This window comes from Heptranchias perlo, unplaced genomic scaffold, assembly GCF_035084215.1.
Source record: "Heptranchias perlo isolate sHepPer1 unplaced genomic scaffold, sHepPer1.hap1 HAP1_SCAFFOLD_54, whole genome shotgun sequence".
In the NCBI taxonomy this organism is placed as follows: Eukaryota; Metazoa; Chordata; class Chondrichthyes; order Hexanchiformes; family Hexanchidae; genus Heptranchias; species Heptranchias perlo.
This window is the reverse complement of record NW_027139559.1, coordinates 3,440,973-3,513,061: the sequence shown is the minus strand read 5'-3', so window position 1 is coordinate 3,513,061 and position 72,089 is coordinate 3,440,973. Positions and strand designations below refer to the sequence as shown.

Below are 72,089 nucleotides of genomic sequence, written 5' to 3'. Positions count from 1 at the left end.
TATAGAACAAAGAGATCTAGGAGTACAGGTTCATAGCTCCTTGAAAGTGGAGTCACAGGTGGATAGGGTGGTGAATAAGGCATTCAGCATGCTTGGTTTCATTGGTCAGAACATTGAATAAAGGAGTTGGGATGTCTTGTTGAAGTTGTACAAGACATTAGCAAGGCCACACTTGGAATACTGTGTACAGTTCTGGTCACCCTATTATAGAAAGGATATTATTTAACTAGAAAGAGTGCAGAAAAGATTTACCAGGATGCTACCGGGACTTGATGGTTTGACTTATAGGGAGAGGTTGGATAGGCTGAGACTTTTTTCCCTGGAAAGTAGGAGGTTAAGGGGTGATCTTATGGAAGTCTATAAAATAATGAGGGGAATAGATAAGGTCGATCGTCAAAATCTTTTCCCAAAGGTAGGGGAGTCTATAACGAGGGGACATAGATTTAAGGTGAGAGGGGAGAGATACAAAAGGGTCCAGAGGGGCAATTTTTTCACTCAAAGGGTGGTGAGTGTCTGGAACGAGCTGCCAGAGGCAGTAGTAGATGCGGGTACAATTTTGTCTTTTAAAAAGCATTTGGACATTTACATGGGTAAGATGGGTATAGAGGGATATGGGCCAAGTGCAGGCAATTGTGACCAGCTTAGTGGTATAAACTGGGCGACATGGACATGTTGGGCCGAAGAGCCTGTTTCCATGTTGTAAACTTCTATGATTCTATCTATAATGAATTTTATGATTTTTACACCCTCTGTATCTTGTACACTGATTCTATTCCAGTTAAGATTCGGGAAGTTGAAATCCCTGACTATTACTGCCCTATTTCCTTTGTACTTCTCTGAAATTTGTCAACATATTTGCTATTCTAACTCCCTCTGACTGTTTGGAAGTCTATCATACACTCCCAGAAGTGTGACTGCCGCTTTTTTGTTCTTCCGCTCAACCCATATTGCCTCATTTGATGATCCTTTGATCATAACTTCCCTCCTCCCAGCTGTAATTGCTCTTTAACCAATATTGTCACCCACCATCCTTTTTAATCCCCACTCCATCTCGTCTGAATAACCTCTTGCCAGACCTCACTGTCTATCGATGTCAAGTCAGTATTTTTTTCCCATCCCTCAGTGTCTATCGATGTCCATTCAGTATTCTGTTCCCAGCCCTCATTGTCCAAATGTCCGGTCAGTATTCTGTTCCCAGCCCTCATTGTCCAAATGTCCGGTCAGTATTCTGTTCCCAGCCCTCATTGTCCAAATGTCCGGTCAGTATTCTGTTCCCAGCCCTCAATCTCCATCGATGTCCGGTCAGTATTCTGTTCCCAGCCCTCACTCTCTGTTGATGTCAGGTCAGTATTCTGTTCCCAGCCCTCACTCTCTATTCATGTCCGGTCAGTATTCTGTTCCCAGCTCTCACTCTCTATTGATGTCCGGTCAGTATTCTGTTCCCAGCCCTCACTCTCGATTGATGTCCGGTCGGTATTCTGTTCCCAGCCCTCAATCTCTATCGATGTCCGGTCGGTATTCTGTTCCCAGCCCTTGCTGTCCATCGATGACAGCTGAGTATTCTGTTCCCAGCTCTAATTGTCTATCGATGTCCGGTCATCAGCCTGATCCCAGTCCTCACTGTCTATCGTTGTCTTGTCAGTAATCGGTTCCCACCCTCACTGTCAATCGATGTCCGGTCAGTATTCTGTGCCCATTCCTCACTGTCAATCGATGTCCGGTCAGTATTATGTGCCCATTCCTCACTGTCAATCTATGTCCGGTCAGTATTCTGTTCCCAGCCCTCATTCTCTATCGATGTCCGGGCAGTATTCTGTTCCCAGCCCTCACTGTCTATCGATGTCTGGTCGTCAGTGTGTTCCCAGCTCTCACTTTCAATCGATGTCTTTACTGCAGCCTTTTCCCAGCCCTCACTGTCTATCGATGTCCGGTCAGTATCCTGTTCTCAACTCTCACTATCTATTGATGTCCGTTCAGTATTCTGCTCCCAGCTCCCAATGTCTGTTGGTGAACAGTTAGTTTTCTGTTAACTGCCCTCCATGTCGATCGATGCCCGATCATCATCCTGTTCCCTGCCCTCGCTCTCTATCGACGCCTCGTCGTCAGTCAATTCCCTTCCATCACTCCCAATCGATGTTCGGTCATCAGAATCCACCCTGCCCTCACTCTCTATCGATGTCCGGTCATCGGTCAGTTTCCAGCGCTCACTGTCGATCGATGTCCAGTCATCAGTCTGTTCCCAGCTCTCACTATCTATTCATGTCCGGTCAGTATTCTGTTCCCAGCTCTCACTATCTATTCATGTCCGGTCAGTGTTCTGTTCCCAGCTCTCACTCTCTATTCATGTCCGGTCATCAGCCTGTCCCCAGCTCTCACTCTCTATTCATGTCCGGTCAGTATTCTGTTCCCAGCTCTCACTCTCTATTCATGTCCGTTCATCAGCCTGTCCCCAGCTCTCTCTGTCTATCGATATCTGGTCATCGGCCTATCCCCAGCTCTCTCCATCTATCGATATCCGGTCATCAGCCTGTCCGCAGCTTTCTCTGTCAAAAATGTCCGGTCATCAGCCTGTCCCCAGCTCTCCCTGTCTAATGATATCCGGTTATCAGTCTGTTCACAGCCCTCACTGTCTTTCAATGTCCGGTCAGTATTCTATTCCCAACCCTCACTGTCTATCGATGTCCGGCCACCAACCTGTTCCCAGCCCTCATTTTCAATCGCTATCAGGTCAGCAGTCTGTTACCAGCCCTCACTGTCTTTCGATGTCCCGTCTGCAATCTGCTTTTAGCCCTCACTCTCCATCGATGTCCGGTCATCAGCTTGTTCCCTTCCCTCACTGCCCATCGATGTCCTGTCTGCACCCTGTTCCCTGTCCTCGCTGCCTATCGATGTCCGGTCTGTAGCCTGCTCGCAGTCCTCGCGACCCATCGATGTCCGGTCATCAGCCTGTTCCCTTCCCTCACTGCCCATCGATGTCCTGTCTGCACTCCGTTCCCTGTCCTCGCTGCCTATCGATGTCCGGTCTGTAGCCTGTTCGCAGTCCTCGCTGCCCATCGATGTCCGGTCTGTTGCCTGTTTCCTGCCCTCACTGTCTATCGATGTCTGGTCAATAGCTTGTTTCCTGCCCTCAATATCCCACTTTATTCCGGTAACCACAATTAAAGAGGACCCCACATCCCAGAATTGAGCAGAACAGCCCTGAGAAGGACACTCTAACATTTGGAATTTAATTACTGAATGAACACAGCAGAGTGAAGGACCTCACCAGAACAATATGAGATCGAGATGAAGGAACAACACCATTGCTCTCAGAATACAGCTAATAATTTTCATGACTTAATTAATATTATCAAAATTGTGCAGTCTTTGGGTTTTCCAATTCAATCCCAGCACTAAATATATTCTCTCACAATAGGGACTGAGATCGGTTGTAGCAGCCTGTTTGTTCAGATAAGTAAAACTAATTTGAACGATGCTGCAACCTCAAGTCCCCAGTTGATATACCACAGGATATAAATTAAAGGCTCTGGGAAAGTATCGCCTCAGAGTTGAAACCAGAAAGATTGCCTGCAGCACGAAGGGACAGATCACTTCACACTGAAAATGGGTGCAACACTTTACAGCGTCGAGAAAATATACTACATGATCCTTGCCGTCATTGGTGTGCCTGGTAAGCGAATATAACCATTGAAATTGTGTGAATCTCTGAGTGAGCTGTCCTCTGGTTTTACTCTGTGATTGATAAAGTTATATGCTGGTCCAGTGGTGAGCATTACACAGTTAGCGGTACAGTGATATCAATTCAATAAATCAGATGTCATATTTGTTCACGATCCTGACCTTATCTGAATATAAATATTTCAGCCGAAGTGTCATGGTTAAGTTACAGGATCAAATTATTACCTTTAGTGGATGGTTGTGGAAATTTGAAGCTGCATTCAGTACTGTCAAATGTCCGGGGATGTTTATAACTGTGAGCGTCTGTCACTGCAGAATTTTACTGAATGTGGGTCACTAATCGGAGTGCGAAACCTGACCCCAGTGACCATGTATTACTGGGAGTATCTGTCAGTGTAGAATTGTACTGCGTGTGGGTCTTTAATCGGAGTGAGACACCTGACCCCAGTGATCATGTATTACTGGGAATATGTGTCAGTGCAGAATTGTACTGAGTGTGGGCCGCTAACCGGAGTGGGACACCTTACCCCAGTGACCATTTATTACTGGGAGTATGTGTCAGTGTAGAATTGTACTGAGTGTCCGTCACGAATCGGAGTGGGACACCTGACCCCATTTAGCATTTATTACTGGGATTATCTGTCAGTGTAGAATTGTAGTGAGTGTGGGTCATTAACCGGAGTGGGACACCTGAACCCAGTGATCATTTATTAACGTGGATATTTGGCAACTATTTATCAATGTTGGTCGGAAGAAATACTTCCTCGCATCTATACTAAAGTTGCCCAATGATACTCCTGATTCTGATTCCTCCAGTCTTGCAGCATTGATGCATTTGTGAATTTTGTCCCGTCCTCACTTTCCTTATCGCTAGATTTATCTTACCTGGTGCTGCTCGGTCGCATCTGTGATGTCTAATTTTCAGCCTGAAGAGACTGTGCCAAATTCTGTCTGGATTTCACTCAGTGATCTAAGGAGGGCGCAGACTTACATTTGGTCTAACTTCAGGCAGACTCATTTTTCCTCCTTTCTCAGAAATAATTCTCGTGTCATAACTGGACCTCCAATATTCTCTATGGCTCTGATCATTTCGCTTCCTTCATTTAATCTCCTATTGAGCTTCAGTATAAATGATGTTGGTTTATTGCATAGAATTACATCGAATCTACAGCGCAGGGACAGACCATTCGGCCCAACAAGTCCATGCCGGTGTTTATACTCCACACGAGCATCTGTCCTTTCTATTTCATCTCACCCTATCAGCATATCCTTCTATTCATTTCTCCCATACATGTTCATTTAGCTTCCTCTTAAATACATCTAAGCTAGTCGCCTCAACTACTCCAATCTGCCATATTGCGGTCTGAACAAAATCCTTTCAAAATCCTGAAATCAGACAAACCAGAAGCAACCGACCAAGGTAAACCTGTAAAATTTCCGCCTAGTCTCGGGAATGATATAAGCTGTCTGATCACAGGTCCACTTTTACAGCGTATACTTGCACCCTAACCAGTCGCACGCTAACCAGTTACACTTTAACTAGTCACTTTCTAACTAGTCACACCTTGAACAGCCACATCCTAACCAGACTCACCCTTACCAGTCACAGCCTAACCAGATTCACCTTAACCAGTCACACGCCAAACAGTCACAACCTTAGCAGTCACACGTTAACCAGTCACACCCTAACCAGTCACAACCTAACCAGACAAACCTTAACCAGTCACAGGCTAACCAGTCACACCCTAACCAGTCACAAGCTAACCAGTCACATGATTACCAGTCATATTCTAACTAGTGACACCTTATCCAGTCACACCCTAACCGGTCACACCGTAAACGGTCATATTCGAACCAGTCACATTCTAACCAGTAACTTTCACACATCAGTCTTCTCCATCCAGCATCATAGAATCAAAGTGAATACAAACCTGATAAAAGCGCAGAATCCCAAAGACCAATCCCTTCCCATTAACTCATTAACTCACACTGTACACAATCCTAATAATGAAACCCCATCCCTTTCACTCCTACTGTATAGAATCCCACACACCAAACCCCTTCCCATTCACTCCCACTGTGCACAATCCTAATAGTTAAACGCCTTCCCATTCACTCCCGCCATACAGAACCAAAATGGACAAACCCCTTATCATTCGCTCCCACTGTACAGTATCGCAATAATTAAACACCTTCCCATTCATTCCCACTGTACAGAATCATATTGGCCAAACACCTTCCCATTCACTCCAACTGTACAAAATCACAATGGAACACACCCCTTCCCATTCACTCGCACTGTACAGAATCAAAATGACCAAACCCCATCCCATTCACTCCAACTGTACAAAATCACAATGGAACACACCCCTTCCCATTCACTCCCACTGTACAGAATCACAATGACCAAACCCCTTCCCATTCACTCCCACTGTACAGAATCAAAATGAACAAACCCCATCCCATTCACTCCCACTGTACAGAATCACAATGAGCAAACCCCATCCCATTCACTTCCACTGTACAGAATCACAATAACACAACATCTTCCATTTCACTCCCGCTGTAGAGGATTCCAAAGGACCAAACCCCTTCTCATTCACTCCAAATGTACAAAATCCCAATGACGAAACCCCTTCACATTCACTACCACTGTACAAAACCCCAATGACGAAACCCATTCCCATTCACTCCCACAGTACAAAATCCCAATGACCAAACCCCTTCCCATTCACTTGCATTGTACAGAATCACAATGAACAAACCCCTTCCCATTTTGTGAATGGGAAGAGGTTTGGTCATTGGGATTATATACATTGGGAGTGAACATCTTCACATTCACTCCCAATGTATATAATCCCAATGAGCAAACCCCTTTCCATTCACTCCCACTTTACAGAATCCCAATGACCAAACCCCTTCCCATTCACTGAAACTGTACAGAACCCCAATGACCAAACCCCTTCCCATTCACTTGCACTGTACAGAATCCCAATGCCACAACACCTTCCCATTCACACCCACTGTACAGGATTCCAAAGGATCAAACCCCTTCCCATTCACTCCCACTCTATCGAATCCCAATGATCCAACACCTTCCCATTCACTCCCACTGAACAGGATCCCAAATGAACAAACGTCTTCCCATTCACTCCCACTGTGCAAAATCGCAATGACCTAAACATCTTCCCATTTACTCCCACAGTGGAGAATCCAAAAGGGCCAACCCCTTCCCATTCACTCCCAATGTACATAATCCCAATGACTCAACAGCTTCCCATTCACTCCCATTGTACAGAATCCCAATGACCTTACACCTTCCCATTCACTCCCACTGTACAAAATTCCAATGTCCTAACCCTTTCCCATTCCCTCCCACTGATCAAAATCCCAATGACCAAACATCTTCCAATTCACTCCCACTGTGCAGAATCCCAAAGGACCAAATCCCTTCCCATTCGCCTCCCACTCTACAGAATCCCAATGACCCACTGTTCGAAATCCCAATGACCAAACACCTTCCCATTCTCTCCCACTGTACGGAAGCACAATGAAAAAAAACCCTTCTCACTCACTCCCACTGTAACGAATCCCAAGGGACCAAACGCCTTCCCATTCAGTCCCACTGCACAGAATCCAAATGACCAAACATCTTCATATTCACTCCCACTGTACAGAATCCCAAAGGACCAACCCCTTCCCATTCACTCCCAATATACATAGTCCCAATGGCCAAACCCCTTCCCATTCACTCCTTCTGTACAAAATCCCAATGACCAAACACCTTCTCATGTACTTCCACTGCACAGAATCCCAAAGGACCAAACCCATTCCCATTCACTCGCAATGTACAGAATCGCAATGACGCAACACCTTCCCATTCACTCCAACTGAATAGGATCCCAAAGGACCAAACCCCTTCCAATTCACTCCCACTGTAACGAATCTCAATGGACCAAACGCCTTCCCACTCACTCCCACTGCACAGAATCCCAATGACCAAATCGCTTCCCATTCACTCCCACTGTATAAAATCCCAAAGGAACAAACCCCTTCCCATTCGTTCACTCTGTACAGAATCCCAATCGCTAAAACCCCTTGACATTTACTCCCAATATATAGAATCCCAATATGTCAACCCACTTTCCATTCACTCCCACTGTACAGAATCCCAATGTGTCAAACCCCTTCCCAGGCACTCTGTTTGAACCGAATGCCAATGGACCAAAGCGCTTCCCACTCATTCCCATTGTATGGGATACCAATGAGTCAAACTTCTTCCCACTCACTCTCAATGGCCTAAACCCCCTTCCATTCAATCCATTGCACAGATTCCCAATGGAATCAGAATATCAATTGAACTGCACCAGCAGAAACAAATGTTAACTATTTACTAACAGATGAACAGCATGACAGCAGTTTTACAGTATTCAAAGTTTGTTAATAATGACTTATTCTTTCCCTGTGTATAGTTACTGCAAACACTTTAGTTTTGTTGGTGTTGATTAATCCATTTGCCCCGATGCGGTCCTGAGAGTTTCTGGTTCATGAGTGTTGAAATTTATAACCTTGATATTCCACAGACTGAATATTAGGGAGTGGTTATTGATTCGCCCACTTGTGTAACTGATGAAGGTTTATTCAACCTGTTCTTATGCTTGATTCAGAGTCTCTGCACATGCAACCTGAACCGATCCATGCCCTTAGCTCAGTGAGGTGTGTTCCTGTGAGGAGAGACACGTATCACTGAAGAACAAATATATTGGGTTTCCATAATACAGAGATCTGTCGGGGCAGTAAATAATAAATTAGTAAACTCTTAATAATGAAAAAAATAGTGCACTGCTTCAATAAATTAATCACTTGAATATCTGCAACATTATAAAATGACTGGTGACTGTGATCAACTAATACTCGTGTTGTTTAATGACTGATGACTGTGATTAACTAATACTCATGTTGTTTAATGACTGGTGACTGTGATTAACTAATACTCATGCTGTTTAATGACAGATGACTGTGATTAACTAATACTTATGTTAGTTAATCACAGTCACCAGTCATTAAACAATACTCATGATGTTTAATAAATTTGTTCAATTATTATTTGAGATTGCTCAGTTGCTCTCGTCTCGAATCTCTCGCCCTTCTTCTGGATCTGAATCTTCATCCATTGATTCGTTCTGACCCGACTCTCCGAGGACACACGGCATTTCGTTGTCTGAGGAGACTGCTCGGCTCCAGATTTTCATTTTAAAAATTAGAAAAATGGAAAATAGGAGCAGGAGTAGTCCGTTCGACCTTTCGAGCCTGCTCCGCCATTCAATATGATCATGGCTGATCCTCGATCTCATCACGATATTCCTGCTCTTTCCCCGTACACTTTGATGCCTTTTGTATCTAGAAGACTATCTAGCTCCTTCTAAAGATATTCAGTGAGTTGACCTCCACAGCCTTCAGTCGTGGAGAATTCCACAGGTTCACCACCCTCTGAGTGAAGAAATTTCTCCTCATCTCAGTCCAAAATGCCCAACCCCGTATTCTGAGACTGACCCCCTCGTTCTAGACCCCCCAGCCAGGGTAAAAATCCTCTCTGCATCCATTCTGTCCAGCACTGTCAGAATTTTATATGTTTAAGTGAGATTCCCTCTCATTCTTCTAACCTCGAGTGAATACAGGCCGAGTCGACCCAATCTCTCCTCAGACGACAGTCCTGCCACCCCAGCAATCAGTATGGTGAACCTTCGCTGCACTCGCTCTATGCAATATATGCTTTCTTAGGTAAGGAGACCAAAACTCCATACAATACTCCAGTTGTGATCTCACCAAGGCCTTGCAAAACTGCAGTGAAACATCCGTGCTCCTGTACTCAAATCCTCATGCAATGAAGGCCAACGTACCATTTGTCTTCCTAACTGCTCGCTGCACCTGCATGTTTGCGTTCAGTGACTGGTGCACAAGAACTCCCAGGTCTCTTTGGACATCAACATTTCCCAATATATCACCAGTAAAATATTCTCTGCCTTTCTGTTTTTCCTTTCAAAGTGGATAACTTCACATTTATCCACATTATACTTCATCTGTCATGTATTTGCCCACTCACTCAACTTGTCTAAATCGCCTTGAAGTCTCCTTGCATTCTTCCCACAACTCACCATCGCACCTTGTTTTGTGTCCTCACCAAACTTGGAAATATTACACTTGGTTCCCTCATCCAAATCATTGATACACATTGTGAATAGCTGGGGCCCAAGCACTGATCCCACTGCGGTACCCCACTAGGCACAATCTGCCACCCCTTAAAAGACGTGTTTATTTCTACTCTCTGTTTCCTGTTTGTTAACCAATTTTCAATCGATGCCCTGGATTACCCCCAATCGCATGTGCTTTAATTTTGCACACTATCTCTTATGTGGTACTTTATCAAAGGCCTTCTGAAAATCCACTGGTTCTCCCTTATCTATTCTACCAGTTACATCCTCAAAAAACTCCAGTAGGTTTGTCAAACATGATTCCCCTTTCATACATTCATGTTGACTTTGTCTAATCCCGTTGATATTTTCTAAGTACCCTCTTATCACATCCTTTATGTCAGAATCTAGCATTTTCCCTATTACTGATGTTAGGCTAACTGGTCTGTAGTTCCCTGTTTTCTCTCTCCCCCCTTTAAAAAAAATAGTGTGTTTACATTTGCCAATCTGCAGGAATCGTTCCATAACCGATAGAATTTTGGAAGATGACAACTAATTCATCCACTATTTCCATGTTTACTCTTTTAGAGCTCTGGGATGCAGGTTATCAGGCCCATTAATTTCTCCAGCACTATCTTTTTACTAATTCTAATTTCCTTTGTTTCCTCCTTCTCACGAGTCCCTTGGTTCCCTAGCATTTCTGGGAAGTTCATTCTGTCTTCTTCCGTGAAGACAGAACCAAAGTATGTGTTTAAATGCTCTGCAATTTCCATGTTCCCCATTATAAATTCTCCCGTTTCTGACTGTAAGGGACCTAAATTTGTCTTCACTAATCTTCTTCTTTTTATATACTTGTAGAAGCTTTTACAATCCACTTTTATGTTCATTGCAAGTTTACTCTCATACTCTATTTTTCGCCTCTTACTCAATCTCTTGGTCATTTTTTGCTGAATTCTAAACTGCTCCCAATCCTCATCCTTGCTACTTTTTCTGTCAACTTTATATGACTCCTCTTTGAATCTAATACTATTCTTAATCTCGTTTGTTAACACATGTCATCGATGACGACGAACACCTCGCTAAGGCCACCCCCACACCTCCACTACTCGCCTTCAAACAGCCACCCAACCGCAAACAGACCAACGTTCGCAGCAAATTACCCAGCTTTCAGGAGAACAGCGTCCACGACAACACACAACCCTGTCACGGCAAACTCTGCAAGACATGACAGATCATCGACACAGATACCACCATCACACGAGAGGACACCACCCACCAGGTGCACGGTTCATACTCCTGTGACTCGGCCAACGTTGTCTACCTCATACGTTGCAGGAAAAGATGCAACGCTATAAACCAGATACATCGACGACATTTTCTTTCTATGGACCAACGGCGAAGAATCACTGAAGAGACTACACGATTACATCAACAAGTTCAATCCCACCATCAAGCTCGGACATGGTACATTGTCGAGACCATGCAGACGCTGCGACAACGGATGAACGGACATCGCGCAAAAATCGACAGACAGGAGGGTTCCCTCCCAGTCGGGGAATACTTCAGCAGTCAAGGACATTCAGCCACCGATCTTCGGGTAAGCTTTCTCGAAGGCGGCCTTGGAGATACACGACAATGCAAAATCGTCGAGCAGAAATTGATAGCCAATTTCCGCACCAATGAGCACGGCCTCAACAGGGATCTTGGGTTCATGTCACGCCACACGTAACCCCACCAGCGAATAAAAGTTATCTGTTTTTCATACAACTGGTCATCCCCTGTCTTTCTCTTCCTTTCGGATGTTTCTCCCTCTCTCTCTCTCTCTGTCTTGTAAACAATTTTACAACACCAAGTTATAGTCCAGCAATTTTATTTTAAATTCACAAGCTTTCGGAGGCTACCTCCTTCCTCAGGTGAACGATTTCCACATCGTTCACCTGAGGAAGGAGGTAGCCTCCGAAAGCTTGTGAATTTAAAATAAAATTGCTGGACTATAACTTGGTGTTGTAAAATTGTTTACAATTGTCAACCCCAGTCCATCATCGGCATCTCCACATCATCTCTGTCTTGTGTTCTGGCCGGTTGTATATTCGGTGGTCCTGTCGGTAACACCTCTCTGTCTGAACATTTGATTGACTTGACAACGGGCAGTTGGAAAGATTATCTGTAATCACCGGGTATTGTTCTCTGAATATAAATGCGAATCGTTCAAGGATTTCCACATTCACTTGACGAAGGAGAAAGCCTCCGAAAGCTTGTGATTTTCAAATAAAATTGTTGGACTATAACCTGATGTTGTAAGGTTCTTTACATGTGTTAACGTTTACAGATGGTTTCTCTGAGATACTGACATTCGCCCAGTGTCATCATCTAAATAAAGACGCTCACCCAGGAACATGCTGTAAATACAAACATCACGCAGGAAGATCCTGTAAGTATTGGCACTCACACAGGAAGATCCTGCAAATATAGAAACTCATTCAGGAAAAAAAGCAGCAAATACTGACACTGACCAAAGAATAATCTGTAAATACAGACATACACTCTGGAACATCCTGTAAATACTGACACTCGCTCAGGAACATCCTGTCAATACTGATACTCACGCAGAAACAGTCTGTAAATACCGACATTCACCCAGGAACATCCTGTAAATACTGACACTCATACAAGTGCATTCAGTTAATACTGACACTCTCTCGGAAAAAAAAAAACCCTGTAAATTCTGACACTCACCCAGGAACCACCTGTAAATCCTGACACTCACCTACGAACAATCTATAAATACTGACACTCACCGAGTAACATCCTGTAAATACGGACACTCACCCAGAAACATCGTCCAAATACTGACACTCTCGTCGGAACAACCTATAAATACTGACACTCACCTAGGAACAAACTGTAAATACTGACACTCATTCAGGAACATCCTGTAAGTATTGAAACTCACTCAGGAACGGCTTGTTATTACAGACACTCACTTGGGAACATCCGGTAAATAATGACACTCACACAGGATTATCCTGTAAATCCTGAAATTCACTTAAGATCATCCTGTAAATACTGACACTCACTCAGGAGAATCCTGTAAATAACGACACTCACTCAGGATCGTCAATTAAATACTGACACTCAATCAGGAACATAGTGTAAATATCGACATTCACTCCGGATCAACCTGTAAATACTGACACTCACTCTGGAACGCCGTGTAAATATTGAAACTCACTCAGGAACGGCCTGTAAATACTGACAGTCACTCAGGAACTTTCTATAAATACTGACACTCAGGCGCATCCTGTAAATACTTGCACTCACGCACGAACTTCCTGTAAATACAGGACTCACAGAGGAATATTCCGTCAATACTGACATTCACTCAGAAACATCCTGCAAATACCGACATCACTCAGGATCGTCCTGTAAATACTGACACTCATTCAGGAACATACTGTAAATAATGATCCTTGCCCAGGAACATCCGATAAATACTGACACTCACCTGGTACATCCTATAAATACTGACACTCACCTGGTACATCCTGTGAATAAAACATCATGCAGGAAGATCTTGTAAATACTGACACTCACTCATGAACATCCTCTCAATATTGACATTCACCTGGTTCATTCTGTAATCACTGATACTCACCCAGGAAGATCCTGTGAATTCTGACACTCACACAGGAACATCCTGCAACACAGAAATGCACTCATGGACAACCTGCAAATACTGATCCTGACTCAAGGGCTTGTCTGTAAATACTCTCACTCACTCGGGACGTCCGGTTAATACAGACGCTCATCCTGGAACATTGTTAATTACTGACAGTCGTAAGGATCATACAGCAAATTACGACACTGAACCAGGAACATCCTGTAATTACTGAGAATCACCCAGAAACATCCTGTGAATACAGACACTCACTCAGGAATAACCTGTAAATACAGACACTCAATCAGGAACGTCCTGGAAATACTGACATTCGCCCAGTGTCATCATCTAAATTAAGACGCTCAGCCAGGAACATGCTGTAAATACAAACATCACGCAGGAAGGTCCTGTAAGTAATGGCACTCACACAGGAAGATCCTGCAAATATAGAAACTCATTCAGGAAAAAAAGCAGCAAATACTGACACTGACCAAGGAATAATCCGTAAATAATGACACTCACTCAGGAACATCCTGTAAATACTGACACTGAACCAGGAATAATCTGTAAATACTGACATATACTCTGGTACATCCTGTAAATACTGACACTCACTCAGTAACACCTGTAAATACTGACACTCACTCAGTAACACCTGTAAATACTGACACTCACTCAGTAACACCTGTAAATACTGACACTCACTCAGGAACATCCTGTCAATACTGACACTCACTCAGTAACAGCTGTGAATACTGACACACACTCAGGAACAGCTGTAAATACTGACACTTAATCAGTAACACCTTTAAATACTGACAATCACTCAGGAACATCCTGTCAATACTGATACTCACGCAGAAACATTCTGTAAATACCACCATTCACCCAGGAACAACCTGTAAATCCTGACACTCACTCAGGAACATCCTGTCAATACTGATACTCACGCAGAAACAGTCAGTAAATACCGACATTCACCCAGGAACATCCTATAAATACTGACACTCATACAAGTGCATTCAGTGAATACTGACACTCTCTCGGGAAAAAAAAACCTGTAAATTCTGAAACTCACCCAGGAACAACCTATAAATCCTGACACTCACCGACGAACAATCTATAAATACTGACACTCACCGAGTAACATCCTGTAAATACTGACACTCACCGACGAACAATCTATAAATACTGACACTAACCGAGTAACATCCTGTAAATACTGATACTCATTCAGGAACATCCTGTAAATACTGATACTCAAGCAGAAACATTCTATAAATACCGACATTCACCCAGGAACATCCTGTAAATACTGAAACTCCTACAAGTAAATTCAGTTAACACTGACACTCTCTCGGGAAAAAAAAACCTGGAAATTCTGACACTCACCCATGAACATCCTTTAAATACTGACAATGACACAGGAATGATCTGTTAATACGGACACTCACACAGGTACATCCTGTACATACTGACAGTCACCCCGGAACATCGTGTAAATACGGACACTCACTCAGGATCGTCAAGTAAATACTGACACTCACTCAGGATCATCAAGTAAATACTGACACTCACACAGGAACATAGTGTAAATATCGACATTCACTCCGGATCAACCTGTAAATACTGACACTCACTCTGGAACGCCGTGTAAATATTGAAACTCACTCAGGAACGGCCTGTAAATACTGACAGTCACTCAGGAACTTTCTATAAATACTGACACTCAGAAGCATCCTGTAAATACTGGCACTCACGCACGAACTTCCTGTAAATACAGGACTCACAGAGGAATATTCCGTCAATACTGACATTCACTCAGAAACATCGTGCAAATACCGACATCACTCAGGATCGTCCTGTAAATACTGACACTCAATCAGGAACATACTGTAAATAATGATCCTCGCCCAGGAACATCCGATAAATACTGACACTCACCTGGTACATCCTGTGAATAAAACATCATGCAGGAAGATCTTGTAAATACTGACACTCACCCAGGAACATCCTGTAAATACTGACACTCACTCATGAACATCCTGTCAATACTGACATTCACCTGGTTCATTCTGTAATCACTGATACTCACCCAGGAAGATCCTGTGAATTCTGACACTCACACAGGAACATCCTGCAACACAGAAATGCAGTCATGGACAACCTGCAAATACTGATACTGACTCAAGGGCTTGTCTGTAAATACTCTCACTCACTCGGGACGTCCGGTTAATACAGACGCTCATCCTGGAACATTGTTAATTACTGACAGTCGTAAGGATCATACAGCAAATTACGACACTGAACCAGGAACATCCTGTAATTACTGAGAATCGCCCTGGAACATCCTGTGAATACAGACACTCACTCAGGAATATCCTGCAAATACAGACACTCAATCAGGAACGTCCTGTAAATACTGACATTCGCCCAGTGTCATCATCTAAATAAAGACGCTCACCCAGGAACATGCTGTAAATACAAACATCACGCACGAAGATCCTGTAAGTAATGGCACTCACACAGGAAGATCCTGCAAATATAGAAACTCATTCAGGAAAAAAAGCAGCAAATACTGACACTGACCAAGGAATAATCCGTAAATAATGACACTCACTCAAGAACATCCTGTAAATACTGACACTGAACCAGGAATAATCTGTAAATACTGACATATACTCTGGTACATCCTGTAAATACTGACACTCACTCAGTAACACCTGTAAATACTGACACTCACTCAGTAACACCTGTAAATACTGACACTCACTCAGGAACATCCTGTAAATACTGACACTCACTCAGTAACACCTGTAAATACTGACACTCACTCAGTAACAGCTGTAAATACTGACACTCACTCAGGAACATCCTGTAAATACTGACACTCACTCAGGAACATCCTGTAAATACTGACACTCACTCAGTAACACCTTTAAATACTGACACTCAGTCAGTAACACCTGTAAATACTGACACTCACTCAGTAACAGCTGTAAATACTGACACTCAATCAGTAACACCTGTAAATACTGACACTCACTCAGGAACACCTGTAAATACTGACACTCACTCAGGAACACCTGTAATTACTGACACTCACTCAGTTACACCTGTAAATACTGACACTCACTCAGGAACACCTGTAAATACTGACACTCACTCAGTAACAGCTGTAAATACTGACACTCACTCAGGAACACCTGTAAATACTGACACTCACTCAGGAACACCTGTAAATACTGACACTCACTCAGGAACACCTGTAAATACTGACACTCACTCAGTAACAGCTGTAAATACTGACACTCACTCAGGAACACCTGTAAATACTGACACACACTCAGGAACACCTGTAAATACTGACACTCACTCAGTAACACCTGTAAATACTGACACTTAATCAGTAATACCTATAAATACTGACACTCACTCAGGAACACCTGTAAATACTGACACACACTCAGGAACACCTGTAAATACTGACACTCACTCAGGAACACCTGTAAATACTGACACACACTCAGGAACACCTGTAAATACTGACACACACTCAGGAACACCTGTAAATACTGACACTCACTCAGGAACACCTGTAAATACTGACACTCACTCAGGAACATCCTGTCAATACTGATACTCACGCAGAAACAGTCAGTAAATACCAACATTCACCCAGGAACATCCTATAAATACTGACACTCATACAAGTGCATTCAGTTAATACTGACACTCTCTCGGGAAAAAAAAAACCCTGTAAATTCTGACACTCACCCAGGAACATCCTGTAAATACTGACACTCATCCAATAACATCCTGTAAATACTGACACTCACCCAGGAACATCCTGTAAATACTGACACTCATTCAGGAACATCCTGTAAATACTGATACTCAAGCAGAAACATTCTGTAAATACCGACATTCACCCAGGAACATCCTGTAAATGCTGAAACTCCTACAACTAAATTCAGTTAATACTGACACTCTCTCGGGAAAAAAAAACCTGGAAATTCTGACACTCACCCAGGAACAACCTTTTAATACTGACAATGACACAGGAATGATCTATAAATACGGACACTCACACAGGTACATCCTGTACATACTGACAGTCACCCCGGAACATCGTGTAAATACTGACACTCACTCAGGATACTCCTTCAAATACTCACACTCACACAACAACACTTTGTAATATTGGCACTTACCCAGGAACATTCTCTAAATACTGACGCTCACTCAGGAACATGCTGTAAATATTGACACTCACTCAGGAATATCCTCTAAATACGGACACCCTGATAGCTACATCCTGTGAATAGTAATACTCCATACGGTACTTCCTGTAATTACTGAGACTCATGCAGCAAAATCCAATGAATAACATGACTTTCCAAGCGACATGTTTTAATTACTGGCACTCCTGCAGGAACATTCTTTAAATACTGAACTTTACGAAAGAACATCCTGTAAATCCTGATACTCACTGAGAAACATCCTATAAATCCGGGAACTCGCCTGCGAACTTCCAACGAATAATGTGACGCAACTCGCAACATGTTGTATACACTGACATACTCTCATACCCTGTGTAAATACTGACATACTCCCAGACCCGGTGTATACATTGACATACTCCCAGACCCTGTGTAAATACTGACATACTCCCAGACCTGGTCTATATAGTGACATAATCCCAGACCCTGTGTATATAGTGACATACTTCCTGTACTATTTATTAATAATGACATTCTCCGAGGATTCTATGGCATCTCTGAGACACTCCAAGGTTCAGAACTTGATTGTAAAGATTCCCGGAGACTCCCTGAGAATCCTGTCTCACTGTCCGAACCCCGGTAAACGCTCAACCACTCCCAAACATTCTGTAAATACTGACAACTTCAATTACACTTCCTGTGAATATTGACACAATACCAGGGATCATATATCAATATTGACATTCTGTCCGGGACCCATTGTAAATACTAACACACCCCAAGGGCCCGCTTAAAGCAACATCACACTCAGGCTCCCGATCACACAGCTTAACTCCCAGGGGCCCATGTTGCATTAAATCTCACACCCAGAAGACCTGCGTAAACACATCTCCCATCCTCGAAACCCCATATAGTAATAGAGGCTATGCAGGAGACCCTGCAATTGTATCGTCCATCACGGAAAACCCCATTTAGATCTAACGACTTAACAGGAGACTCCGTAATTATATCTTCCATCCCGGAAACACCATATCTCCATCGAGACTTACCAGGAGACCCTCGAATTACAACTTCCATCCCGAAAAACCCCATATAGATAACGAAACATAGGAGGAGAACCTGTAATTACAACTTCCATCCCGGAAACCCCATATCTGTATCGAGTCTTACCAAGAGAACCTCTGATTAAAACTTCCATCCCGAAAAAAAACATATAGATTTAGAGACTTACCAGGAGACCCTGTAATTATATTTTCTATCCCGGAAACCCCATATGGGTATAAAAACTTACCAGGAGACCCCGCAATTCTGTCGCCCTTCCCAGAAACCCCATATCGATATGGAGACTTACCAGGAGACCCAGTAATTTCTCTTCGATCCCAGAAAGCCTATATCGATGTAGAGACTTACCAGGAGACCATGTAATTACATTTACCATCCCGGAAGATCCATATAATTATAGAGAATTAGCAGGAGTTCCCGGAATTACATCTCCCATCCCAGAAAACCCATACAGATAAAGGGACATGCCAGTCGATATCGGAATTACATCTCCCATTCTGGAATCCGACATAGATATAAAGACTTCGCAGGAAACCTCCGCAATTACATCACCCATCCCAGAGACCGCTTCAAGATATAAAGACCTAAGAAGAGTGCCCGAAATTAGATCACCCATCCCGGAAACCCCACATCGATATCAAGACTTATCAGGAGACGCCTGTAATTACATTTAACATCCCAGAAACCCCACATAGATATTCAGAATTAGCAGCAGAACCCCGTCATTTTATCTCCCATTCCAGAAACCCCATATAGGTGCAGAGTCTTATGAGGAGACCCCGAAATTACATCGCCCATCCCGGAAAACCCATATTGACATAGAGACTTACGTGGAGTCCCCGTCATTACATCTCCCATCACGGAAAACCCTTACAGATACAGGGACAGACCAAGAATTCCTGTAATTATAACTCCCATTCCTGATACCCCATACAGATTTAAAGACATCCAAGGAGACCGTGTTTCCATCCTGGAAACCATATACAGATGTAGACTTACCAGGGGATCCCTTAATTGCATTTCCAATACTGGAAACCCCATATAGATATAATTTCTCAGCAGAAGACCTCCGTAATTATATCTCCCATCGGAGAAACCCCAAAAAGATATAGAGACTGAAGAGGACAGCCCAGAATTACATCTCCCATCCCGGATAAATCATGTAGCTATGGAGACTTAGAAGGAAAACCCATAATTACCTTACATCCTGGAAACCGATATAGATATAGAGGTTTACGAGGAGACCCCGTAATTACATCTCCGATCCCGACAACCCCATATGGATATAGAGACTTAACAGGAGACCCCGTAATGACTTCTCGCATCCTGGAAACACATGTAGATATCGAGACTTACCAGGAGACCAAGCAATTTCATCTCGCATCCTGGAAACACATGTAGATATAGAGACTTACCAGGAGACCCCATAATTACATCTCGCATCCTGGAAATACATGTAGATATAGAGACTTAGCAGGAGACCCCGTAATCACATCACGTATCCTGGAAACACATGTCGATATAGAGATTTACCAGGAGAACCCGTAATTACATCTCCTTCCCAGAGATCCCATATAAATATTGAAACCTACCAGCAAACATCGTAGTCACACATTGCGTCCCGAATCCCCCATATACAAATGCACGTTGAGCAGGAGCTCCAAGGAGAAGTGAAGATGCGGCAGTAAATTACGAGAACAGTAATACAGTGAAAGGTAGTTTACAAAACTAACAGATGAGCACAGAGGCTTATCAACGGGGATCGCATCATCAGCGGGGAGTAGACAGTAAACGGGAAGAACAGTATGACAGTGAAATACATGATATAGAATTAAAAGCTGATATAGAAGTTTACAGGAACACCAACGGCAGCGAGGAGGGGATTGTAATTTACAAGAACAGTAATACAGTGAAACATGGCTTGTAGAATTAATAGCTGGATATAGGATATAGAGGATTACCAGGGACACCAACAGAAGCGAGGAGGGAATTGTAAATGACAATAATAATAATAGAGTGAAAGCTGTTTTGTCGAGTTAATGGGTGAATAGAGAGACTAACCAGGAACACTAACTGCAGAAAGGAGGGGATGGTAGCTCACAAGAAATGTTATACTGTGAAACGTGGGACATATGAATAATAGCTCGATATAGAACTCACCAGGAATACCAAAATGAGCGAACTTGAAGAAATAAATGATAGGAACATGCGTACAGTTAATCGTGGATTATAGAATCGATAGTTTGATATAGAGACTTAACAGGCGCAGCAACAAGAGCAAGGAAGGGGAAGAAAATGAGAAGAACAGTAATACAGTTAAACATGGTTTAGGGAATTAATGATATAAAATATTACCAGGGACACCTGAAACAGCGAGGATGGGATAGTAAATCTTTTGAATAATCCGAAGTGCCAAATATATCCGAACAGCTAATCTTAGTCTATCATAATTTGCAGAAAGATAATCAAACTCCCAGGAGAAACTCCTGCCCATTGTTGTAACATTCCAATCTATTGTAACCAGATTATGACCCATTGTTGTAACATTCCAATCGATTGTAACCAGATTGTGACCCATTGTTGTAACATTCCAATCTATTGTCCTTAGATTATGGCCCATTCTTGTCACTTTCCAATTTATTGTTCTCAGATTCAGACGCTTTCTCCCACTCTCTGTCGAGCCGCTGATCCCTGTTAAGGCCGGAGTTGGTACTTCACCTGACAATATGGGATAACACATTGCACGGAGCTCCTTATTTACAGCAAAGGGACACTCTCCAGTGAAATAATTACGGCCCGTGGAGGCTGATTGAAGTACAGTCACTGAATAAACAGGTTCAGTTAACGCCTTTCAACCCAATACATTTTATATCACAACATATATTTATCCAAATATTTCACAGTTGTAAATCTAAAAGCTCAGCACATTATTTAAATTAATATTTGTAAGAACAGAAACTTTGAGACCCGCAATCTGACAGCATCGGTGTGAAGCGAGAGCAGCTTCAATTACAGATTGCAGATTATTTCTGAACGTGATTTATTAATTAATTTCAGTTAGTTTCTACCCATTTCAAAAGGGTTGGGTTTGCACTCAGAGATAGAAACAGAATCATTTTACCAGTCAGCTTGAAGACCACCCTGCCAATATTGGTGTAATCTCTGGATAACCCGTCAATATTGTTAAGTCAATGGATTATCTTGGAAATATTGGTACAGTCTCTGAGTTTACCTTTAAGTAACGGTACAATTTTTGGATTGTACTGTATATATTCGCACAGTCTATGGGTTTCCCTGCAAATATTCCTGCAGGCAACGATAACGGCTCTGGATAATTCTAAAATTATTGGGCCATCTCATGATTTCCCATTATTATTGAAACATCTTTGGATACTCCCCATGAATATTGGCACCAACTCTGCATCATTCTCCAAATACTAACAGTTTCTGGATCCCATGTAAATATTACTCCAGTCTCTTCACGTCCAGTAACGTTTAGTGCAGTCTATGGATCTACTTGTAAATATCGGTATATTGTCTGGATCGCTTTGCAACCGATGTAGAGTGTGTGAATCCCCTTAAATAAGAGTTTTGCCTTACCCTCTCATAAGTTAGTAGCAAGAACACGTAGCCTTTGTAAATATTGGTAGAGTCTCTAAGTTTTCTAGTGTTATATTTAAACACTAACTACACCCGTTCTCAATATTTGTGCGTTCCCTGAGACTGACTATCACATTATAGGGACTGACCGAAAGTGTACTCTCCACGGTACACCTATACATAAGAACATAAGACATAGGAGCACAATGATGTCATACGGCCCCTCGAGCCTGCTCCACCATTCAATCAGATCACGGCGGATCTTCAACTTCAACTCCACTTTCCCGCCCGATCCCCGTATCCCTTGATTCGCTTCGTGTCCAAAAATCTGTCGACCTCAGTTTTAACTGCACTCAGCGACTGAGCTTCCACAGCGCTCTGGGGTAGAGAATTCCAAAAATTCACAATCCTGTGAGTGAAGATTTATTTTTCTCATCTCAATCCTAAATGAACGATCTCGTATTCTGAGGCCATGACCACTTGTTCCAGACTCTCCAGCCTCGGGAAACCACACCTCAGCATCTACCCTGTCAAGCCCTCGAAGAATTTTGTTTGCCTTTCAATGAGATCACCTCTCATTCTTCATAACTCCAGAGAAAAAAGGCCCAATCAACACAATTTCTCCTCAAAGGAGAACGCTCTCATCCCACTAATCAATCTCGTGAACCCTCGCTGCACTGAATCTAAAACAAGTACATCCTTCCTTCGGTAAGGAGGCCCAAACCGCACACAGTAAAACAGGCGTGGTCGAACTAAAGAGCTTTTTAATTGCAGCAAGATATCCTTACTCACATACTCCAACCACATGCCATAAAGCATAACATATCATTTGCTTTCCTTATTGCTTGCTCTCCCTGAATTTTAACTTTCTGTGATTCGTGTATAAGGACACCCATAGCCCTCTGAATATCAATATTTACCAGTCTCTCACATTTTAAAGAATATTCTGCCTTTCTATTCTTCCTACAAAGTGGATGATTTCACATTTCCCCACATTATACTTCATCTGCTGCCGATTTGCCCAATCACTTAAACTGTCTTTAAACCTTTGCATCCTCTATGTGTCAATCTCACAGCTTACTTTCCCACCTAGCTTTGTACCGTCAGCAAACTTGGCTACATTGCACTAGGTCGCCTCATCGAAGTCATTAATATAGATGGTAAATAGAGGAGGGCCATGTACTGATCCTTGTGGCACCCCACTAGTTAAAACCGGCCAACCCGGAAATGAACTGTTTATTCTTATTCTGTGTTTTGTGTCTGTCAGCCGATCCTCAAACCATGCTAATATATTACCCCCAACCCCACGGGTCCTTATCTTGTATGACAACCTCAACTGATGCACCTTATCAAACGCCTTTATAAAATCCAAACATGCTGCATCCACTGGTTCCCCCTTATCTGCCCTGCTGGTTAGACCCTCACGAAACTTTAATAGATTTGTCAAATACGATTTCCCTTTTATAAAACCGTGTTGACTCCGGCTAATCACATTATGAGTTTCTATGTGTCCTTTCATCACAGCCCAATAATAGATTCTATCATTTTCGCTACCACTGATGTCAGGCTAACTGGCCTGTAGTTCCCTGTTTTCTCTCACCTTCCTTTCTTGAATAGCGGGATTACATTTGCTGCCTTTGAATCGAGGGAATTCTTGAAGATGAAAACAAATGCATCCACTATCTCTGCAGCCATCTCTTTTAAAACCCTAGGATGTAAGCCATCAGATCAAGGCGATTTGTCCGCTTTTAGTCCAATTAATTTATCCAGTACCTTTTCTTTACTATTCTTAATTACTTTAAGTTCCTCACTCTCATTGGACCCCATGGCTAACCACTATTTCCGGTACCTTTTGTGCCTTCTACTGTGAAGACAGATAAAACATATTTGTTCAACGTCTCTGCAGATGAAGTTCAACGCAGAAAAGTGTGGAATGATATATTTCGGTAGGAAGAACGAGGAGAGGCAATATAAACTAAAGGGTATGAACTGAAAGGGGTGCAGGTACAGAGAGATCTCGAAGTATATGTGCACAAATCGTTGAAGGTGGCAGGGCAGGTTGAGAAAGCGGTTAAGAAAGCATATGGGATCCTGGGCTTTATAAAAAGAGGCACGGAGTACAAAAGCAAGGGTGTTATGATGAAGCTTTGTAAAACACTGGATCGGCCACAACTGGAGTATTGTTTCCAGTTCTGGGCACCGGACTTCAGGAAGGATGTGAAGGCCTTCGAGAGGGTGCAGATGAGATTCACTGGGATGATGCCAGGGATGAGAGACATCAGAGACGTGCATAGACTGGAGAAGCTGGGGTTGTTCTCCTTATAGGAGAGAAGTTTGAGAGGAGATTTGATAGAGGTGTTCCAAATCATGAAGGGTCTGGACAGAGTAGATCGACAGAAAGTGTTCCCATTGGCGGAGGGGTCATGAACCAGAGGACAAAGATTTAAGGTGACTGGCAAAATAACCAAAGGAGACATGAGGAAAAACTTTTTGCACAGCGAGGCTTCACATCCTTCATAAAGTGCGGTGCTGAGACCAAGGCAGAATATTCCTGTTGTGGCCGAACCAGTGTTTTATTAAAGTTCATCATAACTTCTTTGCATTACTACTCTATGCCTGTATTTATAAAACCCAGGATCCCGTACGCTTTCTTAAAATATCTTTACACAGCGAATGGTTGTGACCTGGAATGCACTGCCTGAGGGGGTGGTGGAGGCAGATTCAATAGCGCCTTTCAAAAGGGTATTGGATAAGTACGGGAATGGAAAATAATTGCAATGCTACGGGGATAGGGCGGGGGAGTGGGACTAGTTGGATTGCTCTTGCTGAGAGACGGCACTGACTCGATGCGCTGAATGGCCTCCTCCCGTGCTGTTACCATTCTATGATTCTATGCTGAAGTACTGAACATCACGACCAGAATTCGAACCCACGCAATCTGAACACATGGCCTTAGACCATGCGGCCATCCTCGCTCCCGGGTGCATCATTCAAATCCATTCATCAACCGGTAACGTTCTGTATCAGATTGCCGGAAATCCTAACATGGTTAGCGAGTTGCCGTCAAAAATGTAATATGTTTTTTATGTTTTGCCCATGTTGATTGTCATCCATTCTCATTATACAGACGGTATTTTGGGACTTGGTTAAAAATGTTCCGTGCTTATGTCAACAGGAATCTAGAAAGAATTTAAATTCTCCACCTCACTAAACACAACGGTAACTATTGCCCCCATTCTATCTTGCAACCACACCAAGTGCCGCCTCAATTGAAAAACCTTAACTAATACGATCCCCCTCTACGCCACTATTGAACAACCTCAGGTGTGTATAAACAAAGTGTGAGTGTGTTTGTTTGACTGTGATATTTTTGAAATAGCAGCCTCCAATCCCTCCATGTCTCTGGAAAGTTTGTTAGTGACGAAAGTCGAATCGTGCCCTGACAATACTGGAGCATCAATGTCCGGGCTCAGGCAACTCGACCGCGCTCTCGTCCAGTGTTGTCGAATGGAAAATGCTGACTAACCGCAGGTGTGACTGTGGAGACACCGTTTTATCCACATGAACGGATTTAGTGGAAACATCCCCCACACACAATACAAGGAAATGGACTTCACATGTGTGTATTTCATAACATCTTTCACCATTCAGTAACCAAGGAAGTAAAACACTCACAACGACGAAACAACACTCGCACACTCTGCTTTTCATCTTATCGTTTTACCAACAACACAAAAAGGATAAAGTTCACATGCAAATCGCATGCGAATATGAGTATTGAGATCACAGGCCCAAAGACTGTGTTCATTACTCATTTTTCAATTTAATAATTTCAATTGTAATTAACCACATCTGAATTCCCATTTGGCCATTAGAGCCCAGTTGCAACGGTATTGAACGACACGGAGGGATTGGAGGCTACTATTACTTAAATATCACAGTCAAAAAAACACACTCACACTTTGTATATGCACACTTGAGTTTAAAAATAGTGGCAGAGAGCAGGGATAGTATTAGTTAAGGTTTTTTTTAAATTGAGGCGGCACATGGTGTGGTTGCAGGATAAATAGACACACTCACACCTTGTATATACACACTTCAGGTTGTACAATAGTGGGGGACACTAGTTAAGGTTCTTTAATGAGGCGGCACTATTTAGGGTTATATGATAGAGTGGAGCAGTAGTTACCGTTGTGTTTTAGTGAGGTGGGCAATTTAACAATTCAACACATGCAAAACACAAAAACTTATTTGAGCTTTGACTGACTCGGTAAACATGTTCGGATTCCCTTCAGACTGAAGCACAAAGTTATCGGTTGATTAATGGCGAATTGAATAATTATTCATCGTCTTTGAAGAGTTTGCTGTGGTTCTCGTAATTAATACAGTAAACTGTTTTGTAAAAAGTGAATTCTCCGAAACGAGAATCGAATCCGCCTCCCGCACTGAAAACATTTGTTGACCGCTGTCCTCTTCTCAGTTGTTCCTATAGTAATTTACAGAGCTGAGTTTCCGTAGTGTAATGTTTAGCACTCTCGCCTAATGCACGAAAAGGCCCTGGTTTGAAATTGCGTTGCATTATTTTGAAAACATTCCTCATTAAAGGCGCAAAATTTCAAAAGTTAAAGAATTCATGTTGAGGTTAAATATGAATAAAATACAATATCTCACAGCCCCGGTGTATTCTTTCTTTCTCTGTACAGTTCTACTCAGACAAACATCACACAGATACCGGCAGTGTATCTCCCTCACTCCCAATCCTTGCCCTGACGATGTCGAAAACCCCTCTCAAAGCTGCACATTCAGTTGATTTGTTAGAGATCATTAATGGAACCTGCAGCGATGCCTCTGTTAATAACAATAGGTTTTAACCGCATTTCATCAGCGGCAACAAAGCCATCAGATTTTCGCTGTTCCCCAGCTCCCGGAGTGAGTGAAGCCGCGACAAGCAGCAACATTGAGGCCGCCTGTCCGGCCCCGCTCTCTTCAATCACCCACTGCCGGTAGAAAGCAGCCAATGCAGCCTCGCATTCCTGCCCCTCCCTGGGAAACAAGATGCCACGGTCCGGTCAAACCTCCCCATGCACCGAGCACATGGGCAGGAAATTTTGGGGAGACTGTATCCCAGTCACTCAGCCTACCGGAAACATTTAACGAAGTCCGGAATGAGTGAAAATGTATTTGGGTTTTAATCTAGAAATGAGAGAATGTGACCACTGCAGCCAGGAGTCGGGAGTCTGAGGCGCTGCGTTCACGTCACGTGGAGCCGTTGGTTCCAATCCCAGTCCTGACGTTCAGTCCTTTACAAAGACGGAACTATTTTTGATGCATTCGGCTGGATGGGTTTTACGGCGTTGTTGATTTGTTCCTTCCAGAAAACGAACCTGACCTGCATTCGAATCCTAACCAGGGAAACTGCTGCAATTTTCCTTCAAGCAAGCCGACCAACGCTGCCCTTCCTGCTTCTCCCTTTGAAATTTAGGTCACTTTCGCCGCAGACAAGCTGCTCAAACAAAATTACATTTACTGCAAGAACACGAAAGACTTGTTCAGAGAATGAAAGCACCAAGTGCGGGGAGGCATGAACATGGAATGGACAGTGAGGGGAAATACTATCACAAGCTGCTGGTGTAACTGTGTCCATTTCAAAAACCCACCCAGCTGATCAATGCATCTCCTTGGAAAGGTGCAAGGCAACGCCGGTCTCTCAGGCCTCATTTGAAGGAAGTGACACTCACATTTTCTGCCAGTTTCACCTGCCATCTCCTTCTGTTTCTCTCTGTTACTTTCCTCCAGCTTCCTCTTTTCCTCCAGATGCCGGGGAATTAGATGTTCGAAGCAGATACTGCGGCTGAAAAATAAACCTTTACCAGGAAAGCAGGGAGAGGGGAGGAAAGATGTTGGGCATTGACAGACGATGAATTTTGCAGATGCCAGGATAAATAGACACATAGATCTCATCTCCCTGCCTCTCTCAGCTGCTGAAAATCGTAATGCTCAAGAGATGTTCTCACTGCCCCAGGCCCATTCTCCCGAGTCACACTGTCCCTCCGATCCTGCACACGTTACTTAGCTTTGAAACTGTCCATCACCCCTGTGCTCGCTGATCTACATTGGCTTCCGGTCCGCCAATGCCTCGATTTTAAAATTCTCATCGTTGTGTTCAGATCCCTCCGTGGCCTCGCCTCTCCCTATCGCTGTAACATCCCACAACCCTACAACCCTCCAAGATCACTGCGTTCCTCAAATTATGACCTCTTGTGCACTCCTGATTTTAATCGCTCCACCATTGGCGGTCTTGCCTTCAGCTGCCTGGGCCATATCTGCAATACCCGACTTAAACCCCTCCGCCTCTCTCTCCTGCTTTCTGACGCTCCTTCAAACCGACCTTTTTTGACAAAGTTTTCGGTCACCTGTCCGAATATCTCCTTTTTTGGATCTGTGTCAAATTTTACCTGATGACGCTCCTGTAAAGCGCAGTGGGACATTTTATTATGTTAAAGGCGCGATATAAATGCAAGTTGTTGTTAATTGTAAGCTCTCCCACCATTTAAAGAAGTCAGGGTATGTCAGTTACCCTGGTAACTCCGAAGCATCCATTGCTGCACCTGGTTCACCGTTTCCATCACCAGCCCAGGTGCACCGTCTCGAGAGGATGCAGACAGTGAGACTGAGGGTATCTCACAGGGTGAAGCACCGAGCACCAGTGAGCAGGAGGAGCTGGAAATAATTATGATAATTACTGTTACATAAACTTTGAACAGCCCATAACTTAAACAATGACCCAATATAAACCCAATCGCCACTCCCTGTGTTGATATACTCAAGTCGTGATTTGCACACGGCCGAATGGCAGTTGGCGACATGTGTCCTCTTGGAAACCGATCTGAAAGATTATACAATATCACCGGTCGGAAATGAGAGTATTTGATGGGAGCGTCAATTGTGCCTCGCTCCAGTGGCGCAATCGGTTGGCGCGCAGTACTTATATAACAGTATCAGGCTCGGGAAATGCCGAGGTTGTGAGTTCGAGCTTCACCTGGAGCAGTTTAACTTTTTGCTTCATGAACATTTCCACCGGAGTTCAAGGGACAGCTGCTTTGTTCCATGAAGTATCTCCTTCTTATTGTTCTCATGTGGGCACTTCGGGTCCTCTGGCCGGCCGTATTGCAATAGCAGGTGTGAGTTTATTTGTTAATAGGCGGGAGAGGGGGCGATTGGCGACAGCATGAAATGGCAAAGGAGGCGGCACGAGATCTTCAAATCTGAAGATCCGAACACACGATTCTTCTTTTCGTGAAACAGACATTCTTCTGTTTGAAGTGTCGTGTAGGAAAATTCCGAAGGTAAATGTGTTTCCCGGTGTCACTGAGTAACGGGTGGAATTATTCCGCTTTCAGTTGTTGATCCGCTGACAGGTCGAGAGACCTTTTCCAGCTCCGGTGTGGGACAAGTTTAGCTTTTGAGCCACTGGGTAAAGTTTTTATTTAATTGGTGTTAACGAATGACAGGACATTTGGCACAAACAAGAAAAATTGTAAACTCACGAGTTTTCTCTCCATGTTTCTTACATCAGGTTCAACACAAACAAGGATTCTCCTCAAAACGTTACTGAGAATTTTATAAAACGGACCCTCACCCGAGTTCGACGCCCACAATGGAAAATTCAGAGACCGACCATGAATCTGTATGATGCAAACTCACGAATAGCGACCCTGGATAGTTCAGTCGGTAGAGCATCAGAACTTTAAGCGAAGTAGTGAACTTCGGGTCGAGGATTTAAGTCCCGACTCAGGTTGTTAGTTTTACAACAGTTGGCAAGTTCTGCCTTTCCAGCGGAACAACAACTGCGGGAGAGACGATGCCTGCGATGTGTTGTCAATATGTTGAACTTTGGTGAGCATTCTCAGAAAAGGGCTTTGTTCTTCTCTGATCAACATTTTTACCAGAAACATTTGGCCAGTAGATGATCAGTTAGAAAGACCACAGATTGCCCGTTCACACCACCCGTCCCTTGTTTGTACAGATATTGCTTAATGTCTAAACTGCTTCAAGTAAGTCTCGTCCATAATTATCTGGAAATGTTTGGATTGGTGCAGTTATCTGTAGCTTGTCAATTGGATGGTGAACACTGAGTTTAGTTGGGCTGATCTGATTTCTTTGTTCCAATAAATTACATACCTTTTAACCGCTACCCACTCCTTGCAGACACTTCCAGCATCATCTCCGTGGGCGGTAGAATGCAGAGACATTCAGCGCTACAAATCAATCCGTGCTGCCTCTTACCGAATCTCGGGAACGATGTGAACCCTTTCAGCCTCTCAGATGCCGATGTCTCCAATTTCATCTTGTGAGCCAGAACCCCTGGTGACATTACAGTCACTGAAGTTCGCTTCACTTTCCCAAAGGGTTGCTCCAAGAGAAAACAACGAAAAATAAGGAAAAAGTGAGCATTTCGTCATTGGTGGCGAAGCAAAATCGCTGCTTTCATTCCTTCCAACGTTTGTCTTCCTGCGGGCTCTGAACCTTCTGCACTCCGCTATTTTTATCACATGACCAGGAAGTGAAACAAGTTGAATGTGAAAGTTGGAACAACAAACTGGATCAAGCAATAGGCGGGGGTGGCGGGGGCGGGGGGGGGCGGGGGCGGGGGGGGTGGATATTGGAAAACAAACAGCCAAGCAACGAAAAGCGGGTCAGCTGTTTTATAAGAACATAAGAAATAGGAGCAGGAATCGGCCTTTCGGCCCCTCGAACTTGCTCCACCATTCAACAAGATCATGGCTGATCTTCGACCTCGAATCGATTTTCCCGCCCGATCCCCATATTCCTACACGACACTTCAAACAGAAGAATGTTTGTTTCAGGAAGAGAAGAATTGTGTCTTCGGTTCTTCAGATTTAAAGATCTCGTGCCGCCTCCTTTGTCATTTCACGCTGTCGCCAATCGCCCCCTCTCCTGCCGATGAACATCTAAACTCACATCTGCTTTGCAATACGGCGGGCCAGAGGACACCAAGTGCCCACATGGGAACACGAAGAAGGAGATGCTTCAAGGAACAGACCAGCTGTGCCTTGAACTCGGGTGTAAGTATTCAGAAGCAAAAGTTCAAAGTGCTCCAGGTGAGGCTCAAACTCACAACCTCGGCATTTCTCAAGCCTGATATTATCATATAAGTACCGCGCGCTGACCGATTGCGCCACTGGAGTCACGTATGACGAGCAGTCTCATCAAACACTCTCATTTCCGGCCTGTGAGACTGTATGTTCTTTCCACCATGTTTCCAATTGGACAAATGCAGCCAACTGCAGTTCGACCATGGATGTTTTGGTGGTCGAATTCTTGCCTGCCGCACAGGAAGCGAGCGTTCCATTACCGACCAGTGCAGGAGCATTTTCATTCTGCATTCATGACATCGCTGAATTGGGATCAATTCATATCCAGCTTCAATCTGCACAACATCTTGAGACATTTTCTTTTCTCCAGGTGTGTTGCGTCCACTTAACCTCGGATTCTGCACGCAAAGGGTGGAAGACGTTTTGAACGCTCTTCTGCTGACCGTAGTTGATGCAAGCTCATTTGTGAATGTTAAATCTGAGATTAATAGATTTCTGTGAACGAAGGGTATGAAGGGATATGTGGCAAAGGCGGGTATATGGAGTTAAGTCGCAGGTTCACCATGATCTAATTGAATGGCGGAACAGGCTCGACTGGCTAAATGCCACTGCCACTTGCTGCTTACTGATATGCGCCACCTTCTCCTGCAAGAAAACGGGATGTGTGTCTGTGTGATTTGCCTGTCATGCTTGGATAGCTGCCAGTGTGTATGACCTGTGATATGTGGGTGGGCGGCTCAAAACAGTGGTCATGTGTAAGGGTGAAAGGAAGCCTCTGGTTAGAAGAGTTGAGTACCGATGGAAAGAGTTTGTTGGTATGTGGGGGATGGGGGGTGTATTGCGTGGTGCAGTTGGTAGGCGAGGCCACTTGAGAGCTGACCTCACTCGCCTTAACGACTCATGTAAGAGCATTGAACTTCTTCCTGCACTGCATCCAAGTCCATGCTCCTGTGCGCCTGGCATTGACTTCCGCCCCCGCTGCCTCCCGCTGCCTTTGGATGTATGTCTGGAGGGCCTCTTTCCCACCCCCTCCATCACCCCTCACTCTGCGGTTATTGGATGTTCCTCCATCTATCCAAATCTTGCACCATGGTCTCTCAGCGTCAACAGAGACCCTTGGCGCATGCCCTCTCCAGGCCTGGAACCAACTCAGATTCATGACCAAACAATGCATTATATTGATGTTGCTGAAGGGATAAATATTGAACTGGTCTCCGGGAAGAACGAATCATCTTTTAAGACGGAGACAAGGTGATTGTATCAGTTCGAGTTTTGACCTTTGTAATGTTTTTCTTTCCTTATTTTTCTTTTCTTCAGATTCCAACTGATCAGAAAACTGACAACTGAACTCTCAAAGAGTTTTAGATAAATCTGTCACTCAAAATATAAAATGTTATAAATAAAGAAATAAACCGGATTGAGACGGTTCACTTCACTTCACTGAAACTTCTAATTCCGGTTAAACCGGCGCGGCGGAGTCACAGCAGCTCATCGCTGATCTGCACCTCAACTCCATTTAGCGAAATAGAAACTGGAAATCTCATGTTTCGAGACGAGTTTACTAATTCCCTGAAAAATGATTATCACTAAAATAGCAAAACATTCCCTGCCCTGATTAAACACACAGCAAGGGGATGTGTCGAATATATGGCAAGAAACCCGCGATTTTATTATTACACGGATAGAATCCCGTGCTCAATATTAACATTAACACTGAGCGCCAGGTCTGGATCTGACCCGTTTACCCCGTGGTGCGGGACCCGGTCCGCGTTTATATTAACCAAACACAGAAAATCAGAATATAATAATCGCACCCAGCAAAATTGGGGATTGTTCGTATTTTACAAGACGAGATGAGACCACTCGGCCCGTCGGGCTTGGATATTAAATTCTGTTCACATTCTCCGCTCGGTGTTGTTCTCCGTGTACATTTTTCGTTCACCGATTTGTCTTGTTATTTTATTTCCCCTCTCTCTATTTTGCAGGCTGAGTGCGAAAGAGATTCGATTTGGAGGCTAAACACTTTGATCAAAGATTTGAACATTGTTTATTCTGATTGTAGGTTTCTCGGAGACCCAGCGGGAGTTCAGTTGTCAGTTTCCTGATTAGTCGGAAACAGGAGAGCCAACTTGCTCCAAGAAAGAAAACAATGAATGAACAACATCAACAAAGTGAAAGTCAGTGAAAGATCCAAGCAGAGTCTTAACCACCCCTGGCCCTGGTTTAAGATCTTTTGCTGAAATTTTGTAGCAGCGGCCGCGTAGCCTAATGGATAAGGCGTCTGACTTCGGTATTAATCGTCGATGTTATCAGAAGATTGCAGGTTCGAGTCCTGCCGCGGTCGTTTTTACATTCCTTCCAACGTGCGCCGTTACTGTTTGACACCGGGCCGTTTCGAACAGTGACTGACCTCATTGAACGGAATCCATAAATTCCTTTCCTTGCAGAAGTTGGCCCGACACATTCAACATTGTCGGTCTGGGTGCTCGGGCAGGGCATAGTGCAAAAGTGACTTTGTTTCTATTGTTTGGATTCAGAAATGGTCGAATAATCCATTCTGCTCTTACCGTGTGGGTCGGAATCCCATCCGTGTCGTTATTGTATTGAAATTTTGTTGCGGCCGTACGTAAGTTTTGTACAATTAAAATGGTCTTGAATGATATTACTATCAATTCGAAACCGGTGTTTTAAGTCTGTGTCCCTGGATTGTTTATATTTTGTTTAAATGGAGAGGGACAATTGGAATTTTACACCTGCTGTAATGAGATAAAGGTCGAGTGGAGAGGACGGATCGGAGATAAACCTTTCTGTCCTTCCGTGCTGCCTCTGGGGTTGACAGCGAATGAAAGATTAACGGAAAAAGCAAATGAAAAGGGAGCTGGAACATAAAGGGTTAACTTTATCCATCAGGATGAAATCGAATTTCAAAACTTTTTAACAATCTTGAACCTGTCCAGTTATTAGATTTGAACCAAGTCTGTACATTTTTTCTGTTAAATTTAATTCCTCCGCCCGCTCTTCATGACGAAAAATTAAATTTGGAGGGAGGTCGGGTCCAGATTTGAGCCCACGATCTCTCTCATTGTTAAGAGTCTCCCGTTTTGAACTGGAATCCCACCCATGGCTCGGTTCCCAGTAACTGCTGCAGAGATTGAAGGACTTCGGTCCCTCCTGAATCTCCTGCATTTCACCATCTCCCGATTATTCGATCGCTATTTGGGAACATGGGAGAAAGTCTGGGTTTAAATCCCGAACATTTAAATCCCCAACAATTCTTCTGTTTAACCCATTTCACGGTGTCTTTAGTTAACAATAACCTCCCGAGCGCAATTGGAATCCAGTCCGCAGTTTGTTTCCTTCTCTGTTCCTGTTCTCCCTCGGTGTCTCCAAAAGACCATTCACTGTTTGGATCAGGAGCCTGGGTTTAAATCAGCATTCTTGTAATTATCTGCTGCACCCTCTCTAAAGCCTTGATATCCTTCCGAGAGTGTGGTGCCAATAATTGAATACAATATTTCAGCTGAGGCCTAACCAGTGTTTTATAAAGGTTTAGCATAACTTCCTTTCTTTTGTACTCTATGGCTCTAAGCCAATGATCCCATGTGCTGATTTAACAGCCTTCTCAACTTGTCCTGCCACATTCAAAGATTTATTTACATAGATCTCCATATCTCTGTGTTCCTGCACCCGATTTAAAATTGTACCATTCGATTTATATTGTCTCTCCTCATTCTTCAGGCCAAAACTTATCACTTCACACTTCTTTGCGTTAAATTTCATCTGCCATGCGTCTGGCCATTTCATCACTCTGCCTATGTCGTCCTGAAGTCTGTTACTATCCTTTAAATTGTTTATCACATTGCCGAGTTTCGTGTCACCTGCACACTTTGAAATTCTGCCCTGTCCATCCAAGTCCATGTTGTACACTATCTATTTCAAGCCGACGCGATCAGGCCTTCTTTACCAAAATCGTTTTCAATGCGTGACATTCATTATCAAGTAAGACTTTGCAGAATGTATGAGGTAAGAAACGACATTGCCGTCTGTATGTGCAACGTAATAAAGTGCTTCCTGATTTCACCGTGAAAATCCGAGCTCTGAATTATGTCCCGCCCCGTCCCCATCACCGGAGGAAATAACTTCTCTGCATCTACTCTGACGAATCGTTTTATCGTTTTAAATACCTCAATCAGATCAACCTTTCAAACTGAAGGGAATACAATCCAAGTTCATGCAACCTGTCCTCATAATTTAACCCTTTAAGACCAGGTAAGACCTGGTGAATCTGCGCTGCACCCCCTCCAAGGCCAATAACTCCTTCCTGAGGGGCGGTGCCAAGAACTGAACGCAGTTCTCCAGATTTAGTCTGACCAAGGCTCCATACAACTGAAGCATAACTTCCTCCTCTTTATATTCCAGTCCCTTTAACCTTTTTGATTACCTTTTTTTATTGTCCAATCGTTTTTAGTGATTTGTGTACATGGACACACAAATCCCTTTGCTCCTCCACTGTTCCTAATCTCTCGACATTGAGACCATTTTCCGATTGATTGGATCCAAAGTGAATTACCTCACACTTCCCCACATTGAACTCCATTTAACACAGTTTTGCGAGTCACTTAATCTGTCTCTGTCCCTTTGTAACTTCCTGATCCCACCCACACAGGTAACTGTGCCACCGATATTACTGTCATTTGCAAACTTTGATATACAACTATCTATTCCTTCATCCAAGTCACTCAGAAATATTGGGAGCACATTCCCGAGTGTTCACTGAAATCAGGTACCTTAATATTTTGAGGAATCCTTGAAATCCCACGGTGTTTCCCCACAGGTTTCAGTGAGCGCTGCAGTAAATCTCGTCCTCGCGTCTTTATTGAAAACCGTCAGTTTTTGCTGTTCAATCAGAATTGTCTTTGCATCCCGTGCTGGCGAGTCAGGGATTAGTGTTCGAAGAATCAGGAATATGATCTGGAACCACATCTTGCCCACTGCGCCACTGGAGAAATATGAGTTCGATTTTTATGTTTGATCCGCTCGATCAGATTGAATTTGACCCAGAAACAGGAAGCGGTTTTGGTGAAACTGATCCGAGGGGGAAGCGCGAAGGTGGTTGAAGCGATGAGCTGCTCAGTGATTGGATCCAGCCCGTGTGGCTCGGGATCCCGGTCTGGTCTCGGTCGCCGACACTGTTTTCTTCCTGATTGGTTTCCCTCTGCTTTCAGCAATTGCCCCAGGAACGACCTTTTATATCTGGATTCAGCACCAGGCAGAGAGATAGAAACAACTGTCTGGTGTTTATTGACCTGATCGGGAGGTTAATGTCACCGACGGCTGATTCACTGAGGTCTCCAGGCCTGTGCTCTGCCGCCATTTGCTTTGGTTCCCTGTTCGACGCTTGTTCTCTACGGGTGAAGGAGACAGATTTTCTCTTTCACCAGTTTTTTACAATACTGGACCGGTCCCATTTTCTCTGTGGATAACTGGGATAAGTGGACAGAGCAGGGACAGAGAAAGGCTGTTGGATCCCGGAGCGGAACAAGGTCTCACTGTTATCGGACCAGAATTATTTCGTTATCATTATAATCCTGCAATTGCTGGGACCTCGAGCCAAAATGATGCATTCACAGCGTGCGCCATTATCGATAGGTAAATGTTGCAGAAAGTGAGATACGGGAATTTGTGATTTGCCCAATAATTTCTGGAACATTTCCGCCGCTCCTCCGAAAGGCTCGGTTAAACGATAAAAGTTGTTTTCGTCGCTCAGCCCACGGTTGCCGTCAACGGCGATCGCCAATTCGCTGTATTTACGCAATGATTCGCGCCGCAGCCAATTACGATTGGACAATGAAGGTAAATAAATTATGAGGCAGCAAGAAGTGACTGAGAAAAGTCACATACTTCAGCCTCTCAGCTTCTCTCCTGCCATCTCACTCTCAGGCTCAGTCTTTTGTTCCTTTTCAGTCGAGTTTATTTCTTCTCCCTCCCATCTTCCTTCCTTCTATCCATCACTGCCATCTTTCTTGGAAAAATACGTTCCTGCCGTCTGCAGCTATGAAAAAATCTGAGACGCCAATTGGTGATTTTTCACTTAAAATGGAAGCGGAGTGGGACTTAACTGGGATTCGATCTCCGGACTTCTCATTTATCAATCTGTGAAAACCTCAAAGTGAAAATAAGACCCGAAGTTCAACGAAACGCTGGCAATTGACCATGCAGCCATGTGAAACTTCGCTGCCACCCACAGCTGATCAGCCATCCTTTCAGACGCTTCCTGTTCATTCAATCTCGCTTTCTATTCCGATGTACAGCATCATTGAGTTGTACACTAATTATTTCAAGTGAACAATATCAACGTCTCTTCACCAAATTTTGAATGTACAACTTGTCTTATCCAGTAAGACTTTCTAAAATTAAAATGATCTGAAGCAAAATTGCCGTTTGTGTGAGAATATGTACACCGGGTAGACTAGCGCGAATACACATTTCATAACGTAAAACAAACACACGTTAAACTATTGTGCAGAAGTTGTCGGAGGTCACCCACAGGAGGAGGTCAGGGCCGGGTGTATCACACACAGTACTCACCAACATTTCGTGGGAAGAGATCAGAAATGCAATAGGGTAAGACCAGATAGTTTGGGGAGAGTGTGGGATTAAAACAGGATGAATAGGAATAGATATAAGATGTGCTGACAGGGGATAACAAACAGAAGGTCACGACTGATATCCATGGTTTCTCAGGCTGAGACCGTTGAACAAAAGACCGATGTTATTGCGCAGACGCTCTGAAGGGGAAGGCTCAACAAAGTCGCTTGACAAAGGTATCAATACCATAACGTTGGGAAAGATTTGTACAAATGTGGGCGCCGTGGCTCAGTGGTTAAAGCACCTGTCTTGTAAACAGGGGATCCTGGGTTCAAATCCCAGCGGTGCCTTCAAGTTCATGTTGTTTGTTTCTTTGCTTCCATTTTCCCACCCGTTGTGCTCCAGAGAGCAGCGAGATCAATGTTTACTCTTCCTCATTGGCAGCCTCCAGAAGCCCTTCGTTTTTGCTTCCCAGCCTCTCTGTGTTGACTGCCGATTTAAATGAGTTCCAGAGATTCCCATCCACGGGTTTCCAATTGCAACGAATCATCTCCGTGAGGTTAAAGTGCCCCCTGCTCCTTTATATTTCCATTAAATAATAAAAATCAATTGCGGAATAAAAATTCAGCTGTTCGCTGATATTCTGTATTTTCCCAAATCAAGTCGACAGGAGGGAACGAATCTTTGTCTGAGGACGTTGGACAAACTGATTCTCGGGGAGAGCTAAACATTCATGGTGGAGATTAAAGACACACCAACACCGCGGGACCGCTTCTGGTCAACGACTTTAATTCTTAAACCAGAGGTGTTTTAGCGAAGGGATTGAAGAGCTGGATTCGAAATCTAAGGGGATTCCGACCCGCCGGTTTAACCGGATTTACACGGTTCACTTAACTTCAATAGGAAAACATTCGACAATTTCAAAAGTTTCATCCCCTGATTCTCGAGACCGGACAGGAAGTGAAATTACAAATTGGTTTTTCAGTTCCAGCAACAAGATTCTTCTCAATATAAGAAAAACGGAGTGTTTCAAACTGCAGGGAGTGAATTAACCGCAGATTCGGAGCCAGCGCTCTCCAGTGTGTTCTTATCTACAACACTCTTAGAATTATAGAGTCATAGAATGGTTCCAGCACAGAAAGAGTACATTCGGCCCGTCGAGTCCGTGCCGGCTCTCTGCAAGAGAAATCCAGCTAATCCGATTTCCCCGCTCTATACTCGAAGCTCTGCATTTTTTCCCCTTCAAGTACTGATCCAATTCCCTTTTGAAAGCCACAAGTGAATCTGCCTCCACCACCCCCTCAGGCACTGCATTACAGATCACAACCATCGCTGTGTCAAAAACTTTTTTCTCATGTCGCCTTTGGTTCTTTTGCCCATGACCTTAAATCTATGTCCTCTGGTACTTGATCCCTCCGCCAATGGGAACAGTTTCTCTCTATCTACTCTGCCTGGACCCTTCATGATGTTGAATACCTCGATCAAATCTCCTCTCAAACTTCTGGCTCAATGGAGAACAGCCCCAGCTTCTCCAGTCTATGCACGGAACTGAAGTCCCTCATCCCTAGAATCATTGGAGTAAATCTCTTCTGCAACCTCTCTAAGGCCTTCACATCCTTCCGAATGTGCGGTGCCCAGAACTAGAAACAATACTCTCGTTGTGGCTCAACCACTGCTTTATAAAGGTTCATCATAACCTCCTTGCTTTTGTACTCTATGCATCTATTCATAAAGCCCAGGTTCCCGTATGCTTTCTTAACCGCTTTCTCAACCTGCCCTACCATCTTCAATGATTTGTGTACATAGACCCGCAGATCTCCCTGTTCCTGCACCCCGATTAGAATTATACCGTTTAGTTTATATTGCTTTTCCTCGTTCCATCACTCTTCCCTTCCGCCGATAATTCTCAGGACTGAAAACTCAGTTTAATTACACCGACTTATCATTTTCTAATTTATCCCGTTTCTCTCCCTCTCTGTCTGTATCAAACGTGGTTTCCTCACATGTTGCGACCCCGCCCGCACTCCTTCCGTCTCTGTGTTCAGACAAAGGAACTGGCTGAAGTGTCACATTATCCTGGGGGATTTCAGCGTGTAAGTGAGGCTTCCGCGGACACTGGATCCCGTTCAAAGCGTTTCATCAAGAGGTGTTTCAATTCGGTGAGATGATCTTTACTTCCTGGAGATTATAATGTCCAGACGGGCAGTGAGACTGAATGGAGTCTGAGTGCTGAGATTGGAATGGGAGGCCAGCAAATTCACTTTGGTCTGGCCATGTTTTAATTTCTTCTCTATGAATCCCCTGAGCTGGCGATCAGCCTCCTCCTTGAGAGCGATTCGCCAATCCAGATCAGAGGGAATTAAGTGTCATGAAAGTCGAGTGGGACTGGAGCCCATTGTTTGACTAATTTATTCGAGTTTTTTGAGGATGTAATTAGCAGGGTAGATCAAGGGGAACCAGTGGATGTAGTTTACATGGATTTTCAAAAGGCATTCGATGAGTTCCCACATAAAAGGTTGTTCCATTAAGTAAGGGCGCATGGGGTTGGGGTTAATATATTAGCATGGATAGTAGATTGGTTAACGGAGAGAAAGCAGAGAGCAGGGATAACGAGTCATTCTCAGGTTGGCAGTCTGTAATTAGTGAGGTGCCACAAGGATCGGTGCTTGGGCCTAAGCTATTTACAATCTATATTAATGAATTAAATAAAGGGAACGAGTGTACTGTATCCACCTTTGCTGACGATACAAAGCTCGGCGGCAAAGCAAGTTGTGAGGAGGAGACAAAGAATCTGCAAAGGGATATAAAAAGATTTACTGAGTGGGCAAGAAGGTGGCAGATAGAGTATAACGTGGAGAAATGTGAAGTTATTCACTTTGGCAGTCAGAATAGAAGAACAGAATATTGTTTCAATGGTGAGAATCTATTAAAGGTTGGTCTTCAGAGAGACTTGGGTGACCTAGGTCATAACATTTATTACGTGGGTACAGCAAGCAATTAGGAAAGCAAATGGCATGTTGGCCTTTATTGCAAGGTGGTTGGAGGACAAGAGTAACGAAGTCTTATTGCAGTTGTGAGGGCTTTGGTGAGACCTCTCCTGAAGTACTGCCAACAGTTTTGCTCTCCTTATCTAAGGAAGGATATACTTGCCTTGGAGAACGTGCAATGAAGGTTGACTAGATTAATTCCTCCGATGAGAGGGTTGTCCTATAAAGAGAGGTTGAGTAGAATGGGCCAAAACTCTCTGAAGTTTAGAAAAATGAGAGGTGATCTCATTAAAACATAAAACATTGTGAGGGGGCGTGACAAGTTAGGTGCTGAGAGATTGTTTCTCCTAGTTAGATAGAAATGAACCAGGGGCATAGTCGCAGGACAAGTGGTCGGTTACTCAAGACTTTGATGAGGAGGAATTTGTTCACGCAGAGGGTTGTGAAATTTGGAATTCTTTACCCCAGATGGCTGTAGATGCTGATTCATTGAATATATTCAAGGCTGAGATAGAACGATTTTAGGACTCTCGGAGAATCAAGGGATATGGGGATCGGGCGGGAAAGTGGAGTTGAGGTAGAAGATCAGCCATTATCTGATTGAATGACGGAGCAGGCTCCAGGGGCCGTATGACCGACTCCAGCTCTTGTTTCTTATGTTCTTAAAACAGGAAGCGTCGGGATGGCTGTTTGCCTTCCATGAAGGACATCGGTGAACAGCTTGGGTTTTTATTACAAGGTCCCACCCTTCAGTATCATTACTATGTAGCCGTTATCTAAAATACAACGCTAGTGGGATTTGAACCCACAACCTTTAAAACCGTTTCATTTACTCACAATGACGTATCCATTGCGTCACAGAGCTAAAAGCAGCAAGGTCAATTTTGCTGAGTGCTGAACCGACCGGGCAAGCCGTTCGGTAGATTTGCACTTCCCACAGATTTTCCGTGGGGTTTCACACGCACGTTTTTATCAGCCAAACATCTAAACAGAGCTACAGAGCTACGACAGCAGACTGAGAGATGGGGGTTGAGGGATATTGTGAGAAGCTTGATAAGTGGGTTGAGAGGCATGGAGAGAAGGACTTAGTTGGGTTTGATGGATATGGTGAAAACTGGGAAGCTGGGGTTAGATGGAGAGTAAAGCTCCCTCAACAATGTCCCGTCAAACACTCACAGGGCAGGTACAGCACGAGTTAGATTACAGAGTAAATCTCCCTCTTCACTGCCCCATCAAACATTCACAGGGCATGTACAGTACGGGTTAAATCCAAAGTAAAACTGCCTCTAAACTGTCCCATCAAACACTCCAAGGGCAGCAGCACAGAGCGGCCGGGATATCACAGGATCATTGTCGGTGCAGCACAGGAGGAGGCCATTCAGCCCCTCGAGTCCGTTCAGCCATTCAATTAGATCTTGGCTGATCTGTACGTAGGAACAAATGGAAGCGATTCATCTGGTCGAGCCTGTACCATCATTCAACTATAAGGAACCGATCCCACCATCAAACTCACCATGGACGACTCTTCAGAATCGTTTTTTTTCTTGGACACACAAATCTCCATCAAAGACGGGCATCTCAGCACCTCACTCTGCCGCAAGCCCACGGACAACCACACGAAGCGCCACCGATCCAGCTTCCACCCAAACTCCGTCAAAGAGGCCATCCCCGATGGACAGGCACTGCGGATACACAGGATCTGCTCAGACGAGGAGGAACGCGATGGACACCTACAGACGCTGAAAGACGCCCTCGTAAGAACGGGATATGACGCTAGACTTGTCGATCGACAGTTGCGACGGGCCACAGCGAAGAATCGCATAGACCTCCTCAGAAGAAAAACACGGGACGCAACCGACAGAGTACCCTTCGTCGTCCAGTACTTCCCCGGAGCGGAGAAACTTCGCCAAGTTCTCCACAGCCTTCAACACGTCCTCGATGACGGCGAACACCTCGCTAAGGCCATCCCCAAGCCTCCACTACTCGCCTTCAAACAGACACCCAACCTCAAACAGACCATCGTTCGCAGCAAATTACCCAGCTTTCTGGAGAACAGCGTCCACGACATCACACAACCCTGCCACGGCAACCTCTGCAAGACATGCCAGATCATCGACACAAATACCACCATCACACGAGAGGACACCACCCACCAGGTACATGGTTCATACTCCTGTGACTCGGCCAACGTTGTCTACCTCATACTTTTCAGGAAAGGATGCCCCAGAGCATGGTACATTGGCGAGACCATGCAGACACTGCGACAACGGATGAACGGACACCGCACAAAAATCGCCAGACAGGAGGGTTCCCTCCCAGTCGGGGAACACTTTAGCAGTCAAGGACATTCAGCCACCGATCTTCGGGTAAACATTCTCCAAGGCGGCCTTGGAGACACACGACAACGCAAAATCGTCGAGCAGAAATTGATAGCCAAGTTCCGCACCCATGAGGACGGCCTCAACCGGGATCTTGGGTTCATGTCACGCTACACGTAACCCCACCAGCGGGAAAAAAAAGTTATCTGTTTTTAATACAACTGGACATTCTCTCTTCTCTCTCTCTGCCTTTCGGGTCTCTTTCTCTTCTTGTCTGTGTAATTTGACCCTTGTGTATTCAGTATACTGGGACATACTGTTTTCCGTGGCTAACCTGCCTGAACACCAACGACACCTTTGAATCCCAGCTTAATATAAGATATGCGATTTGAGAACCTCTCATTCACTCACTCACCTGACGAAAGAGATAATCTCCGAAAGCTTGTGATTTTCAAATAAAACTGTTGGACGATAACCTGGTGTTGTAAGATTCCTTTCATTTTTCCACCCCAGTCCATCACCGGCATCTCCACATCATCATTCAACTAGTTCCTCGCTGATCTGTACCTCAGCTCCATTTTCCCGTCTTTTCTCCACACCCTCAGACAACCTGAACCAACAAAAATCTCTCGATCTCAGTCCTGATATTTTCATTTCATGGAGTCACCACAGCCTTTTCGGGGAGAGAGTTCTAGATTTCACGGAAAAGCAGTGCCCGTGACAAAAGCTGCTCTCGATCTACAAACCGCCTCCTCGATGTACCCGGTTTACTGGACGGGCAGAGAAATTGAGGAGCAGCAGATCCTTACAATTGTTGCGCTCAGCTCTAACACGAAACAGCAACTCCCCAATGTTAGAGAAAGAGATTTCATTCGACATTCTAAGTCCCTTGTATTTGAAATGTGCTGTTGAGAATACAGCACGTGCAGACAAAGGGACAGGCAGAAATGCAGATTTGGCAAATAACAACGCAAAATAGATCCTCACAAATTAAACACATCGTGAAATGAAATGGGGAAAATGATAAACAGTAACGATAATAATGAAAATAACGATCATAATCCTCATCATCATCATATTGGAATTAATCCAGAAGGAGAATTAATTATGGGGAATGTCCGTGGAACGAGTTATATCATAGGTCAGAGCGCAGTAGATCAGCATCACCTCAAGATTTCGGCCACCTCGATGCACCGGTAGCTTCCAAAAGCCGTTTTATTTCCTTCTTTCTGAATCCAAACAGTGTGAATTAAGTGACCGGTACAAAATGTCCTGCCCGTGCACCCAGATCGACAATGTTGAAATCGCACAGTCAGGAAGACAAGGAATGTATGTATTTACCTCAAGTCTTTTCTGGGACAGTTAGAAATGGTCGGATGTAAAACAGTTCCGACCCATGTAGAACACGTTATCAACCAGTGTGAAAACCGACCAGAGCAGGACTGGAACCTGCAATCTTGTGATGACATCACGATAAAGAGCGAAATCAGGTGCTTTTTTTATTCGACCACGATCACCAAATGATCCAAAACCCGGAACAGTGTTCATTAAAGCCTTTACTTCATTCTGTCTCTTGCTTTCACTTTGTGGATGTTGGTCATTTAATTGATTATCTGTTCTTTTACCAAGTTGGCCTTTCAGCTTCCGAAATCGAAATAAATCTTTCAGAAAACTGACAACTGAACTCCCGCTCGGTCTCCGAGAAATTTACAATCAAAATAAATTATGTTCAAATAATTGATCGAAATGATTAGCCGCCAAACCGAACCTCTTCCACAATCAGTCCGTAAAATAGAGAGAGGAAAAGACAAATTGGTGAACTGAAAATCTATACTGAGAGCAACACAGAGCAGAGAGAGCGAACATAATTTACTGCGGGCCCCGACGGGCCGAATGGTCTCTTCCTGTTCTGCAAAATACGAACATTCTCCAATTCCACTGGGCGTGATTACTATTTTCTGATTTTCATTTGGTATTAAATATGAACGCAGTGTATTTGTGAGAGTGTGTGAGTGTGGTGGGGGTCCCGGAACCTCGGGGTAATGGGTTCGATTCAGATCTGGCGCTCAGTGTTAATATGTGTATTCTCACTGTTTATTAGTTAAATCGTGGGTTTCTTGCTATGCACTCAACACATGCCCTGTAATGTGTGTTTAATTTCTGCAGGGAATATTTTGCGAAATTGGTAATATTCAACACGCGGGAATTTAATAAAATGGGAAAGAATTATTTTTGCCAAAATGAGAGGGCACGGAATTGGAGCGAGCCATTTGACTTGGGTTGAACATTAGTTGGGATGTAGGAGGCAGAGAGTGGGGATAAAGTTTAGGTATTCTGATTGGCGGGATGTGACAGTGATGTTCCCCAGAGTTCTGTTCTGGGGCTTCAACTCTCCACCATATTTATTAATGACTGGGATGAAGGAATACAGGGTTGGATATCCAAGTTTGCAGATGTGACTAAGTGAGAACGGACAGTAAGTGAAAAGGGGAGCAGGAAGTTGCAAAGGCGCATAGACAGATTAAGAGAATGGACAAAACTATGGCAAATAGAGTTCAAAGTGGGCAAGTGTGAGGTCATCAACTTTGGACACGTAAATCGGCGAATTTTCTGAATGGTTAGAAGCGAGGGATTGTAGAGGAGCACAGAGATTTGGGAGTGCAAGCACATAAATCATTGAAAGGCAGGTAGAGAAAGCAATTGAAAAGTCTCAACTCTTGTAACCAGAGGCTTCCTCTCACTCTTCCACATTATCACTGTTGCAAGCCGCCCAGCCACAACTCATAGGTCGCACACACTGGCAGCTATTTAACCATGACAGGCACATCACTCAGCCACACATCCCGCTTTCTTGCAGGTGAAGGTGGTGCATATCAGGAGGCAGCAAGTAGCAGTGATACTTAGCCCGTCGATCTTGTTGCACCATTAAATGAGATCATGGCGGAGCTGTGACCTCACTCCATGTACCCGGCTTCGCCCCATATCCCTTAATACCCTTGTTTCACAGAAATCTATCAATCTCAGAATTAGCATTCACAAGTGTGCTACCATCAACTTCCATCTGCAGAAGAGCGTTCCAAAACGTCTCCCACCCTTTGCGAATAGAAGCCGAGGTGAAGTGAAAACAACACACATGGAGAAAAGATGTTGTGCAGATCGAAGCTGAATATGAATTTATCGCAATTCACGCGATGTCATGAATGCAGAATGAAAATGCTGCTACATTGGGCGTTAATCGAACACTTGCTTCGTGTGTGGCAGGAAAGAATTCGATTTCGAAAACACCAATGCCCAAGTGGCAGGTGGCGGCATGTGTCCACTTGGAAACCTGCCTGAAAGAATATGCAGTCTTACAGGCCGAAAATGAGTGTGTTTGATGAGACTACTAAACCAACGCGGCTCCAGTGGCGCAATCGGTTAGCGCGCGGTACTTATATAACAGTGTTCAGGCTCAAGAAATGCCGAGGTTGTGAGTTCGAGCCTCACCTGGAGCAGTTTAACCTTTTGCTTCTAACATTTCCACCGGAGTTCAAGGGACAGCTGGTCTGTTCTCTGAAGCATCTCCTTCTTCGTGTTCTCATGTGGGCACTGGAACATAAGGGTGAACTCTATGACATATCACCAGTGTTGTCAGCAGCTAAATGTGTTTACAACGCGCAAGACGCCTCATGCCACCAGCTGTTTGACCTGGCCGTCCGCCACAAATGCACTTGTTTATGCCCCAGTATAACTATCGGGGACTTTCCAGACTCTGAGGACTTCACCGAGGACTGCGAGTGCATACGGTGCCTTGGAGAACCACAGGCTCAATTACCAGCCGTCGACTTCAGGGGTCCCCGACGGGCAGACGCACGTGAGCTTGTGATTGATTGTTTGTCTGTTACAGTACTTGTATGTTATAAGTGTTACAATAAAGTAGTACCTTTTACTTTCGCCTGTGTACTATATTGTCTCAGATCCAGAACCTGTATTTAAAACAAAACACTACACAATACGACAGTGCAACCCTGCGATAAAACAATACACAGATTCGAGATAGAATTTACAGAAACGGGCCATTCGCCCCAACTGGTCTCTGCTGGTGTTTATGCTCCACACAATATTCCTCCAACTCCATCTCATCTAAAACTATCAGCATATCTTTCTGTTCCTTTCTCTCTCGTGTACTTATCTAGCGTCCCCTTACATATTTCTAAGATATTCTCCTCAACTACTCCATGTAGCAGTAAGTTCCACATTCTCACTACTGTCTGAGTAAAGATGTTTCTCCTGAATTCCTTATTGAAGGTATGAGTGATTATTTTCTACTGATCACCCGAAAATTTCGGCTCCCCGTAAGTTGAATCATCTTCTCTATCCCCACCTATCAAACCACGACATAATTGTAAAGACCTCGACCAGGTCACCTCTTAGTCTTCTCTCTTCTAGAGTAAAATGTCCCACACTGTTCAGTCTTTCCTGATAGGTATAACCTCTTAGAATTGTTATGATCCTCGTGAATATTTTATTTTCGTTCTCCAGTGCTTCTATATCCGTTTCCGTAATATGGAGACCAGAACAGTGCAGGCCTAAAACGTCATCATTGAGAGCGGTTCGTCAATCCAGATCAAAGGGAATTCAGGATTGAGAAAGTCGGGGTGGACCGGCGCCACTCGCTTAACAGGAAGTGTCGGGCCGGCAGTTGCCTTTCATGGACATCAGCTTGGATTTTTGTTTCACCCACAGCGTCATTATTATGGAGCCCTCATCTGAAATATAAATCGGGGGAACACAGCATCATTATTATGGAGCCATGATATGAAGTATAAATCTGGGGGAACACAGCATCATTATTATGGGGCCGTGATCTGAAATATAACTCTGGGGGAACCCAGCATCATGATTATGGAGACCTGATCTGATATATAACTCCTGGGGAACACAGCATCATTATTATGGAGCCCTGATCTGAAATATAACTCCTGGGGAACACAGCATCATTCTTATGGAGCCCTGATCCGAAATATATCTCTGGGGGAACACAGCATCATTATTATGGAGCCCTGATCTGAAATATAACTCTGGAGGAACACAGCATCATTATTTGGAGCCCTGATCTGAAATATTACTCTAGGGGAACACAGCATCATTATTATGGAGGCCTGATCTGAAATCTAACTGTGGGGGAACACAGCATCATTATTATGGAGGCCTGATCTGAAATCTAACTGTGGGGGAACACAGCATCATTATTATGGAGGCCTGATCTGAAATATAACTCCAGTGGAACACAGCATCATTATTATAGAGTCGTGATCTGAAATAGAACTCTGAGAGAACTCAAGCCCAGAACCTTTCAAATGTCGTTACAGTCTTGAACTAAAAGTCCAATGTGCTGTCCGTCGCGCCACAGAGCCCAATATATTTTACCTCTTCTTTCACTCTGTTCTTGTGAATCTGATGTTGGGCAAACTTTTGTAAATATCTAAATTCTCCCTATTCCATTTTATTAAACACTTTCGTTCATATATTTCACACCAAGCTTGTTGTTGTAGTTCGGAGCAGGAGTAATATGTCAGGAGAAATCAGCTTTTGCTGGAGGTAAATATAAATCACCACTGAGCAGGAAATGCTCATTTGGTAAATATCATTCACAAATCATCCTAAAAAATGGAGCACAATGTGGAAAGAAATTCGGGAAATAATTATAGTCGTCAAAATAATATTCGAGCTACACTCGCCTTGCATTAAACAAGAGAGGAATTAATTGCGGGGAATATTTGTGCAATGAGTTACTTCACCAGACGGTTGCTTTAATTACTCGTAGAGAAACACCAACAATTATGAGGAGATGCACAGACTGAATATCTGGGGCTCAATTCCATTGGATTCTCAACAGTCAGTATAATAATTTACAATTATTGATAAGGAAACCCGCAATCTTATTATTTAGCAGTGAGGACACAGATATTAAAAACGAGTGGCCCGACTGCTTCGGACTCATTCCCAAGAAATGACCGGACCAGAGGGGTTTAGAATTTCGCAAAACGGAGACTGGACATAGCAGAGTGTCCCAGACTCTGATCTGAGAATTGGACCTTCACTTGGTGTAAAATGGGTCACTCACTGAAAGAAATAAACCAGCATCAGCCCCGAAAAATCAACGAGTTCCGATATTAAGTGACGGCCCCGATAACCGTTCAATTCTCAGACAGAGGCTGTTTTTGGTTTGACAAACTGTGAAACAGAGAAGTGTGGGATGATATAAAGTATTGTAAATTATCTATTTTAGTTTCAGATTTACAGTTTCTCTTCAATTGTTACTGACAGGAGCGGCTGTAACGGAGCTGACTGACTGAGTAACAAGCTGCGATCAGTCATTGGCCTGTGCTCCAAACCAGCTCGTTGGACCTGCTCATTTCAGCTCACTTCATTCTCAGCTACCGGGAAAATTACTGAAAGAGAAGATGTGAATAACAGCTGGAAAAAAACAATGGTCTCTACATTGGTGGTCTGAGCTCTCCAACATACAGCAGTTATGGGACTCGGTGAGTTTGCTGTTCAGAGACAACACAGCACAATTTTAGTCGTGCAAGCTCCATCCACTTATATTCATAGAATCACAGAAAGGGAACAGCATGGAAGGAGGCCATTCGGCCCATCGAGTCTGCGCCAGCTCTATTCAAGAGCAATCAAGCTCGTCCCACTCCCCCGCCCTATCCCCGTAACCCTGCAAATTCTTTCCCTTCAAGGACTTATCCAGTTCCCTTTTGAAGGCCATGAATGAATCTGCCTCCCGCACTCCCTCGTTCACTGCATTCCAGTTCCGAACCACTCTCTGTGTAAAAAAGATTTTCCTCATGTCACCATTGGTTCTTTTGCCAATCACCTTGAACCTATCTCCTCTGGTCCTTGACCCTTCCGCCAATGGGAACAGCTTCTCTCAATCTGCTCTGTCTGGACCCGTCATGATTTTGAAGAAGGTGGATGATTTTGAAGAATGACTTGTTAGAAGGATTCTAGGGGAGAGTAGAATGTTTTTCAGTGGGTGGTGGGGATCTGGAATCACTGCCTGGAAGGTTGGAAGAGGCAGAAACCCTCATCGCGTTTAAAAATTACGTGGATATCCACTTGAACTGCCTTAACTTATAAGGCGAGAAACCAAATGCTGGAAAGTGTGATAAGGCTGGATAGCCCTTTTTTCGGCCGGCACAGACACGATGGGCCGAATGGCCTCCTTTTGTGCGGTAAATTTCTATCATTGCTATGATTCTATTTTGTTTCTTTTTCATGTGTTCCCGACACCGACTGTCTTAACTGATCGTTTACTTGAACGACAGAGTTTTCTGTCGCACTCACAGCTCAGCGAAGGGCGGTTTTCAAAATTAAAGCCGCAACTATAATGTTAAATATAGATAATGCCAAGAAATGAGTTTTATTTCTGTTCTTCCCCAGATAAATGTGTTATTTAGTGAGCGATCAGAAGACCGTTGATTTGTCTTTCTCACACCTGCAATCTTGTGTTTGTGCAGAGGATGATATTTGATGTCCCCTCTTCCCATTATATTGTGGGCAGAGTTTGTTATTCAGACTCAGAGGGTGATATTTGAAGTCACCTCTTCCCATTATATTGTGGGCAGAGTTTGTTATTCAGACTCAGAGGGTGATATTTGAAGTCACCTCTTCCCATTATATTGTGGGCAGAGTTTGTTATTCAGACTCAGAGGGTGATATTTGAAGTCACCTCTTCCCATTATATTGTGGGCAGAGTTTGTTATTCAGACTCAGAGGGTGATATTTGAAGTCACCTCTTCCCATTTTATTGTGGGCAGAGTTTGTTATTCAGACTCAGAGGGTGATATTTGAAGTCCGCTCTTCCCATTATATTGCGGGCAGGGTATTTTCTAAATGGTAAAAAGTTAAAAACAGTGGATGTCCAAAGGGACTTCGAGGTTGAGGGACAGAGATCATTGAAGTGTCATGAACAGGTGCAGAAAATAATCAAGAAGGCAAATGGAATGCTGGCCTTTCTACCGAGAGGACTAGAGTACAAGGGGGTAGAAGTTATGCTGCAGCTATTCAAAACCCTGGTTAGACCGCACCAGGAGTACTGTCAGCAGTTCTGGGCACCGGACCTTCAGAAGGACATATTGGCCTTGGAGGGAGTGCAGCGTAGGTTTACTAGAATGATACCCGGACTTCAAGGATTAATTTACGAGGAGAGATTACACAAATTGGGGTTGTATTCTCTGGAGTTTCGAAGGTTGAATGGTGATCTGATCGAACTTAATAAGATTTTAATGGGAACAGATAGGGTGGATGTAGAGATACTATTTCAGCTGGCTGGTGTTTTTACGAGCAGGGGGCACAGTGTAAAAATCAGAGGCAGAACTTTCAGGAGCGAGATTAGAAAAACATTCTACACAAAAGGGTAGTAAGAGTTTGGAACTCTCTTCCGCAAACGGCAATTGATACGAGCTCAATTGCTAAATTTAAATCTGAGACAGATAGATTTTTGGCAACCAAAGGTATTAATGGATTTTTTTTTATTCATTGATGAGATGTGGGCGTCGCTGGTGAGGCCAGCATTTATTGCCCATCCCTAATTGCCCTTGAGAAGGTGGTGGTGAGCCGCCTTCTTGAACCGCTGCAGTCCGTGTGGTGACGGTTCTCCCACAGTGCTGTTCGGAAGGGAGTTCCAGGATTTTGACCTAGCGACGTTGAAGGAATGAAGATATATTTCCAAGTCGGGATGGTATGTGACTTGGTGGGGAACGTGCAGGTGGTGTTGTGCCCATGTGCCTGCTGCTCTTGTCCTTCTAGGTGGTAGAGGTCGCGGGTTTGGGAGGTGCTGTCGAAGAAGCCTTGGCGAGTTGCTGCAGTGCATCCTGTGGATGGTACACATTGCAGCCACAGTGCGCCGGTGGTGAAGGGAGTTTATGTTTAGCGTGGTGGATGGTGTGCCAATCAAGCGGGCTGCTTTATCTTGGATGGTGTCGAGCTTCTTGAGTGTTGTTGGAGCTGGACTCATCCAAGCAAGTGGAAAGTATTGCATCACACTCCTGACTTGTGCCTTGTAGATGGTGGAAAGTCTTTGGGGTGTCAGGAGGTGAGTCACTCGCCGCAGAATACCCAGCCTCTGGCCTGCTCTCGTAGCCATAATATTTATAAGGCTGGTCCAATTAAGTTTCTGGTCAATGGTGATCCCCAGGATGTTGATGGTGGGGGATTCGGCGATGGTAATGCCGTTGAATGTCAAGGGGAGGTCGTTAGACTCTCTCTTGTTGGAGATGGTCATTGCTTGGCAGTTATCTGGCGCGAATGTTACTTGCCACTTATGAGCCGAAGCCTGGATGTTGTCCAGGTCTTGCTGCATGCGGGCTCGGACTGCTTCATTATTTGAGGGGTTGCGAATGGAACTGAAAACTGTGCAATCATCAGCGAACATCCCCATTTCTGACCTTATGATGGAGGGAAGGTCATTGATGAAGCAACTAAAGATGGTTGGGCCGAGGACACTGCCCTGAGGAACTCCTGCAGCAATATCCTGGGGCTGAGATGATTGGCCTCCAACAACCACTACCATCTTCCTTTGTGCTAGGTATGACTCCAGCCACTGGAGAGTTTCCCCCCTGATTCCCATTGACCTCAATTTTACTAGGGCTCCTTGGTCCAACACTCGGTCAACTGCTGCCTTGATGTCAAGGGCAGTGACTCTCACCTCACATCTGGAATTCAGCTCTTTTGTCCATGTTTGGACCAAGGATGTAATGAGGTCTGTAATGGCATCATTACCCTGTTTACAGGTATTGTCTCATCATCAGCATCATGACCCTATTTTTTAAAAAAGTCTGACCATTAGCATCATTGCCCACTTTAAAAAGCATCATGACCCTGTTTAAAGATAGATTCTCTCCATCTTCATTATGACACTGTTTAAAAGGAGCCTCACCATCAACATCATGACCCTTTTTAAAGAGTGTCTCACCATCAACAACATGGCAGTGTTTATAGAGAGTCTCACTATCAGCCTCATCGCCCTGTTCAGATTGAGTCTCACTATTAGCATCATGGACTGTTTAAAGAGCGTGTTTCGCCATCAACATCATGACCCTGCTTAATGAGCGTATCTCTCCATCAACATCACGGACGGTATAAAGAGAAAGTGGTACATATCGGTACCTACGACATAGGTAAAAAGAGGAACCAGGTCTTGCAAGCACAATATAAGGAGATAGGAAATAAGTTAAAAAGCAGGACCTCACTGGTAAATATCTCATGATTACTCCCAGTGACACGTGCTCGTGTGTATCGGAAACGGAGAATAGAGCAGATGAACGCGTGGCTGGAGGGTTGGTGCGGGAGGGAGGAATATAAATTCCTGAGGAATTGGGACCGATTCTTGGGAAGGTGGGACCTGTACAAGCCGCATGGATTGCTTTTCAACAGATCCGGGGCTCATATCCTCGCAGGGTATTGCTACTGCTGTTGGCGAGGGTTTTAACTAGAGTGGCAGGGAGATGGGAACTTGAGCGGGGAGTCATAATAGAGTAAAGTTGAAAGCAACAAGGGAGAGGAGGATCAAGAGAAATTTACAACACAAATAGTACAAATGGTTGTTCAAGAACAAGTGAAAGGGAAAAGCGTTGAGCAGCAGAAAGAAAATGTACTTTTGGCACTACAGATAAAGTAAAAACTAGAAGGTGTAAAGCGATTAATCCAGCATCAAAGCTAAAGGTCAGGCTGGGGTGTGTGGCCCAACTAAGAGTTCGATATACAAATACACGGAGTAGAAGGAATAAATTAAATGAACTACAGGTACAAATTCAAATTGGAGGTATGATATGATATGATAGCTATTACGGAGACATGGCTGCAGGAGGTGACGAATGTAGTGGTCAGGGGAATGTCAGTGGATGTTATTTATATGGACTTCCAGAAGGCATTTGATACGGTCCCACATAAGAGACTGTTAGCTAAGATACAAGCCCATGGAATCGAGGGAAAAGTACGGATTGGTTAGGAAGTTGCCTGAGCGAAAGGAGACAGAGAGTGGGGATAATGGGAAGGTACTCACATTGGCAGGATGTGACTAGTGGAGTCCCGCAGGGATCTGTCTTGTGGCCTCAATTATTCACAACATTTATTAACGACTTAGATGAAGGCATAGAAAGTCTCATATCTAAGTTTGCCGATGACACAACGATTGGTGGCATTGTAAGCAGTGTAGATGAAAACATAAAATTACAAAGCGATATTGATAGATTATCATAGAATCATAGAAGTTACAACATGGAAACAGGCCCTTCGGCCCAACATGTCCATGTCGCCCAGTTTATACCACTAAGCTAGTCCCAATTTCCTGCACTTGGCCCATATACCTCGATACCCATCTTCCCCATGTAACTGTCCAAATGCTTTTTAAAAGACAAAATTGTACCCGCCTCGACTACTGCCTCTGGCAGCTCGTTCCAGACACTCACCACCCTTTGAGTGAAAAAATTGCCCCTCTGGATCCTTTTGTATCTCTCCCCTCTCACCTTAAATCTGTGCCCCCTCGTTATAGACTCCCCTACCTTTGGGAAAAGATTTTGACTATCGACCTTATCTATGCCCCTCATTATTTTATAGACTTCTATAAGATCACCCCTTAACCTCCTACTCTCCAGGGAATAAAGTCCCAGTCTGTCTAACCTCTCCCTGCAAGTCAAACCATCAATGCAGACAAATGTGAGGTTATCCACTTTGGATCAAAAACGGATAGAACAGGGTACTTTATAAATGTTAAAAGTTAAAAACAGTGGATGTCCAAAGGGACTTTGGGGTTCAGGAACATAGATCATTGAAGTGTCATGAACAGGTGCAGAAAATAATCAAGAAGGCAAATTGAATGTTTGCCTTTATATCGAGAGGACTAGAGTACAAGGGGGCAGAAGTTATGCTGCAGCTATACAAAACCCTGCTTAGACCGCACCTGGAGGACTGTGATCAGTTCTGGCCACCGCACCTTCGGAAGGACTTCTTGGCCTTGGAGGGAGTACAGCGTAGGTTTACTAGAATGATACGCGGACTTCAAGGGTTAAGTTACGAGGAGAGATTACACAAATTGGGGTTGTATTCTCTGGAGTTTCGAAGGTTAAGGGGTGATCTGATCGAAGTTTATAAGATATTAAAGGTACAGATAGGGTGGATAGAGAGAAACTATTTCCGCTGGTTGGGGATTTTAGGAGTCGGGGGCACAGTCTAAAAATCAGAGGCAGACCTTTCAGCAGCGAGATTAGAAAACATTTCTACACACAAAGGGTTGTAGAAGTTTGGACTCCCTTCTGCAAACGGCAATTGATACTAGCTCAATTGCTAAATTTAAATCCGAGATCGATAGTTTTTTGTCAACCAAAATTATTAAGGGATATGGGCCAAAGGCAGGTATATGGAGTTAGATCACAGATCAGCCATGATCTTATCAAATGGTGTAGCAGGCACGACGGGCTGAATGGCCTACTCCTGTTCCTATGTTCCTATGAATGGTCAAGATTGGGAACTAAATGTACCGGGTTATAAGTTTTACTGGAGAGACAGGGAAAATGGAAGAGGGGGAGGAGTATCCTTATTAATCAGAGATGAAATCACTTCAATGATAAAGGATGATATAACGAGAGGTAAGCAGCAAATAGGGACCTTATGGGTTGAATTGAGAAATAGGAAATGATCTAAGGCTATGGTGCGAGTTGTGTATACGACTGCTGGCAGTAGCTCTGAAGTGCTGGATTATATAAATCCTGAGATCAGAAATGCGTGTAACAAAGGCATAGTGGCCTTTATGGTAAAAGCAGACAAGCAACTATCAGTAAGGTAGTGAATTTCTTGATTGTGTCCAGGATAGTTTTCTACAGCAGTATGTCCGAGAGGCAACAAGGGGGCAAACCATCCTGGATTTAATAATGACGAATGAACCAGATTTAGTTAACAGCTTAACTGTGCTTGAACATCGATCCAATAGCGATCATAACATGATTGAGTTCAAGTTGTGTTTGAAAGAGAAATAAATGAATCAGCTGCTAAGATTCTAGACTGGGTAAGGCGGACTTCAATGGGATGAGACAGAGACTGTCCACAGTAAACTGGGCAAATCTGTTAATGCGTAAAACGACTGACGATCAGTGGGAAATGTTTGAAGAAACATTTAATGTGATACAGAACCGGTTTCTACCTCTGAGGGGCAAGAACTGCACTTGCCAAAAAAACAGCCATGGACAACTGAAGAGGAAAGGGACAGTATAAGACATCAGGAAAGGACATAAAAAAGCAAAAAATGGTGCAGATCCTGGCGAATGGGAAATATATAAAGTTCAACAAAGGGTCACAAAACAGATAGTAAGAGGTGCAACAAGGGCATATGAAAATATAGTCGCAAGGGATATCAAAACCAATACGAAGAACGTTTATAGTTACATTAGGAAAAAGAGGGTGGTCAGGAGCAGTGTTGGCCACCTAAAAACTGAACGTGGGGGATATTGTCATTGACAATGGGGAAACGGCGGAAATGTTGAATAATTACTTTGCGTCAGTATTTACAGTTGAAAAATAGATGCCAAAAGTCCCAAGAAAACTAATATTGAATCAATACAATTAACACAAGTAAAACTACAGTAATGTAAAAAATAATAACATAAAAGAGTGACAAATCCCGAGGACGAGATGATTTTCATCCCAGGGTTTTAAAGTGAGCACATTGCAGATGCCCTAAATATAATCTTTCAAAGTTCACTAGTTTCAGGAAACGTCCCTGCAGATTCGAAAATTGCATCTGTTACTCCGACTTTTAAGAAAGGAGAGAGAGGGAAACCAGCGAATTATAGATCAGTTAGCCTAACATCTGTTTTTGGGAAATTTCTTGTGTCTATAATTAAGGATAGGGTGACTGAACACCTCGAGAATTTTCAGTTAATCAGGGAGAGCCAGCATGGATTTGTGAAAGGTAGGTCGTGCCTGACATACCTGATTGTTTTTTTTTGAAGAGGTGACTGAAGTCGTGGACAGGGGAATGTCAATGGATGTTATTTATATGGACTTCCAGACATCATTTGATAAAGTCCCACATAAGAGACTGTTAGCTAAGATACAAGCGGATGGAATCGAGGGAAAAGTACGGGCTTGGTTAGGAAGTTGGTCGAGCGAAAGGCGACAGAGAGTCGGGATAATGGGTAGTTTCTCACATTGGCAGGATGTGACTCGTGGAGTCCCGCAGGGATCTGTCTTGGGGCCTCAATTATTCACAATATTTATTAACGACTTAGATGAAGGCATCGAAAGTCTTATATCTAAGTTTGCTGATGACACAAAGATTGGTGGCATTGAAAGCAGTGTAGATGAAAACATAAAATTACAAAGGGATATTGATAGATTAGGTGAATGGGAAAAACTGTGGCACATGTGAGGTCATCCACTTTAGACCAAAATAGGATAGAACAGGGTACTTTCTGAATAGTAAAAAAGTTAAAAACAGTGAATGTCCAAAGGGACTTAGGGGTTCAGGTACATATATCATTGAAGTGTCATGAACAGGTGCAGAAAATAATCAATAAGGCGAATGGAATGCTGGCCTTTATATCTAGAGGACTAAAATACAAGGGTGCAGAAGTTATGCTGCACCTATCCAAAACCTTGTTTAGATCGAACCTGGAGTACTGTGAGCAGTTCTGGTCACCGCCCCTTCGGAAGGACATATTGGCCTTGGAGGGAGTGCAGCGTTGGTTTACTGGAATGATCCCCTGACTTCAAGGGTTAAGTTACGAGGAGAGATTACACACATTGGGGTTGTATTCTCTCGAGTTTGGAAAGTTAAGGGTTGATCTGATCGAAGTTTATAAGATATGAAGGGGAACAGAAAGGGTGGAGAGAGACAAATTATTTCCGGTGTTAGGCGATTCTCGGACAAGGGGGCATCGTCTACTAATTAGAGACAGACCTTTCAGGAGTGAGATTAGGAAACACTTCTACACAAAAAGGGTGGTAGAAGTTTGGAATTCTCTTCTGCAAACGGCAATTGGTGCTAGCTCAATTGCTAATTTTAAATTTGAGATAGATAGCTTTTTGCCAACCAACGGCATTAAAGGGTATGTGCCAAAGGCAGGTATATGGAGTTAGATCACAGATCATCCATGATTTTATCAAATAGCGGAGCGGGCTTGAGGGGCTGAATGGCCTACTCCTGTACCTATGTTCCTATGTTGCTATGTTCACAATAGTAAACAATTTTACAACACCAAGTTATAGTCCAGCAATTTTATTTTAAATTCACAAGCTTTCGGAGGCTTCCTCCTTCGTCAGGTGACATCGTTCACCTGACGAAGGAGGAAGCCTCCGAAAGCTTGTGAATTTAAAATAAAATTGCTGGACTATAACTTGGTGTTGTAAAATTGTTTACAATTGTCAACCCCAGTCCATCACCGGCATCTCCACATCATGTTCACAATAAGCATCGTAGCTCTGTTAAAAGAGAAAATCTTACCATCAGCATTATTACCCTGTTTAAAGAGAGTGTCGCACAATTAGCATCATTGTCCTGTTTAAAGATAGTCTCGCCATCAGCATCCTATCACTGTTTAAAGAGCGTCTCTCACCATCAACATCATGCCCAGCTATAAAGAGAGAGTCTCACCATCAGCATCATGACCCTGTTTAAAGAGAGTCTCACCATTGACATCAGGACCCAGTTTAAAGGGAGTGTCTCACCATCAGCATCATGGCCCTGTTTAAAGAGCGTGTCTCATCATCAACATCATGGCCAGGGAAAAAAGAGCGAGTCTCACCATTAGCACCGTGAACCCCTTTAAAGAGAGAGTCTCACCATTCGCATCATGACCTTGTTTAAAGAGAGTCTAACCATCAACTTGGTGTTGTAAAATTGTTTACAATTGTTAACCCCAGTCCATCACCGGCATCTCCACATCATGGCTATTTAAAAAGAGTCGCAAAATCAACATAATAACCCTGTTTAAAGAGTGTATCACCATCAACATCGTAACCCTGTTTATAGAAAGTATCACCATCAGCATCATGGCCCTGTTTATAGAGAGTCTGACCATTAGCATCATGACCCTGTTTAAAGACAGTCTCACCATCAGCACATGAACCTCTTTATAGAGAGTATCACCATGAGCATCATGACTCTATTGAAAGTGAGAATCTCACCACCAGAATCATGACCATGTTTCAGGAGAGAGTCTCACCACCAGAAACATGACCATATTTAAGGAGAGAATCTCACCATCAGCATCACGACCCTTTTTAAAGAGAGAGTCTCAGCAGCAACATCATGGCTTTGCTTAGAGAGAGAGTCTCAACATCAGAATCGTGACCCGGTTTAAAGAGAGTCTCACCATCAGCATCATGACCCGGTTTAAAGAGAGTCTCACCATCAGCATCATGACACGGTTGAAAGAGAGTCTCACCATCAGCATCTTGACCCGGTTTAAAGAGAGAGTCTCACCATCAGCATCATGACCCTGTTTAAAGAGTGTCTCGCCATCAGCATCATGTCCCTGTTTATAGAGAGTCTCACCATGAGCATCATGTCCCTGTTTATAGAGAGTCTCACCATCAGCATCATGTCCCTGTTTATAGAGAGTCTCACCATCATCATCATGACCCTGTTTATAGAGAGTCTCACCATTAGCATCATGACCCTGTTTATAGAGAGTCTCACCATTAGCATCATGACCCTGTTTAAAGACAGTCTCACCATCAGCACATGAATCACTTTATAGAGAGTATCACCATGAGCATCATGAATCTCATCACCAGAATCATGACCATGTTTAAAGAGAGAGACTCACCACCAGAAACATGACAATATTTAAGGAGAGATTCTCACCATCAGCATCACGACCCTTTTTAAAAGAGAGAGTCTCAGCAGCAACATCATGGCTTTGCTTAAAGAGAGAGTCTCAACATCAGAATCATGACCCTATTTAAAGAGAAAATCTCACCACCAGAATCATGACCCTGATTAAAGAAAGAATCTCACCATTGGAATCATGGCCGTGTTTTAAGAGAGAGTCTCAGCAGCAACATCATGACCCTGTTTAAAGAGAGTGTCTCAACATCAGCATCATTGCCCTGTTTAAAGAATGTGTGTCACGATCAACATCATGGTCAGGCATAAAGAGAGATTCTCACCATTAGCACCGTAACCCATTTTAAAGAGCGAGTCTCACCGTCAGCATCATGGCCAGATGTAATGAGAGACAGTCTCACCACCAGAGTCATGACCCTGTTTAAAGAACGTGTCTCCCCATCAGCACATGACACTGTTTATAGAGAGCCTCACCATCTACATCATGACCTTGATGGAAGAGAATCTCACCATCAGCATCATGACACTGTTTATAGAGAGTCTCACCATCAGCATAATGTCCCTGTTTATAGAGCGTTTCTCACCATCAACATCATGGCCAGCGATAAGGGGAGAGTCTCACCATCAGTATCATGACCCTGTTTAAAGAGAGAGTCTCATCATCAGCATCATGACCCTGTTGAAAGACAGTCTCAACAGCAACATCATGACCCTGTTTAAAGAGAGATTCTCACCATCAGCATAATGTCCCTGTTTATAGAGCGTTTCTCACCATCAACATCATGGCCAGCTATAAGGAGAGAGTCTCACCACCAGTATCATGACCCTGTTTAAAGAGAGAGTCTCATCATCAGCATCATGACCCTGTTGAAAGACAGTCTCAACAGCAACATCATGACCGTGTTTCTCGAGATTCTCACCATCAGCATCACGACACTGTTCAAAGAGAGAGTTTCACTATCTGCATCATAACCTAGTTTAAAGAGCGTGCCTCACCATCAACATCATGGCCAGGTATAAAGAGAGAGTCTCACCACCAATCTCATGAACCTGCTTAAAGAGAGAGTATCAACATCAGCATCATAATCCTGTTTAAAGAGAATCTCACCATTAGCACCGTGACCAGGTTTAAAGTGCGAGTCACACCATTAACATTGAGACCATGTTTAAAGAGCGCGTCTCACCATCAACATTATGGCCAGGTATAAAGAGAGAGTCCCACCATCAGCATCATGACCCTGTTTGTACAGAGTCTCACCATCAAGAACATGACTCTGCTTATAGAGAGTCTCACCATTAGCATCATGGCCTTGTTTAAAGAGCGAGTCTCACCATTAGCTTTATGGCCCTGTTTAAAGAGCGATTCTCACCATTTGCATCATGGCCCTGTTTAAGGAGAGAGTGTCACCAGCAACATCACGACCCTGTTTATACAGAGTCTCACCATTAGCAACATGGCCCGCTTTAAAGAGCGAGCCACACCATCAATATCATGACCATATTTAAATAGAGAATTTCACCACCAGAATCATGACCCTGTTTAAAGGGAGAGTCTCACCATCAACATCATGACCCTGTTTAAATAGATTCTCACCATCGCCATCATGACCCTGTTGAAAGATAGCGTTTCACCATCAGCATCATGATTATATTTGAAGAGAGAGTCTCACCACCAGAATCATGACCCTGTTTGAAGAGAATCACACCATCAACATCATGGCCATGAAAAAGAGAGTCTCACCACCAGAATCATGACCCTCTTTAAAGAACGTGTCTCACCATCAACACCATGACCCTGTTTATAGAGAGTCTCACAATCAGCATCATGAACCTGTTTGAAGAGATTCTCATCTTTAGCACAGTGACCCTGTTTAAAGAGCGAATCACAACGCCAGATCCCATTTACCAAAGGTCTTATAATTGTGGGTCCAATGCAAGTGTGAGCCTTTAACTATTCAAAACATCTTTTAAAATATAGTCGCATCATCAGAACATATTTATAAAAAGTGAGTTTCATGGCTATTTCAAAATAATTACAAACAAATTAATGTTTGAGAATTCCCTTTCTCCATTGGCCCTGGGTTCAGTGCAGCCCAGAGAGCGAGTCGATGTTAAAGTGTGTTAGATTCTGGGCTTTGTACCCTGAAAGCCAGATTGAAATCTCATCCAGGATATGGGCAGGTGTTCCCGTGTATTGGGCGTGACTTTCACCTTTTCACGTCTGTTCTTTGTGTTCAAATCTTGCCGCAAGGCGGGCGAATTGCTCTGAATAAAGTCAGCAATCACCGAAAGGAGGATAAATGGAGAATTTAACACAACCCAGCTACCGACATCATCACCAACTCAACCTATCAACAACCCGAACATCCATCACACCAAACAAATCCTCCCACCATCACCTCGTACCACCCCTCACACCATCACCTCCAACCACCCCTCACACCATCACCTCCAACCACCCCTCACACCATCACCTCCAACCACCCCTCACACCATCACCTCCAACCACCCCTCACACCATCACCTCCAACCACCCCTCACACCATCACCTCGAACCACCCCTCACACCATCACCTCCAACCACCCCTCACACCATCACCTCCAACCACCCCTCACACCATCACCTCCAACCACCCCTCCCACCATCACCTCCAACCACCCCTCACACCATCACCTCCAACCACCCCTCACACCATCACCTCCAACCACCCCTCACACCATCACCTCCAACCACCCCTCACACCATCACCCCCCACCACCCCTCACACCATCACCTCCAACCACCCCTCACACCATCACCTCCAACCACCCCTCACACCATCACCTCCAACCACCCCTCACACCATCACCTCGAACCACCCCTCACACCATCACCTCCAACCACCCCTCACACCATCACCTCCAACCACCCCTCCCACCATCACCTCCAACCACCCCTCAAACCATCACCTCCAACCACCCCTCACACCATCACCTCCAACCACCCCTCCCACCATCACCTCCAACCACCCCTCACGCCATCACCCCCAACCACCACTCCCATCAAAAACCCCCACCCCCACCATCACCCCTCCCACCATCACTCCCAACCACCCCTCCAACCATCACACCCTCCCACCAACATCCCCACCTCCACCAACATCCCCTCCCACCATCACACCCTCCCACCATCAACCCCAACCACCACTCCCATTAAAAAACGCCACCCCCACCATCACCCCTTCCACCATCACTCCCAACCACCCCTCCCATTATAACACCCTCCCACCAACATCCCCACCCCCACCATCACCCCCTCCCACCATTAACCCCATCCACCTCTCCCACCATCACACCCTCCCACCATCAACCCCAACCATCCCTCCCACCATCACCCCCTCCGACCATTACCCCCACCCACCCCTCCCACCATCAAACTCTCCCACCATCACCCCCAACCACCCCTCCCACCATCACACCCTCCCACCATCACCCCAAACCACCCATCCCACAATCACCACCTCCCACCATTAACCCAACCACCCCTCTCACCTTCAACCCCAACGACCCATCCCACCATCAACCACTCCCACCATCAGCCCCAACCACCTCTCCCACCATCACCCACTCCCACCATCACCCCCAACCACCGCTCCCAACATCACTCCCTCTCACCATCACCCCCAACCACCCCACCCACCATCACTCCCTCCCACCAACACCTCCACCCCCAACAACATCCGCACTCACCACCACTCCCACCACAATCCAACCCACCTCCCCTCATACCATGTTACGCTCCACCCCCACGCTCCCCAACACACATGCACAGACATGCACACGGAAAGCCCTGTCTGTAACATTAAAACCTGATCGGCCATGAACAGGGCTCGTGAGGCCAGCAGAATTTCCAGTGATCCTCGTATCCAAACATATTGGGACGTTTCCAGCGCCTCATACTTTCAAAAGGGCGCTTTATTTCGCACTCAATGTCTTCTGTCCCTGACCTGGGTGCACAGAATGGGACAGTATCGAGCGAGTCTTATACTCAAATTCAGTTAGCATATGCCTGACTTACAAATGCTTAACATGAGAGTGTGGAGCTTTGCTCTGCATGTGAAGTGTGTGGTGCAAACATTTATTAATACATTTTGTCACAGCAGAATTATAATAGTGACTGAGCAGTGTGTGACGAACTGGTTATGTGTTCATACTGCAATACCTGAACACTGATTTCTACTTTATCAACAGACGCATTGTAAGTGAATAGAGTGAGGAGGAGAGATAAACAGGAGAGATCTCTGTGAAAAAAACAACGCCCTTGGTAACTTAAATCAATAAATTCCCTTGTTTGTGGGTACACTTCATCACTAGAACGTGGATTAAAACCTCTTTGAAATGGTAAGATGATATCAGACTCTTACGTCACATCAGTGCTGGACAAATTTCTGTTTCACGGTTAGTCGCCATCCCAATAGTTCCTAAAAATGAGATTAGGAGTTATTGGTGGTTTCAGTTTTTTGGTCAGCAGAAAGAAAAGCAGAAAACAAAGGTTGGGCTGAAGTGATCAAACAGAACCTGTTTGTTCAAGGAGTGTGATTAATGGAGCTCTCCATGGCCCCAGCTTGTCTCTGCGGAGGGATTCCCTCCCTTATGAATCAGGGTTGCATTCAATATGTAACCTCACAGTATAAATTGGAGCACCGTTTCTATCACAAACAAGAATCATTGATTAACAACAAAATTAGGTGTCGCGATTGAGGAGCAGATATGAAGGTTCTATTCGCACTTTGGGATAAAGACATGATTTACTATCCCATTCTCGATGCTATTGGTGTTCCTGGTAACTCATTCTATCCAACTATTTATTCTGTAAACTTGTTAACTGTATTATTCTCGTGATTTTATCCAGCTATTATTTATAATTCATGTATTCCTATTGTGTGTTTGAGAATCCACCGTGATCCCTTGATGCGATTGGTGCACAGTCGGCCATTCACAGGTCTCTGTTGAATGAATAATAGATTCTCAGTCCTCCCTATCAGCTCTGTATGATCCGGTTTTATTAAGTGTCCGTTTAGTCCCCACCACGAGCAATGTTACTGATGAATCTTTGAACAGGACAGCGTGCAATCTGCTGGCTGCACTGAACACGGGTGGAACACTGGTCACGTGGTCTATGTGTTCACCTGATTTATTTTCGTTTCCACAGGAGGGTAAATTCTGTCGAATTGCAGAGACCAGTCCTGACAGACAGATCACAGTTTACTCAGAAAGTTTGGACATTTTTCACTGTCAATTAGGTTTCCAGTCAGCTATTTCCCTCTCACACCCCCGCTCTGTGTAACTCTCTGCTTATTGATGGCGGGGCGATGATTGCAAGTGTAATTTATGTTCTAATGAAATGTATATTCAGTTATCTTTCAAAGGATTTATTTTTAATCACAGTTTTGAGATAACAACACGAGCCCACTTCGTTCTGACCAATGGTTCTGTCAGCAAGCCCGAGCCCGACTTTCTACAATCTCCAGCTGTCCCTCGTTGGATATTATCCAGTTGACGAGCTGCAATAATTCTTGTGTCCAGTGGAAACATTTATGGTTTCCAGTAAGATGTGAAAGGCGCCACATTAGCAGTTTAAGAATCGTGTGAAACTCCTTATGATACAATCATCTTTCCGCCCTGAAGTTCTCAGCTCGGTTCCTGACCCCTGGGTCCCCTCCAGTACATTCTGGGGAATCACAGCCAAGGATGTTCCAGTCCACAATGGAACATCTGACATCGCTGTCGCTGTGGAGGACTCTGCTCACATTCTGCTGCTCATGTCCCTCTCCTTCCCCATTGTGCACTTCCAGTGGCCTGTTGGGACGAAGAGCCCATTTCAGCTGTTCAAATAATTGTTTCCAGTGTTATGAATATTAATTTTATTGTTATATTAGTATGTTTAATGTTATTATTATTATTATTATTATTGCTATGATGTTTCAGTTTCTTTCCTCTCCTGAAAGCGCTGCCTCTTCCCACGGTCACATTCTAAAGCCATGACTGACCTCTGGTAACTTCGGCAAAACCTCTTTCTGGTGTGAGCCTGGCAGTGTAAGTCTGAAGACCATCGGACTGTGGGGAATGACAGCCGCGTCCAATCCTGTCCGTATCTCGCCTCCAGGCACTGGAGCCTTTCAGCTTGTACCTCTGTACAGTGATCACAAGAACAAACAGAGACACCTCTTCCCGAAATCTGTGGGCAAGGGAAGTGGATATTTCGGCCAAACCTGCTGCCATAGCCGCACTACCTGAGTTAGACTAACTCACCAAACGTTTCTGGTCTTTATAGATCGATGAAACAGTGATCAGTCAGTCCAGTCAGAGTGGTGGAGGGAAGCTCCCGTTCATTATCCTTCATTCCATTATTTACTGTTACCATCTATTTATTTCTTTGCGAATTAATCAATGATTATTTCTATTTTAATCGCTGACTCTGACCAAAACAAAGCGCCCCCGGTCCAGTGATAGAAGAAGAAAAAACCCATCACCTGTAGAGTGAGGAGAAGAAGTTTCTGAATGATCCAGTGATCAGAGGAAAACCCCCATCACCTGCAGAGTGAGGAGAAGGAGCTTCTCACTGACCCAATGATCAGAGGAAACCCCCCATCACCTGTAGAGTGATGAGAAGGAGCTTCTCACTGACCCAGTGATCAGAGGAAACCCCCATCACCTGTAGAGTGATGAGAAGGAGCTTCTCACTGACCCAATGATCAGAGGAAACCCCCATCACCTGTAGAGTGAGGAGAAGGAGCTTCTCACTGACCCAATGATCAGAGGAAACCCCCCATCACCTGTAGAGTGATCAGAAGGTAATTCTCACTGACCCAATGATCAGAGGAAACCCCCATCACCTGCAGAGTGAGGAGAAGGAGCTTCCCACTGACCCAATGATCAGATTCTATCACTGAATGGAGGAACACAGCTGGACATTTAATTGCCAACCCAATCACACTGTTCCTCACACTTAATGTTTCCTTTTTGCGTTTAATTCTTCTTTTTCATTTAGTTAACTTAGTGACGATTGTGATCCTATCTCGGGGAAAGTGCGGTCTCTCCAAATGTGTCACTCGCTACCTGGTGGCCATGGCAGCGGCGGATCTACTGGTCATTATCACCGATGTTATATTGAGGCAGATTCCAATTGCTTATTGGTCCCAGTTTCGATTCGTGCGGTCCATCCCCGTGTGTAATATCCACGCCGTCCTGCTGTATGCAGCTACAGACTGTTCTGTCTGGTTCACCGTCACTTTTACCTTTGATCGATTTGTGGCCATTTGTTGCCAGAAGCTGAAAATTACGTATTGCACCGAGAAAACGGCGGCTGTGGTTCTAGGAACTGTGACTGTGCTGAGCTGTTTAAAGGATACGTTCTGGTACTTTATGTATTCGAGTGGCTACATGCTTGGCAATGAACCCTGGTTCTGTGCTGTCACACCCAGTGTTATGGCTTCACGGATTTGGGCTGTTGTTGAAGCCCTTCATTATATTCTAACCCCGGGGGTCCCATTTGTTCTTATTCTGCTGCTCAATGCTTTAACCGTCCGACACATTTTAGTGGTCAGCAAAGCTCGCAGGAGACTTCGTGTTCACAGCGGCTGGGAGAGTCCAAGTGACCCAGAGATGAAGAGCAGAAGGAAATCCATTATTTTACTGTTTGTTATCTCGGGGAATTTCATATTGTTATGGGGATTTTTCATGGTGTATTCTATATGGAACCGAATGCATTATTTGGGCTTTTATTCAGTATATTTACATGAATTTATACAAGAATTGGGATTCATGTTCCAGCTCCTGAGTTGCTGCACGAACACCTGTATTTATGCTGTGACCCAGACTAAATTCAGAGAGCAGTTGAAGAATGCGGTGAAATTTCCCTTTGTTCTAATTGTTAAATTCATTAAATGATATGGAGTTCTGAAATCTTTCCAACAGTCCTGTTCGCAAAAGGTTATCAATAAGGTTCTTCAACATTAAGGGTTCCACAACATTCAAACATGAAACATGTGAACATTATCACATTCAATGTGACATGAAAGGATTCACTGAATTATTACACATACAATGGATGGAGTATATTTGGATTTTCAAAACGCATTCGGTAAGAAGCCACAGAAGAGGTTGTTACACAAGATATAGGCTCATGGGCTTGAGGTAATATATTAGCATGGATCGAGATTTGGTGAACGAACAGAAAACAGAGAGTAGGAATAAACGGGTCATTTTCAGGTTGGCAGACTGTTACTATTATCGGTGCTTGGGCTTCTGCTGTCTACAATATATATCAATGACTTAGATGAAGGGATCGAGTGCAATGTATCCATGTTTGCTGACGATCCAAAGCTGGGTGGTTAAGTAAGCTGTGAGGCGGATGCAAAAGGGCTGGGAAGAGATATGGACAGGTTAAGATGGGGCAAGAAGGTGGCAGATGAAGTAAAATGTGGTGAAATGTGAAATTATCCACTTTGGTACGAAGAATAGAAAAACAGAACATTGTTTTAAAAGGTGAGAGACTGAGAAATGTTGGTAGTCAAAGGGATTTGAGTGTCCTTGTATACGAATCACAGAAAGTTAACATGCAGGTACAGCAAGCAATTAGGAAGGCAAATAATGTGTTAGCCTGTATTGCAACGTGGTTGGAGTACAAGAGTAATGAGGTCTTGCTTCATTTTTATCGGGTTCTGGTGAGACCTCACCTGGACTACTGTGTACAGTTTAGGTCTGCTAACCTAAGGATGGATACATTTGCTTGGAGGGGGTGCAACGAAGGTCCACCAGATTGATTCCTGGGAAGAGAGGGTTGTCCTTTGAGGAGAGATTGAATAGAAATGGCCTATACTCTCTGGAATGTGGAAGAATGAGAGGTGATCTCAATGAAATGTATAACATTCTTAGAGGGCTTGCCAGGGTAAATGCTTAGAGGCCGTTCCCCCTGGCTGAAGTGTTTAGAACTCGGGGACATAGATTCAAGATAACGGGTCGGCCATTTAGGGACAAAATGAAGAAACATTTCTTCACTCATAGGGTTGTGAATCTTTGGAATTATCTACTTCTTAGGGGTACGGATGCCCAGTCGTTGAGTATATTCGAGGCTTAGATAGATAGATCTTGGACACTAAGGGAATCAAGGGATATGGGGATCTGTCGGGAAAGTGGAGTTGAGGTCGAAGATCAGCCAGGATCTAATTGAATTGTGGAGCAGGCTTGAGAGAGGCCATATGACCTACTCCTGCTCCTACTTCTGATGTTCTTATGTTCTCATGTCACACCACGTAAACATACACTTAAAAGGCAATACATACAACCACACCTGATGATGGGTGTTTGGGGATCCAAACGTATTACCGTTCTGGGCTCAGTATCTTGGGCCTTTACGAATGAAAACAATCATTACAAACTGGCAACTTTTATATATTTCTCTCTCTATATGTATATGAAATCCACACCATTCTGCATTATAAAATTATATAAAAGTTCAAATACCTTTGACGATACCGGATTCTTTACTCTTAGTCTGGTTCAGCAAAAACTGAAAGCGAATACACTTGAAAGTTTTAACACAATTTATTAGCTGCAGCTGACCCTATCTATAGAATTGATTTCAACTCTTGACAGAGTCTGGTCAATCTCATAGAACAGGCAATTTACACAGTCAAAGTTCACACAATTATACATTTTCAGAGTGGGGAGGGACATGAGTAGCAAGGGGTTAAAACCAATCATAAGCTGAGTCTGGGCAAGCCATACTAACTGACATAATGACCGACCACTCACAGGTGATACCTGTTCATACGTCGGTCACAGGAAAGGGAGTCTCACTTGTCTCAGGCCTGGGATGTTTTTCGACCTTGTCCGAAATAAGGATCCATTCATTAGGTAGCTGCAAAACAACACTCCCTACACCTGCTTACCCCAGAATTCAGCTTATCATATCGCTTTGCTTGATTCATAATAAAGCATACATTTTCATACAGGAAATTAATAACATAAACGAATGATCAAGGATAAACTCATTTGAAAAGCTCATTGTTCTAATTCTAGCTAGCAAAATGGGACACTTATATTAACCCTTGGTTTACCATACTGCCATTTTGTTATGGAGGCATCTTATTGAGCTACTGAAAGCTTACTACATATGCATTTCATTAGAGGGGCACCTCGTGGGTATTCTCATTCCCCCCTTTTATCATTTATGATAACTAATCTTTGCTCAATCAACAGTTCTGATTGGTCAAGGCTCTATACTCGGATTTGGTTGATGGCTATCTTGCAGACAATTTTGATGCTAAGAACGGTTATGGCGAAAATGAGTATTGCTGCAATTAGGATAACCAATCCATGCACTAGATACGCTCCCCATGAGGTACCGAAAAGCCAGTCTAACCAACCCTCCCTTGGGGTTTGGCGTAATTTCTTTACTTCGTCCCGTATGTGCTTAGCCAGATTAGTTATGTTTTCTGAGTTATCTGGTATGTAGGTGCAGCACTCTGATCCAATCAGCGCACATGTTCCCCCTTTTTCGGCCAACAGATAGTCTAGAGCCATGCGATTTTGCAAGGCCACTGTACGCATGGCTATCATTTCGGCGTTAATGTCCTGCAGTGCGTCTGCTGTTTCATTAGCTACCTGTTCTAAGACGGAAGCGATAAGCCGAATTTCCTTGATTGTCCTGCCAACCCCATACCCAGGGAACAAAATAGCGAAGTATCGTTCTGTCTCTGTGATTTCCCTTTTGAGTCGGTAATGGCGATGATCTGCTAGGGAGGGCAAGTGATGGATGTATGGTACCACATATCCCAAAAAGCAGGACCCAGTCCATTTCTGAGGCAACCATGGGTATGCCTTATGGCCGCATATGAAATACGTACCATTATAGGCTGTCAGATTGGAGGGCAATTCCGTGAATGGGGGCACCCCATCTGGTCCCAGAGGTTGTTCCCCCCCCCGGAGTCTGTGCTCAAATACTGACCCATTTCCGCAGCCGGTCCATTGGATGGTACTGGGGCTGGCGTACATTGTCACATTGATGTATTGAGTACATCTGCTCCATCCCATTACCTGTCCACCCGTGGTGTTTTTAGAGAGGCATATTACCCCCTGAGGCCTTGACGTGTTGGTGAGCATCAGGAATGGGGGCTTATAGGTACGATTGTAATTGGGTTGGTACCACCCCTTAAATTTGATCCCACACTTGGTGTGGTTGGTGTATTTTCTCCATTGCTCCCCCACTGGAACTGGCACTGTTAAATCGTATGCTCGTAGATAGCCATTGTCTCTAATGCCGTTCCCGTCAGTTTCATTCCGATTTATCACCCATTCTGCCATTTCTGGGGAAGTTAGGGGAATCGGCCTTAGAGGGATACCTCCCTTGGAATGGGTAGGGATATGGGTGCACACCCAGCAGGAGGACATGTTTAAGCTTTGGGCATAGAGATGAGACATACAGAGAAAAGTATTTAAATACAGTCCCCTAGACACCCGAGTCACAGAGCGCCTGATCCCTCCTTTAGAGCATGGATCTGGGGCTGGGAATTCACTTTCGTTTTGGTGGCAAACAAAATCAAATTTGCATTTAGTCCGGTAACATGGTAAGTGACTGTTCCTTTGTTGTGCTCCCAATATCAGCGTGCGGTAGGGCTGCCGCAAGAGCCCGGTAGAGGCGTCCACCTGGGTGACGTTCCATATTCCGAATCCATCTGGGTCGTTGCATCGAAGTACGTCTCCTGAGCATAGGTGGTATATGTGTTCAGGCTGGTCGCGCTGACAGGTATCCTGTTTGTTCACTCCCAGGGTGAAGCAGAGTAGAATAG

General features: G+C 44.1%; 1 protein-coding gene and 4 non-coding genes across 5 annotated transcripts; 4 read left to right on the top strand and 1 right to left on the bottom strand.

The window, feature by feature from the left end:
- Positions 1–31,526: 31,526 nt before the first annotated feature.
- Positions 31,527–31,621, bottom strand: trnai-uau (transfer RNA isoleucine (anticodon UAU)). Its single transcript has 2 exons — positions 31,584–31,621; positions 31,527–31,562 (listed from the first exon to the last, which is right to left on the bottom strand). It is a non-coding gene; the product is annotated as a tRNA-Ile (tRNA).
- A 2,161-nt stretch (positions 31,622–33,782) lies between these two features.
- On the top strand, positions 33,783–33,872 carry trnar-ucg (transfer RNA arginine (anticodon UCG)). The gene is given in 2 exon segments: positions 33,783–33,819; positions 33,837–33,872. It is a non-coding gene; the product is annotated as a tRNA-Arg (tRNA).
- A 4,521-nt stretch (positions 33,873–38,393) lies between these two features.
- On the top strand, positions 38,394–38,466 carry trnat-ugu (transfer RNA threonine (anticodon UGU)). Its single transcript has one exon. It is a non-coding gene; the product is annotated as a tRNA-Thr (tRNA).
- An 8,353-nt stretch (positions 38,467–46,819) lies between these two features.
- On the top strand, positions 46,820–46,915 carry trnai-uau (transfer RNA isoleucine (anticodon UAU)). The gene is made up of 2 exons: positions 46,820–46,857; positions 46,880–46,915. It is a non-coding gene; the product is annotated as a tRNA-Ile (tRNA).
- Positions 46,916–65,040: 18,125 nt separating this feature from the next.
- LOC137315183 (probable G-protein coupled receptor 139) lies at positions 65,041–68,187 on the top strand. The gene is made up of 2 exons (XM_067980062.1): positions 65,041–65,080; positions 67,289–68,187. Exons 1-2 carry the CDS (start codon positions 65,041–65,043, stop codon positions 68,185–68,187), a joined length of 939 nt encoding a protein of 312 aa, XP_067836163.1.
- Positions 68,188–72,089: the final 3,902 nt, after the last annotated feature.

Coding starts and splice junctions, on each gene's coding strand:
- LOC137315183 (XM_067980062.1), top strand. CDS start 65,041: ATGATTTACTATCCCATTCTCGATGCTATTGGTGTTCCTG. Junction 65,081..67,288: donor CGATGCTATTGGTGTTCCTG/GTAACTCATTCT, acceptor TTTTTCATTTAG/TTAACTTAGTGACGATTGTG.